A 61,879-nucleotide genomic window follows, 5' to 3' on the forward strand; every position below is an offset into this window, starting at 1 on the left:
CGTAACGCTAGACCACACATCCCCAAAATATTATGTAACTCTTGGAGACACCACCCCCCCCCCCCCCCTTTTCACAAACAAGTTATGCTATGGTGTAATATATTTTGAACGTACTGTGTTTTGATATTGAAAACAGCACAGATGCACATTTCAACTTGATTTATAATAGAGGGGGTGATAAATACATTGATTTTTTAAGATAGTGAAATAATAAAACGGAACCACTGTCAGTGTTGAGATTGAAAATACCTTTCCATTGACGTATATCATTTGATGATAGCTTTATTTTATACCCCTCCAACCCCTATAATAGTTTTAGAGGTTATAATGAAACGTCACGATTAGCAAATACGTCACAAACGGCACATTTTGTTTCATAAAATGTCTCGTTTTGAGCCTTTATAATAAATTAAGGTACTAAAATACCACTGGCTCTAGGCCTGCAGAAATGCACTTGACAGGTTTTCCAAAGGCTTAACAGACTGTCGGATAAGCCAAAACAAAATACATGAAGACAAATATAACCCACAACGCAAGCTATAATTTTGTGTTCTGCGATAATCATTTTATTTGAACCTTTTTGTAATCGAAGAAACATCCAAGTGGTGTGTCAATTGCAAATTAATTGATATTTTAACTGATAAATTCTTCAAAAATAAGAAACGTTTGGAAATCTTTGTTTACTGAGCTAAATGATCAATGAGTTGCTTGACCCATTGTTAACTTCCAGTTATATGTACTGACAAACAGTTTAAACATAATCAGTATGTAAATTTCTTAAAGCATTTTGTGAAGTGTGTAATAATTAGTCTTAAAGCTCTAGTCTCTAGAATATTTTACACCGGCCCCGTTGATGTTGTGGTTAAGCCATCAGACATAAGGCTGATAGGTACTGGGTTCGCAGCCCGATACCGGCCCCGTTGATGTTGTGGTTAACCCATCATACATAAGGCTGACAGGTGCTGGGTTTGCAGCCCGATACCGACTCCCACTCATAGCGAGTTTTAACGACGAGGTGTAAGACAACTAAACCGACTTCTCTCTGATTAACAACTAACCCACTGTCCTGGACAGACAGCCCAGATAGCTGAGGTGGGTGCCCTGAACAACGTGCTTAAGCCTTAATTGGATATAAGCACAAAAATAAGTTGAAATGAAATGAAGAATATGTTTTAATATTTAAGTATTTAGACAATAATCAACTTTTGTTTTCTTCCTCTTGTGTGCAATTCGTCTATTTCTTTTAGGTGGTACTTACAATTCAAACACTCCGAACATGATATAAACATAGCGTAGCGAGGTTTTAGATGGGGTAGGACTAGCAAGTTCTCATGTTAGAAATTACATGCAGGAGTACAGCTCAAATGAAAGATGGAAAATGCTGTTGATTTATGTATATTATTTCTGGAAAATAAATATGTCCCTCAATGTGTATAATATAAAAAGTTTCATTATTGAAATACTCCGGAGACTGACAAAATCACCTTTAAAACAAATTGGTCTTAAAGAAATGCTTAAGCAAGGCTTTTGGACTGGTATGCATATTCAACGATATATAATGCACATTACTGCTTAATATCAACAAGTATATAACGGGCGCAGCCATTTTGTTCCATTCCAGTCAATACGCCTTCTAGCGAGCTGGTGGTTACGTAATACTTAACGCGTAACGTCAGGAATGAGTCTTAGAACTAGAGAAACAAATTTACCTGTTTTTTTGCGGGATGATAAAATAGTCATGCACTCCAATGTTCTCTAATAATATACATCCCGATAAGCCAGCAATAAGCAAAACATGATCAACATTTTTGGTGTTATTTTACCGAAACAAGTTATATTTATATACTTTGAAAGTGTCATGATAAAACCTTGTACACCCTGTGGGCTAAATTAAGCAAATACGTTTTGGAAAGCCATTTTATAATTGTTCATCCAATACATTTCTTATAGTTTAGGCACATATTCGTCTGCTCCCCCGGGTTTAAGCCAATATTTCGTTTACTTCAAACATTTTTATTTCAATTTGTACCCCTAAAATATCGTAATTATATTTTTGTTTCAGTAATGGGAAGATACAAAACGAGGCCAGTAAGTTAGACCTTAACCAATCACGAAAGAGGAAAGTTGTTTCCAGTCTTGACACCTGGGAGGTCCAGTTCTAGCAAAAGGCTGTGTAATCGTCGTACCTCAGACTTTACACAAATAAATGTGTTTCATCGGTGCATTTAAGAAAGCATGTTCCATACCAACAACCATTGATGTAAATCCTATATCCAACAAGAAATTTCCAATACCATCACAGCAGAGATCATCACAAAAGAAAGGAGGAACGCGATTTAAGAAGAGGTCATTCACATCTCAGAGTGTAAATAATGATAATCATACATTTTAAGTGTTAGATGAACCATCCCCTGATGTCGACATGTATACTGATGACATAACAGAAACAATATTACTCTTTATAAGCAGTGTTCAAAATGGCCCTTTTTCCACCACTCCCAAACATTTCCTCTGTATTATTTAAAGATACGCTAAAATGGCACTGCCACGGTAATTCGTCCTGTATGAGGTATTCTGACGCCAACAAGGACTTATTATGGACAGGCAAATTGTTTTTGGAGGTCAGTTTATCAGATTCATGGGAGGGTTTTCTCACCGGGATCTATCCTGGACAACCTCAAGGAGTTCAACCTGCACGTGCCAACTACAAGCTGGATGAAGCAACGATACTTCCTTCATAATGATTTGGAATCAAGGACAATATGCTCATGTATTCAGATGTTACATGCAATTTAATTATACACATAGACTAAGTTTCTACTATTCAAATGCGTTCTTATTTCTAAAAAAACAACCTCACCCAAGTATTGTTCGAAACCTGTGAATGCTGATATATAATTGGTTATGATTTGATTACATGCACACTTATACTGAAAGGTAGCCATAATAGTCTATCTATCCTATAGCTGATCGTGTTACATCACTGACACTGTGATACCACTGGTAGCAGTAATGAAACAGTTAGGTTATCTCACTCCATGTGAGAAACATCTCTAAGGCTTTGGATTGGATAAAAACGCATTGTGATGCAGTATATTTTAATGTCACGTCACAATTGTAATTCCTATTTTTTCTCTGTTCAGCTTGGACAATTAATTATTGTTTTTAGTAGAATGGCAACAGAAATGTAATGTAAATCCCCTCATTTATGAAATAAGTTTCTTAATTCATGAATGTTGACTATCTTACTTATATCACTCACGTTAGTTAATTTTTAAAACGTTTTGGGAACAACTGTTCAAACACTGCTTTTGGCATAATGTTTGTTTCTGCTCCAGAGTCAATCTTATATTGAACCTGTGTCTGTTTTCCATGTGGCTGTGCTAACATCTGCACATCAAGTGTTGCTTTCTCTTTGCATGATATCATGTTAATGGTACCATTTAGCGGTGTGGCTTCGACTAATCCTAGGAACACATGGTCGCTTGTTGACTGTGCGCTTTCATTTTCTTCAGTTTTGATGTCATGGATCTGCGTTCTCTTATTAGAGAGAAAAGCTTTTGCGTAATGTCCTAATTTTTGGCAAATGTGACATTTTGCATTTCTGGCTGGGCATTGCTCACGTTTATGTATGTTACCCCCACAATAACGGCACGTTCTATCCGGTATACTGTGTATGCTTCTGGCTCGCCATGACTGGGATGAAATGTCTTTTTATCCCTGTTTCTGTTGAACTTTGTCTTCTTTTTAACTATGTGTATGTCTTCTGTTTGGGACTTGTTTATTTGTTGTAGCTGTTTGTTTGCAGATTCTTCTGTTTTTGCAAGGGTCAAGGCTTTTTCAAATGTTAGTGTGTTGCCTTCTTTAAAGCGGTCTTTTCTGACTCGATCAGAATTTATGCCAAATACAAAGAAGTCTCTGAGGAAGCGGTTATAATGTTCAGGAGGATAATCTGCTTCTTTTATCATGACACGTAACTTGGCCACACATTCTTCTATGCATAAACTTTCTTGAGAAATATGATGCAGTGCCCAAGAGGTCATTAACTCATTTGACTGAGGCTTTGCGAAAATTTCGAACCCTGCCCAGTAGTTTGCTAGTAACTTCTCATCTTCGTTGGACATCCCCCAACTATTGAAAAGTTCTAAACCTTGTTCACCTGCCCAGTAAAGGAGGTATTTGCATTTAATTTCTTCGTCCATATGGGACATTGGACCGGTAAACAGCACCTCGCATCTTTGCTTCCAAATTTTAAAGTGCCTGTAAAGCCCGTCGTCCGTAGCCCAGTTCATGCTCGGGCCTTTGTCTAACAACGCGGCGTTGCCAGCCATTCTAAGTTTCGCGTTTTATGTCAGACTTACAATGTCACTTACAACAGTGGAACATTCGTTGACTTGGCGATCACTTTCAGTTTACTTCTGACACCATGTATGAAGACAACTAATGGTGTAGCATGTGCAATTTGTTTATTTTCTCTTGTTACATTGTGCCTGCGACCATGCCGGGTCGGGCCGGTAGTCTCAACTGCGCATGTGTAGCGCGCACTTGTTAGTACCGTAGTTCTTACAATTAATGCACTTTACAATACAGATAAGCCAAAAAGTCAAAGGGATTATATGTATAGTATCCTTCATATTTTGGGACATCATTTGTCCCGTGGAAACGCAATAAAGATTCTAATCTGACTCGTAATCAATCAAAATGATCCATTATCTCTTTTAACCAGGCTAACAACTTTCAAGATCTGAGTTCACCTTCACCAGACTACATATCTGAATAGGTGCTGTCCATATTCAAGTGTCAACTGCCATCTTGTTACGTACCGTTATCTAGCATAGCTGGTCTATTAGTAGACCCTAGGCACATTATTTCAAGAGTGTGGTGAAGAGGTCCACAATATTGGTCCTGCTTGACCATATCAATGTACACATCCAAAACTTTGCTGCTCTCCCATCTGCTATTGACTTCTTGAAGTAATCATTATACAATTTTAAAAAATCATTTTGGTTACCTCTCTGATCAGTAGCTTCGAGAATACATTGTGTAGGATTTTCATTTAATAGTAATATTTAAATCAGTATAAACTCATCTACCCTTATTGGCACCTTCACCTTTCTTATTACACATACATAACGTGTTTTAGGGGTAAGGTGCAATGCTGAGTATCATGTTAATGTCCATACGTCAGTTACATGAAAATCATATGTTAAGTGTTCTAGAACCTACTGAGCAGACAGGTGTCCATCAAAAGAACTGTCCAGTGTATGCTGATTACTGCAAGAAGTCAGGATAGAACTGTCCAGTGTATGCTGATTACTGCAAGAAGTCAGGATAGAACTGTCCAGTGTATGCTGATTACTGCAAGAAGTCAGGATAGACTATCCATTTGAATGCAGCAGGGTTTTGGATGATTTACATTGATATGATGGAACTTTACTTGGTTTTCAGCAGAGCAGACAGGACAAATGCTGTTAACTTCTTTATCTTCACACACACTATTGAAAGGATGTGTCTAGTGTTATTTGCTACTGATAAACCCACCTATGTCAGGTGCAGGGTTTTAGATTCTAGCTAATTTTGAAACGACAGGTTTTTTGTCTGTTTTGAATACACCAAGTAATGCTATTAATGGTTGATAAAGAGTTGTACATATTCAGAAACGCATTTAAATCTAATTACATGTTAGCATTGACTGCACCCAACCAAGTATACAGGGAGAAAATCACTCCGGAGGTATCATTTTTAGTGGAATTGCTCATTGTTATTCATTTTGTTGTTTTTTCAGTCCAACAGTCTGAATCTTTTGAAATGATTCTGTTCTGTCTTCCAGTATAAAATTACCCTATTGTGTAAAGAACGTCTTAAAACGAGCATTTGTATGTTGGACACTACAGAGAGTTTATCCACTAGTTTTGGCAGTTTGTGTTGTTTGCATCCTTCAACCTGTTTTAGTCTGATTTACTGATTCTGTCCAAAGAGTTGAGATGATGTTTTTTTCTGAGATGTTCAATGACACAGGTTTTGAGCTTTGATTCTAAGCATTTTTCCCAGTATTGTTTGAACTGTGTGTTTTCATCCAAATACGGAACTAGATGATCTAAAATTGAATAATATTCAACATAATCCTTGCTGAAGAAAGGGGTGGGACATAACCCAGTGACAAAACGTTCGCTTGATGCGCTGTCGCTACAGATCGAAAAGAGTAGGCCATGGAGTGGCAACAGCGGGTTTCCTCTCTCAATATCTGTGTGGTCCTTCACGAAATAACTGTGATTAAATATGTCGAGTGCGTCGTTAAATAAAACATTTCCTTCTTTCCTTGCTGAAAACCACTCCATCTTTAGCAAAACGTATCGTGACATGTGCCAGCTTTTTCCAGGAACCGATTTACATTTTCTTTTAAGTGCTTTGTACAAAGCAAAACATTTGCATTGTTAAAATTATCATGTAATGCATTTGTCATGGCACGCTCTTCATCTGTTCCTATAACTATAGCATCAGTACCTAGTTTTGACCTACATGTAAAAACAAATAATGATAGGTTGTCATTTCCTCATCCCAATGTAAACATAATAGCCCCAACATGATAGGATTTTCGTTTTTAACTCGGTGTACTACACCTTGATTTTTATATGACATTGGCGTGACAAAGCACTTACCTAAGTTATTTGTTCAGTCTATACCAACGATGCTTCACCTGACCCCCCCCCCCCCCCCCCCCTTGACTTTATATATGTGATCTAGTAACGTCGGGATGTTTGTTTTTCACAAGTTTTACCAGGATTTGTCCTGATACACAATGAACCGATTTGGTTTGCGGGTTTTGGACCTAAAATACTAGTGTCCTTTGCGGCCAGAAAACAAACGTCCATTGCTGGTTTGGTTTGTGCTAAAGCAGTGCACTCTTCCAACACTTGTGAGTCTGTTCTACTATATGCATACGAATATTTAGAATTTCCGTGTGGTATGTTCATTTTGGACGTGTTCTTACCACTATACAAATTGTCAGGGACTTCAACAATAGTAGTAATTCTTCGTTTGTAAATATTATCTCCCTTTAATGTTGTGTAATATCTATGGAATGTTATAACTTTGACCGGCCTCGGTGGTGACATGGTTAAGCCTTGAACTTTACAACCCATCGGACATAAGGCTGGGAGGTACAGGGTTCACAACCCGGCACCGACTCCAACCCAGAGCCATGTTTAACGGCTCAATGGTAAGACTACTACAGCTTCTTCTCTCTCACTAAGCACTAACAACTCACACAGACAGCCCAGATAGCCTAGGTGTGTGCCCAGGACACGGTATTGTCTATCACTAAGCACTAACAACTCACACACGGTCCTGGACAGACATCCCAGATAGCCTAGGTGTGTGTCCAGGACACGGTATTCTCTCTCACTAAGCACTAACACCTCACACACGGTCCTGGACAGACATCCCAGATAGCCTAGGTGTGTGTCCAGGACACGGTATTCTCTCTCACTAAGCACTAACACCTCACCCACGGTCCTGGACAGACAGCCCAGATAGCCTAGGTGTGTGTCCAGGACACGGTATTCTCTCTCACTAAGCACTAACAACTCACCCACGGTCCTGGACAGACAGCCCAGATAGCCTAGGTGTGTGCCTAGGACACGGTATTCTCTCTCACTAACCACTAACAACTCACCCACGGTCCTGGACAGACAGCCCAGATAGCCTAGGTGTGTGTCCAGGACACGGTATTCTCTCTCACTAACCACTAACAACTCACCCACGGTCCTGGACAGACAGCCCAGATAGCCTAGGTGTGTGTCCAGGACACGGTATTGTCTATCACTAAGCACTAACAACTCACCCACTGTCCTGGACAGACAGCCCAGATAGCCTAGGTGTGTGTCCAGGACACGGTATTGTCTATCACTAACCACTAACAACTCACCCACGGTCCTGGACAGACAGCCCAGATAGCCTAGGTGTGTGCCCAGGACACGGTATTGTCTATCACTAACCACTAACAACTCACCCACGGTCCTGGACAGACAACCCAGATAGCCTAGGTGTGTGTCCAGGACACGGTATTGTCTATCACTAACCACTAACAACTCACCCACGGTCCTGGACAGACAGCCCAGATAGCCTAGGTGTGTGTCCAGGACACGGTATTGTCTATCACTAAGCGCTAACAACTCACCCACGGTCCTGGACAGACAGCCCAGATAGCTTAGGTGTGTGCCCAGGACACGGTATTGTCTCTCACTAACCATTAGCAACTAACCCACTGTCCTGGACAGACAGCCCAGATAGCCTAGGTGTGTGCCCAGGACACGGTATTGTCTATCACTAAGCACGAACAACTCACCCACGGTCCTGGACAGACAGCCCAGATAGCCTAGGTGTGTGTCCAAAACAGCGTGCTTGCATTGTAATTGGATATAAACACAAAAATAAGTTGAAATAAATAATATATATAACTGTCCGGTTGCGGTGCATATGATTTATACACAATTTTCTCCTTGATTGTTTTACGGTAGCAAAATAACCAATCCCTTTTGAAGTGTTTTTACCGCATTCGTCATAAAATACTGAATGCTCGTTGTTTATGTGTGCAGGTTTTCACGCAGACTTTGTTACCTCGATCATTTGAACTTATGAACACATACCTAGGACGTAAACGTGGATACTGAAACGCCTGTTTAAAGCATACGTTTGAATACAGGCTACTTATAATATAAATCACACACTATATCTGTTATGATTTCAGGTTGCAATTTTTGTCAATCATAGTGAATTTTAAAAGTTGACAGTTGGTTCAATAGTACATCTGTTATGATGTTGGTTTGTGAATTTTGTGAATCGTACTGACGCTCAATGTTGTAGAATTTCAATTTGTGAAACATGCAGAGTATAAAAAAAACCCTTACAACTGGATATATAGGTCGTAGCAGAGCTGCTCTGATGTTAGAATGCAGATTTTGTGAAACATACCGAATATTATAAACTTAAACTTATTTTCGTGCTTATATCCAATTAAGGTCCAAGCACGCCGTCCTGGGCACATACCTCAGCTATCTGGTGTAGTGGCCTTACACCTACCCTTAAGAATTCGAACTGGGTTGGAGCCGGTACCGGGATGAGAACCCAGTACCTACCAGCCTGTAGTCTGATGGCTTAACCACTTCGTCACCGGTACTGGCTATTGGATACAGTGCAGTATATAGACAGGATATATAAGTGTCCATATATCTATATATATATATATATATATATATATATATATATACACACACACACACACACCATTTCTTAAATTTAGTTAATCATGAATATAACAATTAAGTATAATCATGGATCAATTTAGACACTTTTGGGGCAAATAGTAGACACTATGTCAAAAAACTGTAATGTTGGCATTATGCCAACTAGTTGGCGCTGCAGAGATCCAAGGAGTCCTGTTCAATTGGCACTACATCTGAAAATATCCAGGGACCCAAGTATTATATATGCATGCAAAGTGGCACGATTCTATCATAATGTACACAATCGTCGTTCTTATCCACCTGACTAATATCTACATAAAGATATATTTGTTTGTTAGGTATAATCATAATACACAAAGACAAACACTGCTGAAGTTTGGAATTTATTTGAAGAAACAAGAAGTAACAGACTGGAACACACAAGCTAAAACAACATGTAACAATTGTAAACCATTTTAATCAAAAGCTAATCATTAAGTTGAATTGCTTATTTAAATAAACAACAAAAGGTTTGTCAGTCTTGAGAGCTCCACTGTTTAATTTTCAAATGTCTTGCTAGTAGATAATAATTGATTGGAGACATATTAAAATAAGACATTTCCAAAATATATCTCTGTTAGTTTGTTGATATTGTAAGAGAATCGCAGTGTTAAGTTTCATAGCTACCTGATCAAAATACAAGGTGAAGGTCAAGGTGAAGACTATCTAATTTTCAATAAAACGTATTTAATAAATAAATAAATATATATATATTTATTGTCTCGCTATTAGTTTGTGGCGATTTCCCCAGAGGATTATTGTACCAAATTTCAAACCTATAGGGAAAATAGACTCTCAAATCTGGACAGAATTGTTTACAATTTAATAAATACATAAATAATAAATTCATAATTTCGAAAATGTCTCTTCACTAGTTTGTGAAGACTGACCTTGGGAATGATTGTTCTGAGTTTCAGAAATATATTTTATAAACTCTAGAACAATGTATACTTTGACAGTTTCAGTGATAATGTATATCTGTTATTTTTATTTTTATTTAAAAAAAAATTAAAAACAAAAGTTTCAAAAATGGCAAATTTCTGACATATCTCCTGTAAACTATTTAAAATTTAATCTTTGTTTCTTAAACTATCTAAATATGAAAAACGCAAACACTACAGAAGAGACGGTTTCGATGTTTTGGACCCTTGTTGACGACTGAACTGACATATTAATACATTTTATTTCCAACATTAGTGTCTGTATATTCAATGTATTTCTAATTGTCCTAAGATTTGTTATAGCTTAACTTCATTTTATTTCCCAATATATATTTGCCGTGTGCGTACTTATTGAGAGATACACATTAGTACGATCAGAAACACACTGAATATACAAAAGAAGACAATGCATTTAATAATTTTAGCCACTGAAGATATTTCCAAAGTTGGAAGGGTTATAATGACAACAAACTCTAGACAGTCCAAACCCCCAAAACCATTTAAAGAAACTTGACCCGCCCCCCCCCCACCCCCACCTCAATCAACAACAACAAGAAAAAAGCTAAAATCCAAACAACAAAAACAATATTTAACAACAATAATCATATTTTATTTTAATCTAATCTAATAATTTTACTAAAATAACTATATAAAAGATAAAAACATTATTTAGTTAAAGGGTTTATCAACGATAACATACTGCAGCTTGTCCGGGGGCGATAGGCTGATTGGGGGGGGGGGGGGGGGGGGGCTGGATTTACCACACATTTTTAGTTTGCTCCTTTGTTGTCTATGGGTAGCGCATCGTGATTGGGGGCATTTGCAACTTTAGGGCAATTTCATATATTAAACCTTTTTCTTCACGAAGGTTACACCCAAATATAAAAAAAAAACCGTAGATTTTCTAAAGTACTCATATTAAAAACATTAATTTTTCCTGTGGTAACGTTTATTCATTTCGATACCATTTTATGATTACTAATCTGTACCTGGTCACAACCACATAGCACTTTTGTTACATTTCTGAACTAAATGGGATATGCAAAAAAAAAAAAAAAAAAACAACCCAAAAACCCCCAAAACCCCCAACAACATAAAAAGTAGGATGAAATGAGAGAGAGAGAGAGAAAAAAAAATCAAATATCAAAGGAAACCTTGCCTCCCGGACGAAGCACACAAATTGTAACAATAAAAAGGTAAACCATCTAAAGTTCGTCTGAAGAATGCATAATCATGACACATTTAGCTATATACATCAAGAAAACAATGGATGTACATAATGAAAGTTTTCATTTTAATGTGTACGTTGAATGTATGCCAAATAGTGGTATGTAACCATAGTTTGGTAACTATTTTAAAATACGTACACACAGATACGAACACTATTTAGTCAAAGAAACACTGAAAGGTGAAATACTGGAGCTAGCCCAGGAGCCATAGGCTTATTTTTGGAGAATCGGAATTTATGGCATAAGTATTGTTTCTTTGCTGATCTATGTTGTCTAGGGGTGATAATGATATGGGCAGTTGCGTTGCTATGCTGAGATATGTTGTCTAGGGGTAATACTGATAGGGGTAGTTATGTTGCTATACTGAGCTATGTTGTCTAGGGGTAATAATGACAGGGATAGTTATGTTGCTATGCTGAGCTATGTTGTCTAGGGGTAATAATGATAGGGATAGTTATGTTGCTATGCTGAGATATGTTGTCTAGTGGTGATAATAATAGGGATAGTTATGTTGCTATGCTGAACTATGTTGTCTAGGGGTAATGATAGGGACAGTTATGTTGCTATGCTGAGCTATGTTGTCTAGGGGTTATAATGATAGAGGTAGTTATGTTGCTATGCTGAGGTGTGTTGTCTAGGGGTAATAATGATAGGGATAGTTATGTTGCTATGCTGAACTATGTTGTCTAGGGGTGATAATAATTGGGATAGTTATGTTGCTATGCTGAACTATGTTGTCTAGGGGTAATAATGATAGGTGTAGTTATGTTGCTATACTGAGCTATGTTGTCTAGGTGTAATGATAGGGATAGTTATGTTGCTATGCTGAACTATGTTGTTTAGGGGTAATAATGATGGCTTATTTTTGGAGAATCGGAATTTATGGCATAAGTATTGTTTCTTTGCTGATCTATGTTGTCTAGGGGTGATAATGATATGGGCAGTTGCGTTGCTATGCTGATATATGTTGTCTAAGGGTAATACTGATAGGGGTAGTTATGTTGCTATACTGATCTATGTTGTTTAGGGGTAATAATGATAGGGATAGTTATGTTGCTATCCTGAACTATGTTGTTTAGGGGTAATAATGATAGGGATAGTTATGTTGCTATGCTGAGCTATGTTGTTTAGGGGTAATAATGGTAGGGATAGTTATGTTGCTATGCTGAGCTATGTTGTCTAGGGGTAATAATGATAGGGATAGTTATGTTGCTATGCTGAACTATGTTGTTTAGGGGTAATAATGGTAGGGATAGTTATGTTGCTATGCTGAGCTATGTTGTCTAGGGGTAATAATGATAGGGATAGTTATGTTGCTATGCTGAACTATGTTGTCTAGTGGTGATAATAATAGGGATAGTTATGTTGCTATGCTGAACTATGTTGTCTAAATGATAGGGATAGTTATGTTGCTATACTGAGCTATGTTGTCTAGGTGTAATAATAATAGGGGTAGTTATGTTGTTATGCTGAGCTATGTTGTCTAGGTGTAATGATAGGGACAGTTATGTTGCTATGCTGAGCTATGTTGTCTAGGGGTTATAATGATAGAGGTAGTTATGTTGCTATGCTGAGGTGTGTTGTCTAGGGGTAATAATGATAGGGATAGTTATGTTGCTATGCTGAACTATGTTGTCTAGGGGTGATAATAATTGGGATAGTTATGTTGCTATGCTGAACTATGTTGTCTAGGGGTAATAATGATAGGTGTAGTTATGTTGCTATACTGAGCTATGTTGTCTAGGTGTAATGATAGGGATAGTTATGTTGCTATGCTGAGCTATGTTGTTTAGGGGTAATAATGATGGCTTATTTTTGGAGAATCGGAATTTATGGCATAAGTATTGTTTCTTTGCTGATCTATGTTGTCTAGGGGTGATAATGATATGGGCAGTTGCGTTGCTATGCTGATATATGTTGTCTAAGGGTAATACTGATAGGGGTAGTTATGTTGCTATACTGATCTATGTTGTTTAGGGGTAATAATGATAGGGATAGTTATGTTGCTATCCTGAACTATGTTGTTTAGGGGTAATAATGATAGGGATAGTTATGTTGCTATGCTGAGCTATGTTGTTTAGGGGTAATAATGGTAGGGATAGTTATGTTGCTATGCTGAGCTATGTTGTCTAGGGGTAATAATGATAGGTATAGTTATGTTGCTATGCTGAACTATGTTGTCTAGTGGTGATAATAATAGGGATAGTTATGTTGCTATGCTGAACTATGTTGTCTAAATGATAGGGATAGTTATGTTGCTATACTGAGCTATGTTGTCTAGGTGTAATAATAATAGGGGTAGTTATGTTGTTATGCTGAGCTATGTTGTCTAGGTGTAATGATAGGGACAGTTATGTTGCTATGCTGAGCTATGTTGTCTAGGGGTTATAATGATAGAGGTAGTTATGTTGCTATGCTGAGGTGTGTTGTCTAGGGGTAATAATGATAGGGATAGTTATGTTGCTATGCTGAACTATGTTGTCTAGGGGTGATAATAATTGGGATAGTTATGTTGCTATGCTGAACTATGTTGTCTAGGGGTAATAATGATAGGTGTAGTTATGTTGCTATACTGAGCTATGTTGTCTAGGTGTAATGATAGGGATAGTTATGTTGCTATGCTGAGCTATGTTGTTTAGGGGTAATAATGATGGCTTATTTTTGGAGAATCGGAATTTATGGCATAAGTATTGTTTCTTTGCTGATCTATGTTGTCTAGGGGTGATAATGATATGGGCAGTTGCGTTGCTATGCTGATATATGTTGTCTAAGGGTAATACTGATAGGGGTAGTTATGTTGCTATACTGATCTATGTTGTTTAGGGGTAATAATGATAGGGATAGTTATGTTGCTATCCTGAACTATGTTGTTTAGGGGTAATAATGATAGGGATAGTTATGTTGCTATGCTGAGCTATGTTGTTTAGGGGTAATAATGGTAGGGATAGTTATGTTGCTATGCTGAGCTATGTTGTCTAGGGGTAATAATGATAGGGATAGTTATGTTGCTATCCTGAACTATGTTGTCTAGGGGTAATAATGATAGGGATAGTTATGTGCTATGCTGAGCTATGTTGTCTAGGGGTAATAATGATAGGGATAGTTATGTTGCTATACTGAGCTATGTTGTCTAGGGGTAATAATGATAGGGATAGTTATGTTGCTATGCTGAGCTATGTTGTTTAGGGGTAATAATGATAGGGATAGTTATGTTGCTATGCTGAGCTATGTTGTTTAGGGGTAATAATGGTAGGGATAGTTATGTTGCTATGCTGAGCTATGTTGTCTAGGGGTAATAATGATAGGGATAGTTATGTGCTATGCTGAGCTATGTTGTCTAGGGGTAATAATGATAGGGATAGTTATGTTGCTATACTGAGCTATGTTGTCTAGGGGTAATAATGATAGGGATAGTTATGTTGCTATGCTGAGCTATGTTGTCTAGGGGTAATAATGATAGGGATAGTTATGTTGCTATACTGAGCTATGTTGTCTAGGGGTAATAATGATAGGGATAGTTATGTTGCTATGCTGAGTTATGTTGTCTAGGGGTAATAATGATAGGGATAGTTATTTATGATGGAGTGGGGTCTAGTTTGTTTGGTTTGATTATTTATTTATTTTATTATTATTATTATTATTATTATTATTATTATTATTTGTTTGTTTGTTTGTTTTTTGTTTTGTTTTTTTTGGGGGGGGAGTAGCGCTTACTACAGTTCGTTATTCCAGACGTGTACCAAGGTTACACCCAGACAAATCTGCATATCTTGTAAAATACGTTTATTCATGGGGTACATGTAGGTATCATATTGAATACGTTTATTCATGGGGTACATGTAGGTATCATATTGAATACGTTTATTCATGGGGTACATGTAGGTATCATATTGAATACGTTTATTCATGGGGTACATGTAGGTATCATATTGAATACGTTTATTCATGGGGTACATGTAGGTATCATATTGAATACGTTTATTCATGGGGTACATGTAGGTATCATATTGAATATGAATATTAACCACGTCCTTGTCACACTAACAAAGAACTTCTGTCAGCCTTCTGCATTTAATGATTTACTTCAAGTCGGAAGGAACGAGTAAATGAAACCTTGGCTCCTGGACTAAGCCCACACAGTGTAACAATAAAAAACGTAAACCATCTAAAGTCTGTCTAATGAATACACAACCGTGACACATCTAACTATCATTATTAAGTAAACAATTGATATAGGTAATGAAATTCTTCAATTTTAATGCGCATTTGGAATATATGTGAAATAGTGACATGCAACCATTGATATATAGTTTAAAAACTTGAATTATGTTATTTTTATGTAATATGATAATTTAAACATATTGCAAGTTTGCAATTTGTGAAAGTAGAAGTACTGTTCACTGTAAAATAGTAGTGGTATGTGTGTGCTCATTCATATATATAGTATGAACACGACATGTCTATATTTAATAGGTAAACCTGACTGTATGGCATGTTTATATATAAGCAAGACAGTTGTACCGTTGACTCGAAAACATAAAGCTGAATAAATGCATGCGGATATGCGTAAATTAGTCAGACACGTTACAGTGACGGCCAATACTAAAAGTTAAAGCTTAACCTTGAGATAAAGTAGTTATAACTGCATAAAAATAGTTTGTCAAATTGTAGTCAAAAACCAGATGAAAAGTTTGTTTTGTTTAATGACATCACTAGAGCACAATGGTTTATTAATTATCGGCTACTGGATGTCAGACATTTGGTAATGTTGACATATGGTCTTAGGGACGAAACCTGCTACATTTTTCCATTAGTAGCAAGGGATCTTTTATATGCAGCATTCCACAGACAGGATAGCACATACCACGGCCTTTGATATACCAGTCGTGGTGCACTGGCTGAAACGAAAAATAGCACACTGTGCAATACCAGATGATGACATTACATGTTTTCATTTTCAATAAATGATAGCTCAATTTCATAAAGCATACTGAAAATTCCGCATCAAAATTAGTTTTGGGTGAAATTAAAAAAGGAGCAAGAGTTGACTCTCGAATAGTGAAATAATTCATATGATGTTGTCTTGGATGGTGACGTAATTGGTCTTATTTGCTGTATAATGAAGGTACTGAAAACATTAAAATGAAGTTCTTAATTTTTTTTTTGCCTTGAGTTTTACAACTCATCAGCTGAATGCATAACACAAATAATACAACATAGTTATACAACATACACACGCGCAAAACAATGGTGGTTGTGGTTTATATATAATCATAGACAGATAGAGTGATATAAGTTACATTTATTACATTAACTATCAATCTGCATTAACCGATCTCGTATTGTATTTGCTTGCACTAAATATTTGCCTAGGTTATTCAATTCGTTATTGTTACCGGTGGTTAATAACTGTATAAAACGATAAACATTTGGCCGCTTTTATAGCAATACATTTTTATATATTTACAGCGCAAATCTTTGTATTGAGGACACTATTATAAAGTGATATTAATTTTCCATAGATGATAGCATCAGCATTACACAGAGTACATATTGTTTCTGATATTTTGATATTTTCCATACCTGCCAGATTCTACTCTTAATTTAAGAGCACATAATCTTACATATTTCTTTTACATAACGTGTTTACATTGGCAATCTTAAATATGTTTGTAATCTAAATTCATTTACTACATGTCGATCTAAAGTCCTTTAGGCGTTGTCATTGTTTTGCTGTAACATAATTGCTTAAAAGTATCTAATATCCTTTCTTTGATTATAATGTAGATACTGTCGTAAACGTACGATAAATTCGAAATATAGTTTAATCCAAGTGAACACAGTTCCTGTCTAATGTTCATTAACCAATTAGTGTTATATTGTGCCATTTCTTCATATATACCCATTAGAATGCAATTGGTAGTGTTACATAATTGTATCCAATATTTTATAAGTTATCAGTTGTTTTGTTACTTGGAAGGAGAAACCACTCGTGTTTGCCATAAACAAATTTGTTACACGTCAAGTATGAGACATACTTGTTTTCGGATAAAGATTCTAACGTATTGTTTTGGTATTTTGTAATAAACTTACGTGAAAGCAACGCAAGGAATAACACTTTTTACTCGTTTTTAGGAATACACAGTTACAATTTGTTTGGTTTAACGGCAACAGTAGAACCCACCGATTTATTAATCATCGGTTATTGGGTATGAAGCATTTAATTTAATTAATGGTAATTTTGATATATTGTCCTGGAAAGAAAACCGATTACATTGTTTCAATTAGAAGCAAGGGATCGTTGATATGTACCATCCCCCAGACACATAACACTGTCTTTGATATACCACTTATGCTCCATGGGCCGACGGGGATCGATCCAAGATTGACCTGGGAATGCAAAGTATACAGTAAAATAAATTGTAACCATACAGCTCATTCTTCATAATTTTAAAAAAAAAGTCTAAAAAACAAAAACAAAACACGAAAACAAGCCACCCCAACGACTCCCCCTCCCACCTCAAAAATGTAAAACAAGTATATTGAACAGACAAACTGTTGTCCTGACTGGTTATATTTAAATGAAAAACTAAAATAGACTAAATGTTTTAAATGTAATAAAATAGAAGAGAAGAGAAGAGAAGATAATATAATAGAAGAAACAAGAATAGCATAGAATAGAAACTGAAATAATTGTATTGTTTTATTAATTTGTAAACTAAAATTACACATTAAATACATGTTCTTGTTTTGAATACCAACGTCTGTATATCTAGTGTATATGTTTTGGCAGCCATTTCTCATTTTATTTTGTACTATATATTTATTTATACGTTCGAAATTATTGGAGGGCAAACTTAGGTATGGGCTGCAAAAACACTAGGACAAAAACACCTTGTATAAACGAAACAGTTATACAAAGTAATTGCACATGCAATTGTGTCTTTAATGTCCTCATACTGCTTTATTGTGAAAATGTTATGAGTTTAAAACTATTAATGTTTTTATCTGAATTTTAACATTATTCATTATACAGTTACAAACCACTTCATCAGTTACCAGTTGATGTAAACAAACAATTGTTATATTTGACAACTATTGTAAAATTAGTGAAATACTGCACTTCTAACTATGGTACTTCAACTTTAGTCTAGTTTCAGCTACAATTGTATTTACAAAACCAACCAAATGTAAAATACTGGAACACCCAACAAAAAGAGCCTTCTTTACTGATGCAGTTCCATACGAACTGTAAAAGAAAACTGGAGTTCTAGCGTTAGCATGTTTCTGTCGTCTGTATTCAGGTACTAATTACAGAAGCATGCAGAGTTGTGAGTTTGATTTTGGTTTCCGTTAGTTATTAGATTCGTTCTGCACATTTTCAGCTTTCTTCTTTATTTTCCTGCAAATAAATATAATCTATGATTTATTCCTAATGTTACAGGACATAAATAGTAGCATTTCCTTTAGTGTTAAAATAACACAATAATTAATGTGTTATGGTTTCAAAGATTAGTATTGAAATGATCGAAATAAATGGGGGATAATAGATTTTTAGCGAGTTATCAATAATTTGTCCTTAGCAAATGACGAACACAATTTATTTCCCGAGTGTCATAATCTTGCTGAATCTTGTTTTGTCACACACATACACACACACACACACACACACACACACACACTGATATACAAAAAAAAATTACATTGTTATACGAATGTGTCACCCGATTCATTTATATTTACGAATTAATAATGATAATAATAATAATCAAATGCCTGGCATATGTGTGTATTTGAAATCAAATTCACACGGTCATGTTAACATGTTGCATTGTTTAATTACACCACTAGAACACATTGATTTATTTATCATCGGCCATTGGATGCCAAACATTTGGAAATTCTGACATACAATGTTAAGAGAGGAAACTACACATTTGTTCATTAATAGTAAGGGATCTTTTCTATGCACCATCCACCAGAGAGGATAGCACACAGTTTTGATATGCCAGTCGTGGTGCATTGGCTGGAAGTAGAAATCGCCCAATGGGCCAAAACATGGGATCGATCATAGACTGACCGCGTACCACTGCATTTTTTGTTCCATATTTATAGCAAAAAGGCATACTGTAAAACGGGTAATATTCGCGGGAGTAAATTTTCGCGACCAGTCAATTATAGCCATTTCGCGGTTTGTAATTTTCGCGGCGTAGGTTTTTTTTCTTCTGTTTTTTTTCTGTTTTTTTTTAAATAAAAAAATTCTCAAGTCAGTAAAAAAGAAGGAAATAAAGAAGGAAAAAGAACACATGCAATATTACTGCATACTTTGTAATCCACAAAGATAAAAGAAGTGTGACTGACTTAGCCTAATAGTATTTGACCGATAACCAAGAGGTACAATAACATGCATTTTATCTCGAGATGGCCGCTTGGCTCATGCACAATGAATGACTGTAATCTACCATAAGTGTTCTAATTAATAAATTTCAGTTGTTGAAAACGTCTCATCTATTTTGTTTGTGTACACACATTCTCAAAAGTACCAACGGATTAGGCTTACGTCAAGACAGCGGAATGAGTCGGTCATTTCGATTGGTCAGATAAAACTAGCAGGATGTACTAATTTCTAAACGTTTACTTACGAATTAATATACAGAATTGACTTAGAAAATATTTAAAAAATATTTTAGTTTCAGTCTTCACAAAAGTTCTGTAACGTTAATATGGCAGGTTCAATTCTACATTGGTTAAAAAAAAAATGCTAGTTAGCCTGAAACTGTCGATTTATCCGACCCCTTAATGTGTTCAACGATTGAAGATGTTCAGTGTACACAGACCGCAAATGATGCAGTTGATAAGTTAAACTCTGTAACAATCGGAAAAGAGTGGCTTGTGACTGGCTTTCGTGAAGCTGGTCTTCTAGAAAATAGTATGGAGTAAGAAATGTGTATACAGCTGCTACCGGAAGTAGTAGTAGTAGTACTGATTTGGACAATTTTTAATTTTTATTATTATTATTTGTTTTAGTTCTCGCAGCTATTGATTGGATACTTACCAGTGTTGATTTTGATTTTTGAATAACATTCTGGTAACGTTTTGCTTCTGAAGGTAGTCATTTACGACATGTGCACGGTGGGCCAGAGAATTGTCATCTTGAAACACAAACCGTGGACCAGCACTGGCGAGCACACAGGACAACACTCGGTGCCAGTATGCTATAACAGTAGTACTGACAAGTGACCCTACTTGAACAATTTGGAGTGGTGTTCTATCAGTCATAGTGATGCCACCCCACATCATAACATGCGGCCTGAGGTTGACGTTTTTTGGGATTCATTTGGACGTCTCCAAACGCGACTACGCCTATCGAGGAAACATTTTGTTTTGTTTAACGACACCACTAGAGCACATTGATTAATTAATCATAAGCTATTGGATGTCCAATATTTGGTAATTCTGACTCATAGTCATCAGAGGAAATCCGCTACATTTTTGGTAATGCAGAAAGGGATCTTTTATATGCACTTTCCCACAGACAGATATAGACATACCACGGTTTTTGACCAGTTGTGGTGCACTGGTTGGAACGACCTATCCAAAAAGTCCAGAGTCAATCTGGACTCGTCAAACAAATATTACACGAGATCATGCATGATTCTCCTAGTATCTACTCTGTGTACATCATTGGCGCCTGTTTACCATGTGACGATTCTTTATAGATGGCACAACACATGGTTGCCAAACATGCAGATCAGTTACTTCTAGTTGTCTGACCCGTCACTCGGACCTCAGTAGCCTGCTGTAACTGAGTTGTTTTCTGTAGTTACATATTTATATTTAAAACATAGAGAAAAAGAGCCGGAAGATGCCGCCAGCTAGGGTTGGGGTGAACTGCCATTTATATATTAATTTGCATTTAAAGAGGTATTGCAAAATTTTCAAAGTTTGGGATGGGGGAAGCGCACCAAACGTTTATTACAAAAATGAACGAAATCATCCACCTGTAACACCGTTTCAGTTTTGAGGTGTACTATACAGACGTTTGAAAATCAATTTATTTCGTCGCCCCTTTCAAATTCGAGTTACATGTATCAAAGTTTGACTACAGATATAACTACAGTCAAACCTGTCTTAAGCGGTCACACAAGAAGTAGATAAAAGTGGCTACTTAAGACAGGCGGCCGCTGATTACAGGTTGCCACTCTTGTTTTACCCTCTGTAAACGGATTTGTGCTTCACAGTTGACTATAAATGAACTTTTGACGTCGTCTCCTTCAGAAATAATTCAAATGAAATGTATTAAAGTAACCGTTCTCACAACGTCTGTTTCTTTTTCCATTTAATTATTTAATTCCTACTTAATGCGGTGTATTGCCATAGCAAGTGGATCTACAAATGTCAAGCGTAGCCTGCCCAGAGGCAATTAGATGCATTCCAGAGTCATACTTTCTTAATTGATACACAGTAATGGAGATCGGTTATTTGGTGCACCTTATCGCTGTTGTTAAAATGTCCCTTTTATATAATAGAAAACATTTACTGTGGCCGCTTAATACAGGTACTTTAGCCATTTGGGATCCGATTTAGGTGGCCGACGGCCACGTTAAACAGGTGACCGCTTAGTACAGGTGCATTTGCATTATAAATCATTTGGGAAGGAAAAAGTGGTCTTTATAGCAAGTGACCGCTGATCACAGGTGGCGCTAGGACATGTTTGACTGTATATATGATTTAATTACCTCTTATAAAGTATCCACACAGTAGGAATAGCAAGAGCCAGAACAACAGCGATCACAATTCCCGATATAGCACCTGCACTTAAGGCCGACATGCGTTCTGGTTCATCTGGAACAGCTAGAAATATACAACACTATCAATTAACGTAGCATTACTATTCACTGCTATAACTCTTACACATATGTAAACCACCAATGTCTGCACCAATGTTTGACAAGGCGAGACTGATGTCACGAGTGCCGTCTGTAGATATACTGTCATTTTGCTGGTTCACTATTTGTACAGTGATAATTCCCCAAGAATGACGATTCCCACGATTACAGCAATACAGGCCAGCTGGCAGAAAGGTCCTTTATCTGATTAAATTTACTTTACAACATTAATGATACTGCAGTCACATTTAGATCAACGAGCTCTGTACCGCATGTACTGGTTTTAATCATTTATATGCTCCGCTATTTTGATTAATGTTTTTTAAATGAAATTGTCAAATGTTACTTTTCTGTTCAGGACACTTAGAACTAAACTTACATATTTTCTTCATAATTACAGACACATTACTGCTATAAAATACTGTCACAAGAAAACAATCCCACAACCCCCCCCCTCCCCCCCAAACCCCACCCCCCCCCAAAAAAAAACCAAAAAAACCCCACAACCCAAAAACCAACAATCAAAAACCCCCACCAAAAACCAAAACCAAAAACAACAACCAAGAGATACATGATACGCCCGTATATACTTTCAGTCATAGACCACAAAAACGTGATGACTTTTACAACTGTACCTAATCATCCTAGTTTTGTTACAGTTAATCCAATAGTCTTAAGGTTAACACTAAAGGTGAATAAAAATAATTATCAATATAATTAAAGTCAACAATCAGTACAATGTAAACAGGCATTCTAGAAGTACTATTGAAGTAATACATGTCCACTACTGGCTAAATGCATTTTCCGCCCTCATAAATTCGAGGACCATAACTATGTAAACAAGAGTACCGGTGAGGTACATGATACGCCCATCAGGAGTTTGACGGGAAACCATATCTATACTAAAGAATATGTTATGGGTATGATTCAATTTTAATTATGTGAAATGTTTTGTAATGGGATGGACGAAAAACCATCCCACGTTGTATGCAAGATATGTTCTGGACAACGATTTTCTGTTACGTGCCGTATACCGTGAAAGTAGGTCACAGTGACCTAGTAATAGTACGCGACACACTGCCATCCCCAGTTGTTCCTACATGTGGTTTGATGGTCCCGTTTGCATATGTACGCAATATATGGTCCAGACAAGGATTTACTGCTAGGTGCAGTAGACCATGAAAAGTAGGTCACAGTGACCTAGTAACAGAACATGACACACCGCCATCCCAAGTTAGCTGCCCCCAGATAGCAGGAATAATCACGTTTTTTTTTTTATTAACTCTAAAATTATGTATTTTTCATTTCTTAAAGTGTCAGTACGTGTTGGTGGTCCGGGTATGCATCTTTCCAACACATAAGACTCATGTTTGACTTTACTCTCGCTTTAAGTACCCCAAATTCAACCCTATAGACTATTCAGTATGCAACGTTCTCTTTCCAAGGCAGTCAACAGGCGGTCGGTCAGACATGTGTATGGTAGAAGAACTTAAAAAGGATATCTTGAAATGCTTGAAAAGAATTCTTGATGCTGTTAGAAAGTACATTTCATCCTGGAAGAAAAGCTTACAATAGAAGGAAATGGAGGACCAACTGACAGTCGTGTTAGTACTAGTAGATGTTGAGTTGTACCTTAATGGTATAGCATGTTTTTATATTAAAATTTGTATCATGCAACTTTGAACAGCAAATAATTGTGTATTAAAGTGAATATTATAACATGAATAGGCAACATAAACATTTGTTTTTGTGAATCACCACATGGAATGTGATGTTATAATTTATTTCATACTAGACCAACTGAGCCAAGTAAGATTTCAGTAGGTATACATATCCAAGATGAGTGTCATTATCTATTTATATGCAATAAACTCAAAGATGCGCGAATAAGACTGCAAACAAATATTAGTGTGCGTGACTGCAACTGCAAACGTGTCAGTACTCTTAAAAAACGGTGTGAATTTATTAATATTAAAATTTGTATTTATTTATGTTCATATTTATACTATAGAGATATGACTCGTGCAAGCTTGACGTATGTGTTTATATAATTATTCATTTGTAAAAATCCAAGCTAACATTATATACTCATTTCACGCCCACCCCCCACCACCACCAAACTGCACTTTTGATGGCTGGTTTATAGTGCCAAAATTCTTCACTTTGTTAAAAGAAGGAAAGAAAAAAATATATCCATTTCTATCGACAACGAAAACAGACGAAATTACCAAAATAAGAAAATAGAAAAATGAACTGGCAAATTTTATGATACAAATTTGCCCATTAATAAAATCATGAGCACTTTGGACTACAGTACACCCTCTTATTAGTAATTTGATCATTTGTTTGCAAATAACTATAGGTTTTAATTACATTTTTTTTAGATAATTTGGTGACATTATCTAATCATCCTGACAGGTACAAAATGCGTCTACATATATGACTACTTAAAACCTTTGGGAACAAAACAACAGTTAGAGTTGTGTGTGGTGTTTGATGGGACTCTGAAAGGTACACAATACGTCTCTATATAGGACTACTTAAAACCTTTGGGAATGTTACAGCAATTAGAGCTGTGTATGGTATTTGTTGCGACTGTATGATAAAACAGATTTTTTCTTTGAACAGTTTACATTGTAAAAATGTGGGAGAAACTTACCTGGTGAAAAACTACCTATGACTAAATATAGTTTTCAGCTGCATGTTTCTCGGTATCTTTACCAGTTGATGGTATATGAATTCATGGCATGTTAGATCAATCGTAACCGGAGACTGTAACTCGTCAGATACAATCAGTGTGTGCGTATGTGCACTGAAGACTGCATATACCTAGTAAATGGCCATGCACATATACTGCTGCATGCAAATGTGAGGTGTGTATGTGGGTCAAAGTTTTGAGACATTCCAAACTTTCCTTCAAGTGTGACAATGATGCATTCTCCCCATATTGGCAGAAGAATGTATCTGTGTAGAACAATGTTAATTTACCATTTTGTCTTATTAATGACACACCCTACCCTTTGAGACATTCTGAATGATTGGATTGTGAAATCCCACCAACACCTAGGATATCTTCCCTTAATTAATGACTGAAGCAAAACAATCTATAAATCACATTATTTAACAAAGACTTGGAAGTGCCAAAGCAATTAATGTTTGACAAACATATGGTATTAATCTGCTTCAGAAGAAACATCCCCCAGATCCGGCGGTACCAAAGCCTCCGTACCTGAGTCACAACAGAATCCCAACTGCAGACATCCTTCATCCTTGAGTCATGCGAGAAAGCTCTCAAACAGGATCTCCTGAAACCCACAAGGACGACCCTCAGAGTGGACAGGAATTGACGATCCTGCCACTGCAGCAAAGGATATCTATGTGGCACTCTACCTCGGTCAACCGAAGTAGGAACTGCAGGAACCCAAAAAGGCAGCCGTCTCCTACACACGCCAAAGCCAATCACGGAACCTCCAGCGCCTCCACGGCCCCTTATATTGCTATAGTGACACATAAATTGGCACATCTTGACAATGCATGAGGTGACTGAGATGATGTAAATATATAAGCATAGTGTTCAAGGTAAAAGGCTTTAGACACACCTGTGATAAAGGTGCATCAACATACGAATGTGGGGTTGCGTTTCTATATGGTCTTCAACTAGGATTGAACCCTTTGATAACCGCACATCAACATGCAAATGTTAGCTTGTGTCTCTGATATGGTCTTCAGCTGGGTTTGAACCCTGTGATAAAGACGCATCAACATACGAATGTTAGCTTGTGTCTCTGATATGATCTTCAGCTGGGTTTGAACCCTGTGATAAAGACGCATCAACATACGAATGTTAGCTTGTGTCTTTGATAGTGCTGCAACGATAAACCGATATACCGGTATACCGCGATAATTGATCAGCTCGATACAAACCGCGGTACAGTTTTGCGTATCGCGATTTGTATACGCTATTTTTGTTCCTTGTATGTTATTTGACTTGAAATAGGCAAACAAACAAACAAACAAACAAAAACCACATCATTTTATTAATTGGTGATGACAGAAAATGTAACAATCACGTCAAGCGTAGTCGGCTTACTTGTTGGCATACTAAGTGATAGGTCGGTTATACTTGGTTCTAACTTCTAAACAAAACGTGTTAAAAGTCCAATGAAAATAACCAATTAACAATAATTACAAATAAATGTTTTGTTACTTACACATTATCATTCATTGTTCATTTACGTTGGAATACGGCTACGGCTATCATCTTCAAAGAAATAAACCAACAAATGAGAATCACACTTTGCTGTTTTTCACTGAACTCTGAATACTTCGGCCGATCGTTCAAAATACTTCGGCCGATCGTTCAAAATACCTCGGCTAATAACCTCGGAAAAGCCCGATAGTAAGGATTTCCGAATGCGACAATTTATAAATAGTTTGACACCGTCACACCGGTGTTCTAGTAGACTAGTATTGTGTTAAAAAATAAAAATATGGCCTAAAATATTTAGCCTGACAGCTGAAACTAATAAAGATCATTAAAAAGTTATGGCTTCTGTTTTCATTACAAAAACAACCCATAAATATTAAATTTAAATAATATCAACTATATTGCAATACATATTGCAATACAGTTTCTTATATCGCAATTTATCGCAATACGGTTTTGACCGTATCGTTGCACCCCTAGTCTTTGATATGGTATCCAGCTGGGTTTGAACCCTGTTGTAAAAGTGCATCAACATACGAATGATGGGTTGTGTCTCTGATATGGTCTTCAGCTGGGATTGAACCCTGTGATAAAGGTGTATCAACATACGAATGATGGGTTGTCTTTCTGATATTGTCTTCAACGGGGATTGAAAACAGTTATGTTCAACCAATTTTCTTTTATGACGACGTTTTATGATCCAAATAAAAGTTGTGATTTTTCATGCCTGAAAAATAATATTTGCAAAATCAATGGCTTTCTATGAATGCTGTTTAAATAGTACCGTATATTGCCATGAATTAGCTGACTTTTGAAGTCTATATAAAAATACTTTCCAAAAGAAGAGAGTCTGCTTATACACGGAGGCAACACATTGGTTCATAAAATTCCAATCGAAAACACTCCCGACCACGACTTACAAATTTGATTAAACCCTTGCAGCTTATAAACATTAATTTGTGCACAGTATAAGTAAAACACACCATCTTGCAATATTATGTAGCTTTTTGTTCTTGAATGCATTAATAGTTTGATGAATAATAATAAAAAATTACTTGTTTTATTTGCATTTCAATGTAAAAACATGTTCTTTCCAACCTTCCACCAAGTTTGTTTGACACCTCTGTCTATATAATTGTGTAAGCTCTTATTTGATTGGATCACACGAGTTTGGCACCTGCACTAGTGTTAACAACAACCATGGCACACAGAATCGTTTTTTCTGTGTGTGGGAAAAACTGGGATTAAACATGCTTTAGTGAGTTTATTATTTGCTTCCCAGTGAATAATTTAATTACATATGTGCAGTGATATGTTGTTACAGCTTGAATTGCTTATTTTCCAGTTTGATTTGTCGGTGCTAAATTATTTTTGCACGACATGGAAGACTTTAGCATTGCGATAATGATTATAGTGTCTGTAATAATTGAAGGGAAAAATATATAATGAAAAAGAAAAGCACAAGTCTATTTTTTGACAGTATTTTGTAAATCAATACAATGTACAACCGACAAAAGATGACTTCGGCTTACACTCGAGGCCGATGATTTTGTACTTGATATTTAGAGTCAAACTAAAAGGTTGGCTTATACAAGGCGTCGGCTAATACACCGCAATATACGGTATTTATTGGAATCATTCTGGCTAAGACTTTTAACATTTGGGGAAATACTTTTAAACTTTCAACTAAACTAATAATTAAAACAAGCTGGAGTCAACTCCGGTTGGACCGGTAGGGGACTAAAAAAAATCTAGAGCTAGATCAAAATAGCACCTTCTGGCTCTAACAGGTGAAACTATTTACCTGGGAAAATCACTCCTGAGTTGATGATTTCTATTGGAGTTGAGTTTCCAATCAACGATGCATGGGTAATCGACACACGTAGAGACACATTTTTTCCAGCAAACTCTGCTGGCACAGAGGTCGAGTTAAACTTCAAGGTGCAAGTTGCTTGTTGGTCTCCTGAATTACAAGATGCACTAGTGTTGGTGATGTCCGTTAGATCATCCGGTACTCTTTCTTCAGACTCGCCCTGTATCTGCAGAGGAACAGTGAAACAGTTTACAAACAATAAAATATAACATACATGCAGTACTGTTCCTATTGTTATCAGTTATCTTGCTACAGTTTTAATTCACTTTCATTTGAATATGTATACATGTACATATTTTTGAGGATCGTAAATGTTTCAAATAAATAAAAACAAAAGCGAGTTGCAGTGGGTTTTAAACCACACATGCAGTCGGGGGATACCGCCTGGAACCTGTACCCCGATCGTACAGGTCAGGATTGGCCACCGGGGTAGTATTAGGAGCCCCTAAGAATGGTGCAGTCCCCTGTAATCCTACAGATAACGGAACTTTTGGCGCTGTCTCAACTTGTCTTTCTGGATATCCATATAAATACGAACCGAAGCATCAACAATGAAAATAACGAAATATTGGGATATGAATCAGTTTTTTTTTAGTTTTTTATTTTTGGTCAGAAAAACACAGTTATTGGGAATAATGTACATACATACAGGACAGCTGGCCACAAATACCTGTCAGTAAACAACTCTTTTTTTGTGCCTAATTGTAATCAACATTAACTTAAAAAATTAAAAACCCACAAAAATAATACTTACCAATACAAATATGAGCTTTATTTTATGTATTTATAAAGCATGTACCCACTCAAAAATGTTTGTTTTCAAACATTAATCCAGTTGTCTGATATTCCATGAGCCAGACCAAAAATTGGTACTATCTCAATCTGAAGGCACCAAACAAAAGTTTATAATTGTTTTAGTACACCCAAGGAGAGAACAAAAATGCATGATGGACTTTTCAATAGGGTAGCTTTAGCTAGTTATCACGCTGTTTAACATTTATCATTGAGGTAGTCGATAAATCTGAGAAATCCGTGCTTTAGTGTTTACTAAAGTACTTATAAACCTTGTAGATTGGTACCCACAACGTTCTTTGTGGGGTTTTTTTTATTGTTTTGTAAGGATCTGAGAGGTGTAATTTGGTATCATTGAGCATTTTGAAATAGTCATGATGGTGTTCAAGATGGCTCATGGTTCATACAGAAATTTCAAACCTACATTTAGGGTATTTTTAGTTACTTTTTAGGGTCAATGTAAGTAAAATGTAGGAACATTTTCATGTGAATACAAAGCTTTATTTCTTTAATTCATCAAGATTATGCTTCAATTTAACCTCCAAATGAAATGAAAATGCAATCTTCTCTTTTGCCCTTTCACTTAAACAATTGATTTTTGTTTCAAATTACAGGTTCCTTTCTTTCTCTACGCTAATGCAGTATTCATCAGCTGTTTTAGTCAGGGATTCTGTGTCTAGTTTTGCTTGTTTAACTTGATGTTTTAGTTCCTCTATAGAATCTTCTAGATGTTTTCTCTGCCTTTTCTCTGACTGTTTTCTTTTTGTCCTTTTGTTCCTGCAGGCATGCATCGTACCTTTGTCTTTAGAGAGAAGCACTTTGAAGTAGTTCTTTCATAATGGGAACATTCAAAATACCACCAACAGATTTCACATAGTCACAAATTAATCGTTGAACAACAAGTGATTGTTTTTGCAAATCGTCTACCTCCGAGAAACCTCTTTCTGCTGCAGCTTGCCCATATTACAGTACTAAACACATGTTCACAACACCCATAATTTTAACATATTCATCTTCAGACATGTGCTGGCAGAAAAAATCATCTAATCTGTCTCCATAGGAATTAAATCCTGAAAACGTGTCGAAACCAATTGAGGGAATGTTCTCCAAGAACTATTCATATTGTCTGATGATTTTATCACAGTCTCTTTCCAGAATCCTATTGCACCTTACTATGTATGCTTGTGTACGTTTTAACTTAAAGAGTTACACAGACTGCTACTTGACATTTTCTTCGGGTTCAGCATTGATAGATTCCTCACAAGAGAATAGGTTACAGAGCACTTTTCTAGCAATTTATTCAACAATTTCACAAAGAAAACACGGCACTATATATTCTGAACTCCAAAACTTATTTATCACTCACACACATTTCTTTGACTGCATTCTTTACTGCTTTTTTCAGCAGAAAATCCCAACTCTAGTTTGGAATAAGTGACATATACCTTCTTATCATCCAGATCAATGGAGAACATCTTGGACCCCTCTGCTGCATCAACAACATCAGACTTCAGGAAAAAAAATTTTATGAGCATTCTAATTATGTTAGACAAGTCAGTCATCAGAAAGGGTGTCATAGGCCTATCCGTTTGAAAGTTTGGGCTTGATTAATGGGTTTCTTATTTTTAATGATACTACTTCATAGGACTTGTTGCTTGGTCTGCTTAACACTTTCTCCTCAACTTGTTTCACATATGTAACAAGGTCCTCCCATATGAGAAGGGTTCTCTGTTGAAGCCCAAAATGTCCCAGTTGCCCAAGATGTCCAAATTGGGACATTTTGGGCCGAGCACCAGACCAAGATTTGCTATCCGCCATTTGCACATTTTACCTTCTAACTCGACGAAATAATGGGAGTGTTCTAGCGGGCCAACGGAATCGACAGTGAACTGTCCCACACATTTTGATAAAAATAAATACGTTGAATCCACATAGTCATAAATGTCTGATTCAGTTCAGATAATTTAAGAATATTCCGTTTTATTTAGTTTGCACTGAGATTAAGACTCTTGATTAGTATTTTAGAAACGTGTTTCATTTTAGAATGACCAATCAAGCGCTGCCTGAAAGTTATGAATGAATCCTTAGAACTACGAACAATACCGAACATTGATGATGTTTTACGAATAAATTGTTGGTATCATTTTGGCATCGTTTACACACCAACGTTTGAGCGAGCATATAGATCAACAAATGAAAGTGGATATCGATGAATTTTTGGCACTTTTCTTGAAGAAAAAAAATGTCTATCGATTTCAGGGCTTATATATGGCCCAATTTAGGATCTTTTATGATCTTGCCTATAAAATATAGGGCTTTTTAAGGCTAGATCATAAAAAAAATAGGGACTTTTTGGGGCAACCCTTCAAATATCAAATATATTTGTCTGCATAAAATATTAATGACTGTATATTAAACGTGTCTCTGATCATGCTAATATTTGTATTGCATTAAAGTCCATTTTATTTCCTAAAATACATTGTTTTCGTACGTACACAATTATTTGAAGACAAAATCCAGTTTGGGCTTCTTACAAATATTAAGATGACCAGAAACACATTGAATATACAGACACTGATATTCTAAACAAGAAAATATATTTGATATGTAAGTTTAATCGTAGAAATATTTTATTAGTCGGAAACATCTTACAATTATTAATGCAGCAAAGTCAGGAATGTCCCTTTAACAGTCGACTAGTTTTTCAACATCGACCGTTAGTGTAACAAAGATTAATTAATTTAATTATTGAATATTTTTGGTCGTGTATTTAATAGTAATTACCAGTATCATCTAAATAGCTAAGTGGATGATCATCATGTTCATGGCTAAGAGGTAGTGGGTTCAAACCCAGCCAGAGGCTATGTGGGTGTTTTAACTGTCAGTGGTGGGTAGATCATCAGTCCGACGAAAGACTGAAATGTGATTTTATCTTTTAGACGCAAGGTAATTTGTTTTAGTCGCTATGGTTAGTATTTTACTCGCTTTGTAGAGCACTATTCAAGTGTTGTATTACCTTTACGGCAGTGGATGTCCTAAAACGTCGGTAGGGTGTTATTTGTCCAGACTGTTGTTAATCTCTATTGTGTAATAATTCAGAAAAAGAACGGTCCAAGCTCACACAAAAATTAAGCAGGTTTGACACTTGATTATTCTTGCATTTCAATGTAAATGTTAATACATGTACACTGTCATCGCCAAGTAATTTTATTAGTTTACACATTACTGATGGCAACTGAAAAGAACGGTTGGACGTAAAATTTACAATGAATATTTACTGAACAATCATCATTTTGAATGATAATGTTAGTAATTTGGTTTTAGGACCACCCCACTATTAAGACCACGTTTAATAAGTCCCGCTGATGGTCGCAATTAATAGCGGGGTTTCATTGTACCAGTTTAGTTAAACTAGTTTAAAGTGTAAGTTTGAATGCAGTTTAAGTTAACCAGAAACTGATTACACTGTAATGCATAAATTACTGAAAGTGCAATGGCTATAAGCTTTCAATGGAAAAGACGTTTAAATGTATTTGAAACCTTATTAGATACATTTTAAACATGGTATCTAATGGCCATTTGTGTGGTATATTCCATACCTACGACATACCAGTACACACACATACCTTGTATTTCCAGGTACAGTTTGGTAATAGGTAAGTACAGTTGCCAGTCACAGACACTATGAATGGAAAAGTAATCCTCTCTAGTTTGGTCAAATGTTCATCTTTTACAACATACTTCTCTGTAAAAGAAAACATTTGATCAATAAATAAAGTGACATCTAATAAAAAACTTAGTGATGATTAAGTTTCTTTTCCTATAAAGGGGCGGGGCATAGCCCAGTGGTAAAGTGTTCACTGTCTGCGGGCCCATTGGGCTATTTCTTGTCACAGCCAGTGCATCACGACTGGTTTATCAAAGGTTGTGGTATGTGCTATCATATGTCTGTGGAATGGTGCATATAAAATATCCCTTGTTACTAATGGAAAAATGTAGCGAGTTTCCTCTCTAAGACTGTTAACATGACCATACATGTATGTTTGACATCAAATAGCCGATGATTAATAAATCAATATGCACTAGTGCATGGTGTCATTAAACAAAACAAACTTTAACTTTCCTCCAAACAGGCAGTCTTTGAGAACATGAAATTTTGCATTAAACTGATTTTCTCATAATAAAAGGTGGTTTTCTGTTATTAATTACCATGTTACAGGGTTGAAGATTAGTAGTCGCCCGGTCACCCGTGGCGACCTTTATTGGCTAAGGGCGACCAATAATTTTACAAAGGTAATCCATTGGGCGACCATCGATTTTAAAGTCTGGCGAGTATGGTACTATCAGCTAAAAAAGAAACAAACCAAAACTGAATTAAATGACGAATGTGACAAAAGACACCGCGTCTCTGCTGGCACGAACTACAGATCTGGCAGGAGATGATATTATTGAACGTGTTCTATATTTTGACAGGGATAGGCTAACCAGACTAAGTTTCAGCTTCTACGATTTTGGTCTGGGGCTGTAAACAAATATAGCTCAAAACGTATTGTAGACACTTGATTTTTTTGATTTTTATTCTAAGACAAAATCAAAATTTATCTTGTAGTTTTAACTCACACTATCAATCAAATTGTCCATTACTACAGGAATTATTCCAAAAGTCAATTAATTGGCATGTAAATATAAAATCCATATAAAAAACATAGTAATTAATTAAATTGTATGGGTATTTGGGAAAATTGTGGATGATTCCATCAATCTTATCTAGTGCCTTGTCTATAGAACAACCATCCCCGAGAAAATCCTTTACTTGAGAGTTCATCCCTCTTGCATCGCCATAAAGAAGACTGCCACTCTCAGACTAATTTACTAAAATATGCGCAGTACTACCTTTTATGGTTTTAGTATCTTTATACTGCAATATCGATTACGTCAGATACAATGCACGTCAAACTGCATAGATTGGCTGTTCTAGCTTTTTTTTGTGAAACATTATATTTAATCTGTATTATTTAATTGTAATTTGTAAAGAAACATTTTAATTTATAATGGATTTCTTTTTCAAAAAAAGGTTTCTGAGTTTGTATGGGTTTAAAACATAATAATATGTTTTTTTAATATGAAATTTAACTTCATTCATTATGGATATCTAACACTGTATTAGTAAGGCAGATAGGTGAACAAATTTGCACATCTGGCAGAAGTTTTTAAGAATTGTCTGTTATTTCGTCTACGTTCATTAGTTGAGGCATGGACAAAAAAGATCGTACTCAAATAGTATTACTAATGTTTAAGATTTTCTAATAATAGTGCTCAAAGTGCAAAATTTATTTAAATCTTTTTGGGGGTTCTAAACAATAACGCTCTCTATATAGTCCAGTTGCCAAATGCCAATTTGGGGTAGAAGTGTTAAAGATTTGGTGTATAGTTGTTCTCTGCGAATATTGACTCTGTAGATCTTGATTAATAATCCACTGGGTGCCACCCGGGCACCCTGGAGGAATTTGAAAAATCCAAGATGGCGGACAAATCAAGAATATATAGCTTGGTTATAACAACAATTCTTGCATCTATCCCATGGTTTTAGGAGCCAAGGAAGACACTGGTTCCACCAAAATTCAGATTTGATAAATGGGTCACCTAAATACAAGATGGTTACCAATATGGCTACCAATATGGTTACCAAAATGGTAATAACATCCTGATTATTCTGTACAGAAAAGTAATTCTTGCATCTAGTAACTCATAGTTTTAGGGATCCTGGAATACAATGAAAGTACTGTATATATATATATATATATATATATATATATATATATATATATATATATATATATATATATATATATATATCTGACTGTAAATCGATGCTGGTTGTAAGTCAAGCCAACTAATTTCAAGCCCTGAAAACATTGTTTTATTGACCCGGTTATAGCATCTATTAGAAACTAGCGAGAAAAATTATGCAGAGTTACGTCCCCTAACCGCTCTCCAGTTCATGCGCAATCCGCTAACAGCTAGCAATCATAGCCGATGACCACAGTTGTTTGTGAATCTTCAGCTGAGATTTATGCATGCCAGCCCCTGGCATCAAACATTTTCCCACCTACCCTTACGGAAATGACGTATACAAACTTATAAGTGGAATATACTTTACTTATACGTCACTTATAAGTGGCCTATAAGTTACCTATATATTGGTATAAGTGAAGTATCAGTATGTATAAGTATAAGTGAAAAGAATGATTAACTGATACTTCACATATACTCCACATACATTTCACCTATAAGTGACTAAATTATCAGTGGTATAAGTGAACTGGAGTTAGACATTTTTTGTTGTTGTTTCTATAAGTGAAATATAAGTGAAATATTAGTTTGGAGATAGTCCTTTTGCAAAGGAAATGATGTGTCCCAAGTGAACGGGGAAAAAACTAAGTCCAAAACATTTCCATGGTTATTTAAAAAAAAATTCATAACTTCTCACAGGATATAACAAATTCATGGGGAACAGCGGGTAAACAACCAAACATATATATGTAACAGAATTTAGTTAATATTAATACACATGATGCTATATGATTATAATTATCCCAAGCTACCTCCTCACTTAAATAGACCCTCCCCGCTCACCACCTGCCACAATAAATATCTGTGAAATTGTAGCTGCAGGGCAGTGGGAGGGGGAGGTAAGCCCCATTTCAATGTTTATTACAGTATGGATTTATTTTATCTATTAATGGCAATTTGTATTTACATACATAAAAAAGTTAATTAACTAAAAACCCCACAAACAATGACATCAGAAATGTAGATAGAACGAGGGATTATTATGAGAGGTGCAAAATCCTGAAATTAATAGGCTTGCCATCTTAGCGAGTATGGTGCAACTTTAAAAGGACTTATTTAGACACCACTGTGTGGGTCTCCAGCCAGTAGGAGGAAACCAAAGAAGAAAACCAAATGGCCGCACCTGGACATTTCTTTGTGCACATGTGTTTAGCTAAGACTATACCTCATGTCCGTGGAACAAGTCTATCATACAGGAAAACTAATTTGGTGAGTATCTACATGTAGCACCTATTTTTTATTTTAACAGTTCATGTTTTTCCTTTAAAAACCATGCATTAGTCATTGTTGGATTTTCAAATCAGACAAAATGGCGGCATTATAAAAAAGATAAAATTCCTTTGTCTGATAGGTGTGTGCACGTAAAGCCCTATGACCTGACCTGACCTTGGCTGATAAATTATATGTATTTATGTTAATGCATGTACATAGGCATTTCATTTGGTAAATACAACTATACTAAAAGTTCAAACTATTGCTGATTATAGCTAGTTTGTCACATAAAGGTTTGGTCTTGTTGTTTTGTTTTGAGCAAGTTCAAGCGAACTGCCACATTTGAGAAAATAAAATATTTGTGAATATTCAGTAACGTGTGTGGTATGATCAGAAAGCTATTTATGTCTAGTTTCCAAAATACACCTAACCATTCATAAGATAGCTAGGCCCATTTTAGCAAATCATATTTTTAGATAGTACTAGACAGCAAAACATTATCTAAAAGACAACTTTAACTAGTAAAATATACTTTACTTTACATATTTAGCTCAATGGTTTTACATTTAAATATTATAAGTAATTAGTAGTAATTAATTAAAATATACTTGTGGTGTCCCTCCATTACCAACAAACATTAGTTTTCTTCTTTTTTTATGTCAAGGCAAATGTTAAAGCTTTTAAATCCATATGATCAATTAATAGCTTGGAAGTATTAATAAGTTGTAATTTTTTATTATATAATTTCCGGTAATAGAGGAACATTTGTGCCACTGTACATTAAAACAGTTTGTGTGATAAAACCAACTTGAACAGCACCATATGTATATGTATTTTGATTAAATGAACTAAAGTAATTTATGTAATGTTCATCAACTTGTGCAATTCACAAACACTGGAAGTCTTTAGATATTACCTTACAAAGGGATTACATAGCTCCACTAATTGGGGCAACAGAATGTATATAGGAGAATGGGAGTTGTCACCTGATAACTTTGTACCTGTCTTATCAAAAGGATGTGTATCTCTACTTCTGGCAGACTAAGAGTAATTAATTTACTTCACACAGTGCTTTAAACAGCAAAATGAAAAATATTTTTTAGCTTTTATTTTGGCTTAATACACATATTCATTTTTATAAGCCCAATCATTGCCTGTTAATATCATTTACAGTAAACTGTTCTACAGTCAGAATACCTATTGTTTGTTCAGATGCTACAGAGAACACCAAAGGAAAAACACTAGGGTTACAATATGTTTTAACAAAATGCACAATTAAAATGGATGTTTTCATTTATCTCCAGTTATCTCCAGATACATACATGTTGTAACAGTTCATGTACTGAACAAATCAGTCTGATTGATGTTTTATTAAAGTTGATCATCCAGCTTTAATATCCTCAACATGCACATATACATACATGAAACGTTTACCATTTGGATTATGAAAACATAATCAGAGAAATTTATAAACAGTCATATATATACATACATACATGTATGTATTTCATTTTTTGGTTTCTTCTTAATTAAAATTAAAGGTCAACAATGAATATTTCAAAAACATTTGTTCTAGAGATTTGATTGAATAGTTTTTTAAACTATTATTTTTAGAAGTAAAATTGAAAATTTAACCGAAAGTTTGTTTTTTCTGAAGTTTTGATTTGCCACACATGAAACTTGGTAGGCTATGATTCTCTAACTAAGTTCTGGTTTCAGGGTTCATATAGCATTAAAGACTAAACAAATTCAAAGACTTTCAAAGATGTTTAACTACCACTTTCAAAGACTTTTACACAGCAGTCAAAGACAATAAAATGCGATAAAAATGCCAAATCAGTTTGATCACGTTGCTGTCCATGACACAAAATTTATAGTATTTTAACTAAAACTGTGTGTTTGTATAATTAATTAATTAACTGTGCATAGTAAAACATGATCAGCATTGATAGTGATCGTGCAGGCTTTGACAGTTAAATTACCCCAGTTTTAAAAAGTTTACTTTAGACTCACATTGTATGTATCATACAACATTAAATGTAGGCTGAAAACCATCTGGGACATTTAGGCTAATAACGATTAACAAATATGGTCGAAGGTGCTAGTTTTTAACTGACCCTCTGTCGTGGACAGACAGCCCAACTAGCTGAGATGTGTGCTCAGGACAGCATGCTTGAACCATAATCGGATATAAGCATGAAAATAAGTTGAATTGAAATGTAATATAAATAAAAGTAACTTCAGAAGGAAGGTCAAAATACTGAGTTGACCGATGAAAGAATGAACACAATATTTTTAAAGACTTTTATTACAATAGACCTCTTTCTCATTCCAATGCACATGTGCCCGTTGCGGGTTAACTCGAGGACGCAAACCGCGAACTCACGCGATATCTCGCACAAATAGCCCTCTGTACAAGCTGGGGGGCATAGACAATGGGAGGCCACGCAATAGGAATGTGAATATCTCCATGATTAATTATTCTATCAGTAGGGAACCAAAAAATTCTGTCGACATCCAACAAAGACTTACTGGACACATTTGTGAACTATTCAATTATTGCTTCTCACGAAATATTTGGTTGTTAACGCCCGAGAAACCATCGGTTCGCATTCGTACGCAATAAATATCGGATATGCATGGGCTGAAATAATATTAATATGTGCGTGCGTGTATGTATGCAGATATTTATTGTATTTAACATGATTTAAATATTTATAAATCATTATACAGAATAAATACATTCAGGATTCTTGTCGCGATTTCTTTTCACCAAGTTATTTTGTTCGGTATTTAGAATAAAATTAATTAAATTATCGATACGTATGAAATTTTAGCTACGGTACTATAACACATCAGAATGAGATCCGCATGAACGATATCTGGAGTTGGAGGATCGGAGGGGGCACAATCTGTAATGAGGGACACAGTTTAGTTGGTGGGGGTGGGGAGGGGGAGGGGGGCAAAAACCATATTTTAAACCGAGCTTATAAACGTGGGGCTACAGTCGGTTGCTACCGACCTGAGAATGGTCAGAAATGTAATTGTATTTCATATACAGCTATTTAAATTTGAAGCAAGATTATTTAGCCTAAGCAACATGTAAGTTTTATTTATAACAGATTAGACTAGCCGACAGCTTGATAATATGGTACAAACTCAGGATGGTATCTTTATTATAAATTCATGATGGTTTATTATGCGCAGTCATAAGGTACTTCGTTTGAATGTTGGAATCAAACATATTAAGTACCATGCCTTGGACGACGGACAATCAACAAAAGTAAACAGGCCAAGTCTGAATTTAAGCAGAAATAATTAAAATGGTGGACAAAAAAGAATAAATAGGGCCTAATAAATAAATAAATATTTTTAAAACTTTAGTTGTCCATGCAGTGTTCCAGTTACTGTTAATCTTGTCTTGTCATAAAAAAAACCCACAAATATTCAATGTGGTCCTTAGGCATATAATTATGTTGTATTATAACTTCATGTAAATGCTACATGCTGTATATAAAGATTATGGTTTACAAATATAACATTACTGTATATAGATAAAGTCTGGTATAACCTTCTACTCTCTAGTCTTATGGGTGCTATAAACATGACATTTTCCTTGGTGGTACAATTTGATAAAGTGACCAGACAATTTCTTGATAAAAATAAATAAGATACTTTTTGAAACATACAGTAGAAATCACCAGTAGCTATCATTCAATACCCTCATGAAAAAAAACAAAGGAATCCAAAACACCAATATATAAGGTTTATTACATTTTTATATGAATTTGTATACATATCCATGTATATGCAATATAGCACTCAACAAAAATCCCTGATATTTTTCCAGAATCCATTACACCCAAATCAAATTCCTTGTATTTTCCCTGAATGAATGAATGAATGAATGAATGAATGTTTAACGACACCCCAGCACGAAAAATACATCGGCTATTGGGTGTCAAACTATGGTAATGCAAATAAATAAAGTGATGATCAACATCAATATAAAAATTCAAGGTTTAAACAAAAACAGTGTAAAGAACTGTGCAAAAATACAAATACAAATATCACAGAATTTTACAGACACCGAATTTTACTCTAAACTTCAATTTGTGCTGTATTGGCCATTCTCAAAGAGAATGTTACACCCCTGCACCACGGTGAGGTTACAGCACGCGCAGGGGTTTCCCTGAATGACACCTAAATTTCAAATTCCTGAATTTTCCCAGAAGGGAATCTTTTAAAACCATTTTCCCTGTCACGTGGATACCCTGATGTAGTAGTATTGTTATAAATTAAGTGCTCCTACTGGCAGTAGCTAGTGGGAATTTCCCTAGTAGCTTGGTTGGTAGAGTGCTGGACTATCATTCTGAGTGTCCGTGGTTCGAATCCAATCAGTGGAGGTTATTTTTCTGTAACTGTATATAAGATAACTGTAAACATACCTGTAAACGTTTTTAAAAATTAAAAAAAAAGGTATTCATTGAAAATATTATTGAACATACAACATACAGGTGGTGAAAAGATTACCTTGGCTGATAATTACATGAGGAGGATGATTTTGAACTACACAGGTAGATATTTAGGGTCAAACTAAGGGGTCGGCTAATGCATGGCAATAATATGAATAGAAATGTAGGTACACTAATAATTACCTGATAAAGCAATATGACAAGTAACTGGTGATGATGTAGGAGTGCCATCTAGGCATGTCCATGTTGTATCATCTCTGCCTTTCTTAAAACTGTGAATCAGCATAGTCATAGATACTGAAGGAACTCCCACAACACCATAGCGTTGAATATCATTTGTAAAACAGTTACCAAAACGTGAATTACACTGCACCATAGGTTTTGTGGTTCCAATACTGGCTATACTGTCAATTTGTCCTGATTTGTGAACACACGTCAAACTTAATGGTACTCCATCAAACCAGTTTGAAATGCATGACACTATCTCGAGAATGGCAAAACCTGAAAGTATATAGATACAGGGTTAGATCGTCGCCATGTTTTCACGGTGTTAACAGAACTATCTAGCTTTCATTTCAGATAGTCCCTTGAAGTTGCAGGTGGTCCATATTTTGTAATATGCCTAATTTGAAGTTAAAATTATGCTGTGGTTTGTTATTTTGATAATTTAGTACTTGTCACGTCAAGAGTGACCAAGGGCTCTTAATCACACAATTTCCCAACAGAAAACAAAAACAAATAATTTTACATTTGTATTTCACCAAGAATCAATAAATAATTATTAATCTTAATATTTAGTGGTGGTTTATAAACAATTCACTGGAAATAAGGTAATACTGTTCATATATAATAACACCAGGCACCAAGCACCAGTAAATTATCAGTCTCTGGAATAGAGACCCCTTTCAAATACGTGTAACCAAGTCCAGGTCAAGTTCATCGACAGTGTTGCTTTGTTCTTGCAACACTCGACTCGCCGTCACTCTGTTCCATAAATAAGGCCATCTATAGTGTCGGTCAACGGTGACACCAGAAGCTGCTGGTAACCATTATCACCCCAACTCAATAAATCCGACCGTCACTCTTCCACTATCAACGAGGCCATCGGTATCAGTCCCCACGGTGACGCAACAAGCTGCTGGTAACCCATCATCACCCCAGCTCACAATAATACACCTGACCTGACAATAAAAACATGGTAAATAATACAATTGCCATGATTACACCATAATAAAATAACTAAACCTTGATTTACAGGATTCTGGCATATAACCTGGTTTCCACAAAAAATATCTATTTCCAGTACTTTTCATTGGCCATTTATTAGTGCAACCTATTTACAAAACACTACGGCCAATTCTTATTTAATACACTATGCCCATTAACTATACATGTACAAAGTTGTCAACTATTCAAATTACATTATACAACCATTTTTACTTTAACCAGTGTTAACAATTATTACTATAAGTATACATACAATATTTACTGCCAAACTATACAATTTCCTAACAAATTACCGCCTTTTCCTTAATATACAAGTTAAAATAAAATACTTACAACATAATGCAACTCCAAGTATAATATAATATAAACATAGATACATAACAAAACCCTACTTACCCCAGCTGTTCACAGGAAACCTCTCTAGTTCCAAAACGTGACACGTGTCCACACACCATGTATCACTGCCCGTGCACCGTGTGCATCACAGCTCTGGGTTCCCCTAACAATAGCCCTGACCAGCACTTTTAACCAAGTGTCAACGAAAATGGACTAGTCCACAATCACGCTGTGCCACTGCAGACCAAACCATTGCAAGTGCTAGGGTATTTGACTGCACGTGTGAAAAGGTACCATAAAATTATGACAACTGCGAGTAATAGGCTAAATAAAATATTCAAATAACCTACACAACCGCTACTCCACAACTTATGTACAATAAAATACGGTTGTGACAGTACTGGGTAAATCATTATGCATGTTCAGTGCATACTATTAATAATTATAATATATCAATTCATACTAAAACACATCAAATTAATATTCAGGCTGGAACTAACACTGGTATTATATCAAATTATGTTGCTTGACCTGTTAAATATGAGGTTATTTATATTGAAAAATACCTTTATATCACATAATATATGCATGTAGTTGTAACTGAATCAGATGGCATATCAAGAAATAAAACTCTTTTTTTTATTGAAATACAATGCGAAGTTAACAATATAACATTGATTGAATATGAGAGATGAATTATAATATCTATCAGTCCAATTAAAACTAAAATGATTAGTACATATAACATAACATAGTTACAAGCCCCCCATCCGGCACCGGCCCTGTAAATTACTTACCGTTACGTCATGCGAAACCAAAACATTCGACTACCAACTACAGTTGAGTTAAGAATATTTCATCACCACAGTGAATAACAGATAACAGATAACCAGTGTTCGAAATTAACGGTATCCCGATATCCCGGGGATACTAGAATTTAATTTTGGATACCAGACTTCAAGAACCCAGTATCCCACCGGGATATCATATAATGTTGTTTTTTGTGGGGTTTTTTTTTTTTTTTTCCTTCGTTTACTGGTGAAGTTAAGTAACAGTATTTTCAAGCTCGTTCCCAGTCTAATGCTACAATGGACTGTTGGATGTTTCCTCCCTTCAAATTTTATTTGAGATATTGATTTGATCCAAATCTGCAGAAAATTGATATAATTAGGTTTATCATTAATAATGCCAGAATCACTTATAAATTACTGCTAAATATTAATTTATGTTAGTATTATTAAAAAAATAGATTCCGTTCGATTGCAAATTTCACGAATTCTGCGATTGCGATTGCGGCGTTGCAATAGACTGGGAACAAGAACAGTGTCGTCCAAGTTTTTGACGATGTTATTTATGAATTTTCATTAAGTGGAATACTAAATTCACAGGTGGGTCACCAGATTTTGAAATGTTAGTATCCAACTGGGATACTGCCCCCATTTTTTAATCTCGAACACTGATAACATAGTTTAAAATGTACAATAATATTATGGTTGTATTGCCTTAATAAAATATGTTAGCTATTATTGTAAAAATATTTTTTTAAACTATATGTTTTAAACGATCTGTTATTCATTGTGGTTATTGATAAAGTGACAGTATATGGCACTGTACATGAAATGTAGTATAATTATTTATGTGTATTTTTTATAATTGTTTCAATCAAAACATTCATTTAATGCTAGATAATAAATCGAACATAATAAATGTTATTAAATGATGTAATCTGAGATGAAAAGTCGATTGCAACATTCAAGCCATTTTGCGTTAAAATGGGAATAAGTGACATCTTTGTAACTCCGTGAAAATTAATATGCACCGTATCGGCGTTTCTGTAACAGCATTTCTATCAGAATACGTTTTACGAAAACGTGCGACAATTGGCGATCGATACATAATCATTGTTTTGCTGAGAATGGTCAACTTCACAGTTCTTTCATTCCGACGTGATGTTGGTAAATTACACTACCATTCTATGAAAATGTGCGAGGAATCCGTTTATGTTCCAAATACAAGATGATTGTATTTTGGCAGATGACCGCATTGACTACAATATATGTGTAACTTGCACATGTTCAGTTTAGTCAGGGTGCGTTAACAGTTAAAAAAAAAAAAAATTGCTTCGCATTCTGTATATGTATGCGATATGATGGGGGGGGGGGGGGGGGGGGGGACGACCAATCATGTTATATGTGATACAATTATTTTTCTGAACAAGCCTCTTTTTCTGCCGTTTTGAAATAGGTCAGCATATTCTACAAAACATTACATTTGTGCTAAATATTTGTTTTTTTAAATTCCAGGTGGTCCGACGGAGTACATGTTTGCAGCTTCAGGTAGTCCTGTTAATTTTTAGGTAGTCTCAGACTACCGGACTACCGTTAAGGTTGATCCCTGTTGATATTACAGTCATGATATATATATATATACACACACACACACACACACACACACACACACACACACACACATGTATATATTAATACTATCTTCCTTGTATTCCAGCATACGTACCCTCCCTCAATTACCTTTTACCTAAACCAACTCTCTCATGTCTTTTCAGTACATTGTTTGTCAGTGGACTTCCAAAACTGGATAATCTGTGCCAAATTACTCTTGGGGCAGCTTTCCAGTTATGGGACTTAGAATTTTGCCATTTTTGTTACAGGACTTAATTAATTGAATGATTATTTAGCAGCACACCTAGCATGAAAAGGGCATCTGTTGTAGGGTGTACATGATGATCAACAGAAATACAAAACAGGGCTCGAACATAACTGCTAATCAATGCTACATGTCTATCCACAAATGATTTATTTATTTCTTTCTTGATCTTATCTTATTTTACTAAGTCTCCCAGTGATTAGCATCAGTAGACCTATTGTATTTGGTACAATTATTATTATTTATTATATATATTGCGTACATCTCGAAGGCTATTTGGTCAAACTTTGTTAAATTTCGGTGGGACATGAGGATGCTTTTGTAATTTAACAAATTATAAAATAAAATGTTCTCAACCAAAAGTCGGGGAATTTGAGCACAAGATAGACAAATGGGCCATCTACAAATTATCATAATTTAGATAGTGTATGTATTTGCATATATAGTGGCCACCATGAATTACGGACACTATTTCACAATTTTCCAGCTATTTCTTAATTCAACACTTTCTTTAAAATGCCTATAAGGAAGGAAGGAAATCTTTTATTTAAGGACGCACTCAACACATTTTGTTTATGGTTATATGGCATCAGGCATATGGTTAAGGACCACACATATATTGAGAGAGGAAACCCGCTGTCGACACTTCATGGGCTACTCTTTTCGATTAGCAGAAAGGGATCTTTTATATGCACCATCACAAAGACAGGATAGTACATATCACAGCGCCGGTGGAGACTAGTCATGTGATTACCACCTTCTAAAGCAGCGCCAGCGCCGGTGGAGACTAGTCATGTGATTACCACCTTCTAAAGCAGCGCCAGCGCCGGTGGAGACTAGTCATGTGATTACCACCTTCTAAAACAGTGCCAGCGTCGGTGGAGACTAGTCATGTGATTACTACCTTCTAAAGCAGCACCAGCGTCGGTGGAGACTAGTCATGTGATTACTACCTTCTAAAGCAGCGCCAGTGCCGGTGAAGACCAGTCATGTGATTACTACGGAAGCAGTTAGTCCACCTAACTAACAAGTCCTCTCCTTGGACGATGTGTGTGACAAGCTGCTGCTGAAGTACCCGCAATGTGCTCAGGTGTGTGGCAAGCTGCCGCTGAAGTACCTGCAATGTATCCAGGTGTGACAAACTGCCGCTGAAGTGCCTGCAATGTATCCAGGTGTGTGACAAACTGCCGCTGAAGTGCCTGCAATGTGTCCAGGCGTGTGACAAGCTGCCGCTGAAGTACCTGCAATGTATCCAGGTGTGTGACAAACTGCCGCTGAAGTGCCTGCAATGTGTCCAGGCGTGTGACAAGCTGCCGCTGAAGTACCTGCAATGTGTCCAGGTGTGTGAAATACTGCCGCTGAAGTACCCGCAATGTGTCCAGGTGTGTGACAAGCTGCCGCTGAAGTACCTGCAATGTGTCCAGGTGTGTGACAAGCTGAAATGCATGCAATGTGTCCAGGTGTGTGAAAAACTGCCGCTGAAGTACCCGCAATGTGTCCAGGTGTGTGACAAGCTGCCGCAGAAGTACCTGAAATGTGTCCAGGGGGATTTCACAAATCCCTGCCAGATGGCCGGCCCCTCCAGGGAAGCTTTGTGGCAACCAACACCATCAGATCAAGGGAGATACCAACTTCAAATAGTGGCTTTAACCCAAATGTTTTATCTGACAGCAGAGCAAAATGGGGTGTATCGACAGGCGATCCTGGAACCAGACATGAACAGTGCAGTTATCCATCGCATCTTCAAGCTGGTCCTACGTGAGGATTACAGCGATGTCTTCACAACATGTTATATCAACTTGGGTGATTTCTTTCAGAACTACAACACCATGAGTTCCGCTACCATCCTCTCCGAGACACTTCGTCTCTAGGTCGGACTTTAAAATATGTTTGGCTCCTGTTCCAAACTTATGTTTATTTTAGTTTTAATATATATATATATATATATATATATATATATATATATATATATATATATATATATATATATATATATATACACTTTATTTTGGCAGCCTATCTAAAGTGCTCAAATCACCAGAATGTTTTTTCGGCCAAGCACTCAAAGTTTATTTTTGGACTTTTTCCAGACATAGGTATAGAGTGATTTCCCTTTTGGTCTCACCTCCCGCTATTTTTACGAAAATATTATTATGAACAAGAAGTTGGTAATTAATGCATTGTTCATAATCTTGCATTAGTTGCAAAAACAAAAATAACAAAATAAATGATAACATTTTATTTGTTCCAGTGTGATTACAAAGTGTGAACTGAAAAAGTGCTGAAGTAAAAATTACTAGTACAATCTATTGTAAACACGTGCTTCTCTGCAATCTAACTGGCGTGCCATGTGCAAACATTACATATTCAAACTAGGTCGAGTCAAGCTGGATATAGGCCAGTGGCAGTGAACTGAAACTAAGCACGGCCCTGTTGATTGTTTATAGTTTCAACATTGGTTTATAACTTTTAAACGATGGCTTTTAAACAATATATATTTGCCAATAAATATATATATATATATATATATATATATATATATATATATATATATATATATATATATATATATATATATATATATATATATATATATATATATATATATATATATATATATATATATATATATATATATATATATATATATATATATATATATATATATATATATATATATATATATATATATATATATATATATATATATATATATATGTAATATAATGAAATACAACAACGTTATGTTCTGTATAGCGGGCTAATTAGATTGGGAATGTCGACATGTAATACAAACATTACAGGTACTCCGATAAGGTGATTTTAATTCGCAAGCTTCATACTGAACTTAAATTCTGACATTTTAATCAAAAACATTACAAACAGGTAACAAATAGAGGCGTTACAGATATCAATACATTGTTTTGATGTCATTGTTAAGGTCCGGCTTTGCAATATATTAGCCGCAAATGGCCATGACATTGTATTTGTATCACGTGACATTGTTTAGGTTGCCACTGGCTTTTTATCTGCTGTACTGGATATGCAAGTAGGGTGTGTTTGCTACAAACTACAACAAGATTACATAGGATAAAAAGAGGCAAGTGACTTCATTTTAAAACATCAGACAAACTCATCTGATGCACTACTAATGTTCAATACATATGACAGAAATCAAACTAAGAAACTTCACAGTCGAGTCTATTTTTGACACCGTAAGTATAACAATAGACACGTGTTGCATTGTTTCTAGCCTTACTGACTACTAATAAAGAGGGATTACATCGTAATAGTTCATCTCGAGTCGTTTGGTATGCTATATTATTATTATGAGACATAAAAAAAAGATGCAGTTTATACACATGGCGGTTACCGTAAAATGTATAAATAAAGTGCACTGATTTATAAACCGCACCTTGCAATTCACAGTACAAATGTAGCAGCTTATATGCCAAAAAATACGGTATGTTTATCTAAAGTAATTAATTAACAGATAGCGCATATTAAATTAAGTTCCAATGTCTAAATGGTAATGTAATTGATATTATGATTTATTATAACAAAATACTAACGTTAAGTTAACTGCATGATGTGATATAGTCAACTGAGAGCAAGAGCTTATATTATCTCAGAAGTTTATTTTATGCTATTGTTATTATTGCTATTAATATAATTATGTACTACATGGATTGCAGAGTTTGTACGATATTTATGGTGGTTTATTCTTCTATTTCGTTATCTACTTCTGACTGCATGTGTCAGTTACCGGCCAGCTAGGTGTTTCAACCTTAGTTACACACACTTGGTATGTACATGATAGTGTTGTTATATATGTATATATTTGTGACGTTATAATGGATTAATTAGTATGGATTGATTATAAATGATTAACATATTGGGTTATATCATGTGTATTGTGAATGTATTTAGTATGAACCATGTATTAGTAAATTAACCTGTGATTTGATAGATATATATATTTAACTATCTGTGACAGTACATGTATATAAAATGTCATATGTCAATTGTCATATATATGTATTTCGTATCGTAATGTCATGTACTGTATTCTTCTTATTGTATTTTAATTTATTGTTTTGATTGTTTCAGTGTTATAAAAAAATACTTTGTGTATGATGTTGAATAAAGTGCCATTGTCCTGAACTTTGCAGCTGTTTGTCGTAATGTATTTATTATGTGAATGTAAAATAAAATAAATAAAAATCAGATTTTCTGCCAGAGGGTAAAATGGGTATGGCGCCATACCCCTAATTTTTTTTAAAGTTAACTTTCTGACAAAATTAATTACTCTCATCATTACTCTATGATTTTCTTAACCCTAACCCTAAACTTAACCCAGTTTCTTTCTGGGGGAGGTCCCCCATACCCCCTGTTGACTGTGGTTGCACTCAATTCCATAGTGCCATGCCCAAAAATTTCTTTCTGGCAGAAACACTGAACATTTTTTATTTTTTTGAATTATGAGGTTAGTTGAAGACCATGCAAGACTGACTTTACCAATTAAAAAAAAAAAAAAAAAAAAAAATTTTTTTTTTTATTAAATTCGTGTTGGGAACTAAAGAAGTAATGAAACAATTAAAATGGAGCATATATTCAACACACGGTATCAGACTTCAGTTTAGTGTTTTTGTTTTATATCATTTCAGTTAAGTTGTACAACATATTTGTTTTGCCGTTATATACTAGAAATGTTATCAAGAAACATATTTCAAAGTATGTTATTTCGTCAGGAATTAGGGCCAATGGTTTCTGTTTTTATTTACAAAAGTCAAACACTGACCTTGCACATGTTTCGAGCACATAAGGAACAGGATCACTGAGATCCAATACATTGCAATAATGCAGTACTTCGGTTCTCACGTTTTAGCGACAATCAATAATCCTGAAAACAAAATATACAGAATTTGAAAAGATTTTCAAAACATTTCAACTGCCAGTCACATAATAATAAATAGTATCTAGTTATTCCACAAGTGAAGCGTGTTGGTTCTGTGACACACTAATTAATATTTTCAAAACATTTCAACTGCCAGTCACATAATAATAAATAGTATCTAGTTATTCCACAAGTGAAGCGTATTGGTTCTGTGACACACTAATTAATATTTTCAAAACATTTCAACTGCCAGTCACATAATACTAAACATTATCTAGTTATTCCAGAAGTGAAGCGTGTTGGTTCTGTGACACACTAATTAACATTTTCAAAACATTTCAACTGCCAGTCACATAATACTAAACATTATCTAGTTATTCCAGAAGTGAAGCGTGTTGGTTCTGTGACACACTAATTAATATTTTCAAAACATTTCAACTGCCAGTCACATAATACTAAACATTATCTAGTTATTCCAGAAGTGAAGCGTGTTGGTTCTGATGGTCCCACCAGCAAGATTGTGCATATTTTGTTTGCAGTTTTCAAAACGAAAACGACAGTAAGCAAAATAAAAATCGGAAGACACACACACACACACACACACACACACACACACACACACACACACACACACAAGCACACATATTTTAATGTGCAGTAATTTTTTGGGACCTAGTTATGGTATTCCATTCCAAATTATACTTGCAAGCAAGCAGGGGTGCGGAAAGTACTCGCCCTCACGCCAAATGCGAGTAAAACATCTGACGGACGAATTGAAAAATGCATCTACCATTCCGAAAGGCGATCTATCTTTCTGTGACTGACTGTAATTATAATTTTAGTTTATTATTATTATTATTATTTGTTTGTTTGTTTTTTGTTTTTGTTTTTTTTTGCATTGAATCCGTGACTACGCATCAGTCATGCATGAATTTCTAAACAATTCAAACAAACGTTTTAGAATGATGTAGAAACACACACTATACATGCGCCGCATTGCCAATACACGACTTGAGTTCCGAACTGCGCAAGCGCGACATTTTGTTCGTTTGCCACGTGATGTTGATAACTTACCAAGTGTCCTTAATGTTTTTGTCATTAAATATATATAGAGAGGCATCGATATAAGCATTGTGTCGGATAACCCATTTACAGTTTGCCATACAATATAGCCTGGTAACCCATTTACAGGTTATCATACAATAAAAATTTTTTTATTATAGCCTGGTAACCCATTTATAGGTTACATACAATATAGCCTGGTATCCCATTTACAGGTTACCATACAATATAGCCTGGTAACCCATTTATAGGTTACATACAATATAGTCTGTTATCCATTCCAGGTTACCATATAATATAGCCTGGTAACCCATTTACAGGTTACCATACGATATAGCCTGGTAACCCATTTACAGGTTACCATACAATATAGCCTGGTAACCCATGTACAGGTTACCATACAATATAGCCTGGTATCCCATTTACAGGTTGCCATACAATATAGCCTGGTAACCCATTTACAGGTTACATACAATATAGCCTGGTAACCCATTTACAGGTTACATACAATATAGCCTGGTATCCCATTTACAGGTTACCATACGATATAGCCTGGTAACCCATTTACAGGTTACCATACAACATAGCCTGGTAACCCATTTACAGGTTGCCATACGATATAGCCTGGTAACCCATTTACAGGTTACCATACAATATAGCCTGGTATCCCATTTACAGGTTACCATACGATATAGCCTGGTAACCCATTTACAGGTTACATACAATATAGCCTGGTATCCCATTTACAGGTTACCATACGATATAGCCTGGTAACCCATTTACAGGTTGCCATACAATATAGTCTGTTATCCATTCCAGGTTACCATACGATATAGCCTGGTAACCCATTTACAGGTTACCATACAATATAGCCTGGTAACCCATTTACAGGTTACATACAATATAGCCTGGTAACCCATTTACAGGTTACATACAATATAGCCTGGTATCCCATTTACAGGTTACCATACAATATAGCCTGGTAACCCATTTACAGGTTACCATACAATATAGCCTGGTAACCCATTTACAGGTTGCCATGCGATATAGCCTGGTAACTCATTTATAGGTTGCATACAATATAGCCTGGTAACCCATTTACAGGTTACCATACGATATAGCCTGGTAACCCATTTACAGGTTACAGTTCCAAGCCTGTACCATACTGGTACAGGCTTCGAAATTCACAACGGCTCCATGGCATTTGCCGTACTACCTTGTGCCTTTGCCGTGATGCCTAAAAAATACCAGTTACTTTGCGGCTATGAATAACCGTGCCCTTTTAATTACCTGTCGTGGTGCCCCTTTTGTGTATGTTTGTTTTTTTAAAACTTATATAACCATAAACTTTATTTTAAAACGTTAAACATGCACGAATTCGATGTTCCTCGGTAGTGTTTGTATACAGTTTCTTGGTCATGTATTATAATTGCACATAGAACGTAACAAATGATAAATTAAGGTTGAAATGTAGAGAGTTATGGGACACCCCCCCCCCCCCCCCGTAAATTGCCGAAATTTTTAACGTCGTACATTTACGAAAAAAAGGTACAAATTATTATTATTATTATTATTATTATTATTATTAGCTATTTAAATGTCAGCTGCGTTCAGCCAGACCGAGCGGAAAAACGTCCGCTAGACTGGTTTATGCGCTTCACAATAAACCAAATGGCCACGTTGAGAACCAATCAAATACTTCATAAACGTTAAACAAACGTTTGCTGGCTGAACTTCGGGCTGTTGTTATCGATATTCTTCATGTCAAATTTTGAAATTAAAAAAAAAGAGTCTGTCCCATCATTCTATAAAAAATGTTTTTTGCTATTAATTTCAGTTTTGTTTGACGTAACAAGAAAAGTAAAAGTGTATTGGAAATAACAAAACAATACTAATTTTGTGTGCAATTTACAAATCAATCGGCTTAGAAATGAATAACTTGTAGTAAATTTCATAGTAATAAAAAGGCGTTCCCTGTGGGACGAACTTATAGTTTTAATGTTTATTAGCCTATTGAACGGACCCATGCTAAAATCACCCAGATTGATTTATTCCCAATTAACTGAAACACTGAAATAAATGTGAACTGTTTAATGTTTGTGGTTATTCTTGAATATTCCGTTTATTTAATTATTACCCATGCTCAGCAGTTGATAGGCCTATACATCACTGGCGTAGGAAGCGGGGAAAGGGGTACTTTGTAGCAGCATCGATGGTTGATATATTAATTTTATACGTGTGTCTGTGTGCCCACCCACCCCACTTTTTGGTATCTTCCTACTGGCTACACCTGTGTATTAACAAATTCTGGGTACTAGGCCTAAGCAGTAGCCAACAACGAAAATTGTACCACGTCTTCTTCAAATGATCTTCACCTTTGCATGCGGAAAAAAACGCGATGACTTGTAGTCTGTGCATGTGGTATCGAGACATCCTTGATTGTTTTGTTGAGATCGCACGTTGTTGTTCTTGGAAAATAAACCTACAATGTATGAGATGACTGGAGTTACGATAATACGATATATTTTCCTCTATAGACCTACAGTATTTTAGCAGTTTATAATAAAAGCCGTTCAGTTATGCTCCTATCCATTCAACATCCAGGCAGGTCTAGTCTGGGTCCAGTCTCTAACAACGCCAGTGATTAGATCCAGGGCACGGCGTAAGAAGGTGCCAAAAAGTGGGGTGTGGGTGTATAAAAACCATCGCTGCTGCCACCCCCCCCCCCCCCCCCCACGCACAAACACCCCTCAAACTCCATTTAACACACACACACACACACACACACACACACACACACACACACACACACACTTTAAAAGTAATCCATAAATGCTGAAAACATACTTAAGAAAATAGGCCATGGTGTCCTCCGACAATGTTTACGTTTTTGTGGATATTCTATAATTAAATGGGTCATTTGGTTAATCTTGTTATTACAATTATGTTTGTTGGAGAAAAAGTTGAAATTAGGGTGGATTTTTTTATTATTGTTAAATACAGAATTTACAACAAAAATAATATAAATTTTTAAATTAATGAGATTGTAAAATTGAAATAGAAATCTTGATTGGTTAATTCTGAAACTTAGTACCTGTATTCTACAGTGATTCTCTGGAGATACCTTCAAAAACTAATAGATAAAATTAACATATCTACTTTTATTATAGATTATTTTATTTTATTTCTTTAATGTTAAGACTTTAACATAACTGTCCAGCCATTCAAATATAATTTTCTTTCAGTCATACTCCATCTGCTCAGATGGTCCGAAACCAGTGGACTTTGATCCATTACCTGCTGTAATGAGATGGAACAGCAGCAGTGTTTGTTCAAGAAGACCAGATACGTCATAATCTCTCTCCACCAAAGTTGTTTTTAAGGACACCACAAACATTTTAAAATACTGTTTTGTTTAATGACACCACTACAATACTTTGATTTATTGATGAATGACCAATTTAACAGAATTACAGATAAAGGTTTTTTTTCTTGTTAAACTGACTTCCTAAAAGAGACTGCCTTGGTGCCCTTTGCTGGTATCCCATTTACAGGTTACCATACAATATAGCCTGGTATCCCATTTACAGGTTACCATACAATATAGTCTGTTATCCCATTGTCTTTTTTTTTTAATAGGTAACGTCCTACAAATGAGGTTAAATGAAGCAAAGAAATCAAGATTGAACTTAACACTCATAATACTGGGTTAACTAGGAGATGACATGGAACCACCCCCATCTCCGATCACAGCGCCGTGTCTGTAACACTTTGTAACAAAATAAACGCCTTCGTTCAAAATTTTATGTCGAAATTACTTCTTTTTAAAAAAAATATTATTAAATAGTCCGATCCTCTCTTCTTTCTCTTATTTATTTTTGGACTGACCTAAAATGCTAAATATTCGGCAGAGCAGTCAATTTTTATTTTATTTTTGGCTTGTAACTTTCTTTTTTTTTCTTTTTTTTAAAATTCGATAACTTTTCTACTAATTGCTATTTTCAAAATTCTGCATATTTTCAACTCCACCCTAACCACCCCCACCCTCAACCTGCGGGGAGTAGCCTACGTGGTGTGTGTGGGGGGGGGGGGGGAGGGGGGGGCACGATTTGACAGCAAGTACATGGACTGTTTATTTCGTTCTTCTTCTTCTTCTTCGTTTCTGAATAGGTTTTGTTTGTAACCACACACTGGCTGCAGAATTTCGTAGATTTTTATTGTCTTTTTGATTATTGGCCATTCTACGTTTTAGTCATCATACATGCTCATAAGTAGGCCGGGAATAATAGAGTAGATATATCAATTGGTGTGTTTCGAAAATACACATTTTGAAGCCCAAATTGGGTATAGAGCACGAGCGCTACCTATCGGACAGTCGGTGATAGATTCCTATTCTTCAGCTACACTATATGGTCGAGTGTTGTAAAATCGAGAGTATTCAAGTTCGAGACTTGGCGAGTTTCGTGAAATTCACGATCACGCTTCGGTTAATTCAACCGTTGGCTTTGCTAATAAAAAAATAAAATAATAATAATAATAATAAAAAATAAAAATAAAAATAAAAATCATCAGAAGACACACCAAGAGATTATGAACCAGTTTTACAGAAATAATGCGATATAATAAGAACAACATTTTTGTTTATATACTTTTAACTGTTTTCACTAATTCCTGTTTTCACCCCGGGAACGAAACCCAGCATTATCAAAAATATGCAAGTACCGGCCTCGGTGGCGTAGTGATTAGGCCATCGGTCTACAGGCTGGTATGTACTGGGTTCGGATCCCAGTCGAGGCATGGGATTTTTAATGCAGATACCGACTCCGAACCCTGAGTGAGTGCTCCGCAAGGCTCAATAGGTAGGTGTAAACCACTTGCACCGACCAGTGATCCATAACTGGTTCAAAAAGGCCATGGTTTGTGTTATCCTGCTTGTGGGAAGCGCAAATAAAAGATCCCTTGCTGCTAATCGGAAAGAGTAACCCATGTAGTGGCGGCAGCGGGCTTCCTCTCAAAGTCTGTGTGGTCCTTAACCATATGTCTGACGCAATATAACCGTAAATAAAATGTGTTGAGAGCGTCGTTAAATAAAACATTTCTTTCTTTGTTTTAGACAAAGGTGTTTATTATATCAACAATGTTCCAGTGGATTTGATTTTCATTTGACATTACTATAAACATATTTATGTACAGGTAAGTAACATTTTTGCTGTCAGTTTCAAAGTATGGCCCTTCCGATCAAGTCAAACCTTAGGGTCAATTGCAGTATTACAATACTCAATTGTATATTTTATTGCGTTCCAGTCCGCGTTTTACCAACACCCACTGTCATCGACCTTGCCAGTCTTGGTGTAGGCCCCACTGTGTAATTTGGTCACTTGTAAAATAAATCATTGATACAACATGTTTCTGGCTTACAAGAACATAATTTAGCATACACGCCTTCACTAACACATACAATTAAATATTAATTGCATTGTACTTTATGTAAAATGCCTACTTACTTTTCAGTTGATCTTTTAAAAACACGGCTACACCAACTAGTATTCTTCCTGTCCTGCGCAGCAGCGCATTAACAAAATGGTGTTTGTAGCGGGTTTGTTCAGATGCCGTTCTGTACGTGTAGGTTATCGTCAACTCCCCTAATCGTTAAAGTTTATTTTGTGTCACAACACCACTAGAACACATTGAACACTTTTACACTATTATAAAGCAAATATAAAGCAAAATATATTAACAGTGGGCCCCCCGCTTGCTTCCTACGCTAGTGCGTTCCAGGGGCGTTGCCAGCTTTTCAGAACAGGGGTTGGGGACGAAAAATAACAGGCTGCTAGGAGACTCCGGGGGACGTGTACCCCCCCCCCCCCCCCCCCCCCCCCCCCCCCCCCCCGGAATAAAGTTTGTATTTCTAGCAGCCTAATGCTGCATTCTAGTGTATTTTTGGAAGGCAATCTAAAGAGATTTGAGATTTGACATTTTGGTTTGTTTGTTAAAAGCTGCCTCACATTAATTAACATAATTTCATTTAAACATACAACCACACCTACAGTTTTAATGAATTGTGTTTGACAGTAACACAGTTGTAATAGAAACATAACCTGTTTATAGTGCGTCCCACGGGGAACGCATTTTTCTATACTATGGAATTTTGCTACAAATTATTTATTTCTGAGCCGATTGTTTTCTAAATTACACACAAAAATAGTATATTTTTAGTATTTCCAAAACACTTGTATTGTTATTTTTTACGTCAAACCAAACTGAAATTATTTTAAAACAAAAAATAAAAAAACCCAAAGAAAACATTTTTCTTGGCGGATGGGACAGACAGTCCCATTCCCCACGTGCTATATTATGGTTTGTTTTGTTGGGTTTTTTTTAATTTATTAAAGGGACGCATGACCCGACCCCTCCCCTAAAACGCCACCAGCCAGTCTAGACTTTCTCTACACAATTTCCTGCACACGCGCCTGTTTGAGTGTAAATTTTGCTGTAATAACAACGAAATATATAATTTAATATAAAAACATCTACATAGTAACAGTACTTGTTTTATTTACATTAAAATATTTCTTTAAACATGTTTATGTTATTAGTCTTGCATGCCGATTATTCAAGAAGGTAGGTCATTATAAGCGTAAGTGGCAGGCAAAACAAAAAACCTAATATTTTTAAAAATAAAACCCTCGCAACAATTTTACCCCCCCCCCAGAACATCCCAGTAACAACAACGAATCTCCCCCCCCCCGCCCCCTCCATAAACAATAGCCTACAAAACAAGTCCCCACACCACACGCACAAACAAAACATAACCTAGATGAACACGCACCCCTTAATTAATTTTAAAACACGTTTTATCTATGTACATATTCCAGTGGCGTAGGAAGGTGCTAAGGGGGGGGGGGGGGGGGGCACACATACACAGGTATGTGTGTGTATATATATATATATATATATATATATATATATATAGCCAGAGTGTTTTTCGGTATCGTCAGTATCATATATTAGGAATAAAAATTGTATTATGTGACCCTCTGGCGAACATAATACATTATTCTGATGTTAAACAGTGGAGGTACATCAACACAAAAATTAATCCAGCTGATTGTGCCTCTCGTGGTCTTCCTATGAAGAAATTCCTGCAAAACAGTCTGTGGTTGAATGGACCAAGCTTCTTGTCTGAACCAGAATCTGAATGACCGACCCCTGTGTCAGGTCTGGATAATTTACCTGATGATGATTTAGAGGTGAAAGGAGTTTATACTAACATAATGCAGCAATCTACAAATGCAATGGATAAACTACTGACACATTACTCTGAATGGAACAAACTCAAAAGAGCTGTTGCCTGGTTGTTAATTGGAGTTAAAAACTTACAAAAACACATCACTGCACGAAGACAGTTGAAGAACGAAATTAACCAGCAGGAACATAACCCTCTGAAATGTAACCAGATATTTGAAGAACAGTACACACGAATTAAACAAAAGAGATTGATGGAAAGAAAGAAAGGTCTAACAACAGCCTATCTCGGCTTAGATGTTCTTCAAAGTGCTGAAAGGGCTTTGATACTCTACGTGCAGCGACAGCATTTCAAGGAAGAGATCAAGATCCTGGAAAAACAAAAGGATGCTTCGCATATTTTGAAAAGATATTCTCCATTAAGGAAACTGGATCCTTTCATTAGTGATGGTTTGATCCGTGTTGGAGGACGACTTCATAGAGCTAACAAAACATCCAATTGTACTACCCAAGGACTCTGCTATTACAGAACTCATATTACGGGATGTGCACCAATCAGTTGGTCACATGGGAAAAAACTTCATGCTTGCTAGTCTACGTCAGCAGTATTGGTTGCTCGGTGCATCAACTGCTATAAAGCGTATAATTTCAAAGTGTGTTACTTGTCGAAGATATCAGGCCCCCGTTGCTGAGCAACAAATGGCCAGCCTTCCTGTAGACCGTTTAAATGCCGCTGAACCCCCATTTTCCAGAGTTGGGATGGATTTCTTTGGACCATTTGAGGTAAAGCGAGGAAGAAGTACAGTAAAGAGATATGGTGTGTTGTTCACGTGTTTGGCTATTCGAGCAGTACATCTAGAGGTTGCTCATTCTCTTGATACAGACTCGTGCATCAATGCAATCAGAAGATTTGTGGCTAGACGTGGTATAGTTAAATCAATTCAGTCTGACAACGGAACCAATTTAGTGGGAGCAGAACGCGAAATGCGTGAAGAAATTAAAAAATGGAATATGCAAAACATAAATAGGGCCTTGCAACAAAGATCCATCTCATGGAGTTTCAATCCTCCCACAGCATCCCATTTTGGAGGTGTTTGGGAACGGCTTATTCGTGTTGTCAGAAAAATACTCTATTCGCTACTCCGAGAACAAAACGTATACCTTGATGACGAGTCTCTGCACACACTGTTTTGTGAAGTTGAAGCTGTGATCAATGGTCGCCCTATCACAGAAGGGCCCAACAGTCCTAATGATCTAGATGTATTGACACCAAATCACTTGTTATTGCTTAGAGCAGGAGAACATATTCCACCTGGCTTATTTCATAACAGTGACAACTATGCAAAAAGGAGATGGCGACAAGTACAATATTTGGCAGACATATTCTGGAAAAGGTGGATACGGGAATACTTACCTCTGCTGCAAAAGAGACAAAAATGGATGTACTCTAAGAGGAATTTGGCTGTAGGTGACATTGTACTGATTATAGATACAACCCCTAGAAATTCATGGGCACTTGGAAGAGTGCTTGAAGTCGTGAAGGACAAAAAGGGGCTTGTCAGAGTTGTGAAACTGAAAACAAAATCGTCTACACTGACTCGTCCAATTACAAAATTATGTCTCTTGGTAGAAAGCGACTAAGATAGTTTATTGCTAGTAAGCAGTTAAACAACAAAAAAAACACCAAAAAAACCCAACAACCTTAAAAGCAACAACAACAAACAAACAGTGAATCGATTGGCCTTGTAATAGTGATAATAGTGTAATTGTGTCTCTTGACTATCCACAATTAGAGGGCCGGTATGTTAAGGCCAAACATTACATTTACGTAATGTACATATTTGTTTGTTTATTTTGCATGCACGTCTTTGTTTACGTGTATGACGTCATGGTAATTTTGTTACGTCATTCTTTAGGCAACGTTAATTTCTGTCTTTCCAAAAGACGTTTGTTAATTCCAAAAGAATGTGGTACGCTGACAAATACGGTATGTATTACTATTTATAACTTAGTTTAAAATGTTTAAATAAAATATTGCTTAGTCTTATATTAAAGAAAAATAAGCCTATACACGTATATGTATATGTATTAAATGGTATATGTATTACATGGTATATGTATATAAATGTACATGTATATAAATGGTAGACGCATTGTATTACTTATATTATACTTATTATATATATATATATATATATATATATATATATATATATATATATGTATTATACACGTGCTAAGGGTATATTATTGTTTCATTTGATAGTTGCGACATGCGTGCACTGGATGTTTGTAATGTCATAGAAGTTATGTTGGCTCCAAACAAATACTATGTTTGTATAAATCAATAACAAGCTATTTATAGTATATTTTGTATATTTTGTATATTTCAGTCAATCTGTTGCTCTCGGCAAATAAAGTTTTCCGAATTAAAGGCTCAGCATTGATATTCACATGACGTCCCACAATATATATATATTTCTAGTGTGTTCAGTATACAACATGTTATTATAATAGGTAATATTTCATTACAACCGAGTACTGGACAAAAAAAAAAAAAAAAAAAAAAAGCATTGAAGAAATAGTGTGGTTGTGTCTTTTAAACAAGCATTTCTCAGTTTATTTATTTCACAACTCGTTAAGAGTTTGGCGTTCTATTTTGAAAAAGCGCCAACTGCCATATTTTTATTTAAAAAACCAAACAAATTACACTAGTCCTTTCATGTCTACATACATTAGTACATTCTATAGCACTCCAACTGATTGTGTTATAATTTGTGCGAGATACACAGAATAGAAGATAGTACATATATATTAAACTGGTATAGTGTATTATAATAATTACATTCAACATATTATACCAGTATTATTCACTTAAACAATTAAACAAACATTTTGGATGGGAACGTGAAACAAAAAGTATGGGCAAGTAAGAATGCAAAAGGGCAAGTGAGTTTTAAAATAGTTGTTTAATCCTTGCCAGTAATGAGCATCGGTTACCAGTGATCTACATTCCTTACCAGTGATCTGCATTCCTTACCAGTGATTTACATTTCTTACCAGTGATCAACATTCCTTACCAGTGATCACCATTCCTTACCAGTAATGGACAGCTGTGCCAATAACCAACAATCTTACGGAAAGTTAATAAATGACAGTAATATTCTTAATGGATTAGTGAAAGTATTAATAATCAATTATAAAAGTGACAATTGTCCGAGATACAGGTTCCAATGCAATAATCTAAATAGTAAAAATCAAGTACAATTGTTTCGAGGCTTCAAAGCTATCAATCGAACGGTGTTTTAATACTGTACTGTTTTGGTAAACAAATCCCGATCGAACAAGCTTAAACCGAAACTTATAACTGAGGAAAAAAATAGTTGACTTAAAAAAAAGATAGAGTGCCCCGTTGTATCGTGTTGTTGTTGTTGTTGTTGTAGGCTATATCTGGCTTACCTAGACAGATCCGTCCCCAGAATAGTTCCCTTTAAAAAGTTATTAAAGTCAAATTACAATGATATGAAAAACCAGAATAGGCAAGCGGGGCAACTCAATGCCAAAACTATGTTCACTGCCACCAACTGATGCTGCTTTCCAGGAAAATCTGAGAAGAGCACATCTACAAACTTTCTTGTGGAAGAATGCCTTGAAGGTTGAGCCTCAGAAGTTAGACCCGTTAGAGTATGGATG

General features: G+C 35.8%; 2 protein-coding genes and 1 long non-coding RNA gene across 3 annotated transcripts; 1 reads left to right on the plus strand and 2 right to left on the minus strand.

Annotated features, from left to right (window-relative positions):
* Positions 1 to 9,615: 9,615 nt before the first annotated feature.
* On the minus strand, positions 9,616 to 56,489 carry LOC121386497. The gene is made up of 7 exons (XM_041517414.1): positions 56,446 to 56,489; positions 49,784 to 49,885; positions 40,939 to 41,256; positions 32,842 to 32,960; positions 28,355 to 28,589; positions 22,194 to 22,308; positions 9,616 to 18,856 (listed from the first exon to the last, which is right to left on the minus strand). Exons 2-7 carry the CDS (start codon positions 49,833 to 49,835, stop codon positions 18,808 to 18,810), a joined length of 888 nt encoding a protein of 295 aa, XP_041373348.1. The 5' UTR covers positions 49,836 to 49,885; positions 56,446 to 56,489; the 3' UTR covers positions 9,616 to 18,807.
* On the minus strand, positions 41,498 to 42,553 carry LOC121386498. Its single transcript, XR_005959667.1, has 2 exons — positions 42,379 to 42,553; positions 41,498 to 41,936 (listed from the first exon to the last, which is right to left on the minus strand). It is a non-coding gene; the product is annotated as an uncharacterized LOC121386498 (long non-coding RNA).
* A 2,264-nt stretch (positions 56,490 to 58,753) lies between the features above and the next one.
* LOC121386137 lies at positions 58,754 to 59,827 on the plus strand. The gene has a single exon (XM_041516936.1). The coding sequence runs from the start codon at positions 58,754 to 58,756 to the stop codon at positions 59,825 to 59,827; it is 1,074 nt and encodes a 357-aa protein (XP_041372870.1).
* Positions 59,828 to 61,879: the final 2,052 nt, after the last annotated feature.

This window comes from Gigantopelta aegis, chromosome 12, assembly GCF_016097555.1.
Source record: "Gigantopelta aegis isolate Gae_Host chromosome 12, Gae_host_genome, whole genome shotgun sequence".
Lineage (NCBI taxonomy): Eukaryota > Metazoa > Mollusca > Gastropoda > Neomphalida > Peltospiridae > Gigantopelta > Gigantopelta aegis.

What these genes read in the sequence shown, in the direction of transcription:
- LOC121386137 (XM_041516936.1), top strand. Translation starts at nt 58,754, where the DNA reads ATGGGAAAAAACTTCATGCTTGCTAGTCTACGTCAGCAGTATTGGTTG.
- LOC121386497 (XM_041517414.1), bottom strand. Translation starts at nt 49,835, where the DNA reads ATGTATTGGATCTCAGTGATCCTGTTCCTTATGTGCTCGAAACATGTG. An exon ending in CTCAGGAGTGATTTTCCCAG is followed by an intron (nt 22,309 to 28,354) that starts GTAAATAGTTTC and finishes GTATATTTCTAG; the next exon opens with CTGTTCCAGATGAACCAGAA. An exon ending in GTGTGGATACTTTATAAGAG is followed by an intron (nt 18,857 to 22,193) that starts GTAATTAAATCA and finishes ATTTATTTGCAG; the next exon opens with GAAAATAAAGAAGAAAGCTG.